Genomic DNA, 72089 nt, shown 5'->3' on the forward strand with positions numbered 1-72089 from the left:
TTTCCTAGCAAGCCCATTTGCCTTCTCATGTGAGTTTACATCTGCTGTCCTCAATCCAGGGTAAATAAAACAGCATGAAGGTTGAGCCCCTGCTCCTCTGAAGGGTCCGGCTCACTGTATGACACAATGCTGAACTTAGGTGGTTTGGCCCATCAACACTGAAGCACTCATTTCACCTGAGCTTCTGGGACATTAGCTGCAGCTCAACAAAGCAGACAGGCATGTTTAAACAGCCCTGAGGAATCCAAGCAGTGACATTGCCTACTCACCTTCCGAAATGCTTAACTGCATCAGAGCTGGTGTGACGTAGCTGTGGCTCTGTATTTAAACACCAGAGGCTAGGTTTTTCACTCGCTGCTTTAAAGGAACATAGGAAGCCTTCTTTTTCAGCTATTGAACTCCAGCAGGTTTAGCTAATGTCAGGAGAAATCATGAGTCCTTTGGAAATCTCTGCAATTTAGGCACATAATGTGTAAAGGAAGATTGTACAAACAATGCAGCCAAATAACCAGATTTTGGCAATAAAACAGTCATTTACTGAGGAAACAATACAGAGAAGAGGAATTAACTGGGAAATGCTCTTCTGTAGAATTATTTGCCCAATTTCTAAGTAAGCTATCAGTGAATCTTGGAAATTACCTTGGAGATTTTCAGTCACTGAAACGCTGTTGCCAGCTCTCTATTTCCATGGCACAGAGATAACAACCACACTGAACAACCCTCCCCTGCTCCCATGCTGCTTTTGGAAATAGTGGAAAAGTTGCCTACGTGGTGATGACTTTAACAATACGAAAATTCCACCTGGCATGGCACACTGTCCCTCGCTCCATGCCTGGAGCACTGTAGGACCTGTGATTCACCATCCCACAGAGCAAAGGGGCTGCTCACTGTCTCCAGAAAAACAGCCAAACAACTTCAGTTCCTCTACTTTGAGACATTCAAGCCAATTCCACCATCTCTGCACTGCCACTGCAGCACAGTTTGCGATGCAGAGTCACAAAGGCTTGAAGAGAGACCCTAGGAAGCTGCATTTCTGACAGTCCTCCTGAGACTCACTGGAGCAGGATCATAAAGTTAGGTCACTGTTCATTTCCACATCGACTCTACTGAATAGGAGTGGGCCAGGTACAAGCGCTAAAACAAGAAAAAAGCCTAGCCTTTAATCCAAACCCTGAGTCTTGACACAAGCATGAAAATGCAATAGGAAATACCTCCATTATAAAGGTTCCATTTCCTTCGAATACATGGATGCACTTATCTCCAGGGTTGCAGCCGGCAGCCAAAATCTATCCATCTCCAGAGATGAATATTTAGTGAGATTATGAGATCATATCCCCTGAAATGAATTCCCTGGTATTCAGTTTGTCCAGCTTCGATTCATGAATTCTGCACAAAGTATTTCAGGGAACACAGTGCATCTCAGCTAAAGATGACTCCTTAATAAACAAGATTATTTTATGAACACAAGGAATTAGAGAAGGTCAATAAACAAGCCCTCTTTTAATAATAACTTCTGCATTTCCCCTCAAGAGAACCAGAGCAGCAAGTGAATTTGTGTTTATATGAAAACTCCAGCTCCACATACTCTGCTACTGTTAATTAGTGCTTTTAATTGTTCCGGGGCAAGCCTGTTTGCATCAGCTGAGGATGAAGTCTTCCCTGGATCTGATTCATCATAGGGTACCAAAGATAACTATGCTAAGATGAATAGTAATACTGATACAAAGCAGAAATAAGGTGCAGGAGAACCTGGCCCTCTCCAAGAAGCGTAGAGTGCATCTTAGGCAGACAGGTTTCCTGCTTTTAGAAGTAGGTCCTAATTAAATCATCCACCAGTAAATGTAGGAATGGTCATTTCTTTTTGGCTGAGCAATAAGCAGGAAAGCTCAACAGTTTGTTAAAACATTTCATCCCCTGCATAGCCATTTCCAGCCTATCCGTGGCCTGCCTTTTGAGGTATCAACGTATTAAAAATGTTCCTCCCTGAAGGTATTTCCACACTGCAACAGATGTCACTGACTTGGCAGTATGTGAAGGGTCTATTAAAAGTAATGCAATTAATTACTTGGGTTGTCATCACAGCACTGCTTTTGAGATATTTAAAATGGTTTATTATTGATAGCTTAATCCTGGAAAGTGCTGAGCACCTTCACACTCAACCATGGACACTGAGACAAGGGCCAGTGCAGGCCCCCTTGTCACTGGGCATCCTGAGGTATCCTCCTGATGCTACTGCTCTGCATGGCACCCAACACGGGGTGCAGTGCCTCCACATGTGGGAGACCTGACCCAGCAGCAGGGAGGCTGTGGCCATCCCATGGTGTTTGGAGTACTGAATCCTCTGTTAGCAGATGATTTGGGAAAGTGACATTCACTGCATCCATTTACTGGGGAGGACTTGCACCAGAGTGGAGGGTGACAAGAAGGAAGCAGCAGAGAGGAACTGCGAAGTGCCACCCATAAGCCACATCCCCATTGCCTTGATGTAGGGACTGGTTGTACATAAGCTGCGGTGAAAACAAGGAGCGGGAAAGAGAGGAGTTGGGAGTGAAGGAGTAAAGTTGAGCCTAGGAAAGGGGGAAGGAAAGGTGTTTCCTGTAAGTGTTTTAGTGTTCCTATGAACACAGAATGGTTTGTGTTGGGAAAGGACCTTAAGATCATCTAGCTCCACCCCGCCTGCCATGGGCATGGACGCCTCACCCTAGACCATGTTGCCCAAGGCTCTGTCCAACCTGGCCTTGGACACTGCTAGGGATGGAGCATTTAGTACACTAATTACTGTTTGTCTTTTTGCTTTCCAATACCCAAATCAGTAATTAAATACGTATATAGTAATTGGCAATATATCAGTTTTCCCCAAGTCTAGCCTGTTTTGCCTGTAATGGTAACTGGAAGCAATCTCTCTGTCTTCATCTCAGCATATATAATTATAGTATCCCAGACTGGTTTGGGTTGGAGGGGACCTTAAAGCTCATCCAGTTCCAAATCCCTGCCATGAGCAGGGACACCTTCCACTAGAGCAGGTTGCTCCAAGCCCCTGTGTCCAACCTGGCCTTGAACACTGCCAGGGATGGGGCAGCCACAGCTTCTCTGGGCACCCTGTGCCAGCGCCTCAGCACCCTCACAGGGAAGAGCTTCTGCCTAATGTCTAACCTAAAGCTTTCTCATTCCTGTTCTTCCCATTCTCTCCTCTTCCTGTTGAGGAGAGGGAGCGTGCGAGCAGCTGGTGGGAGTCTGGCTGCCAGCCACGGCCATCCCACTGCACTTAGATACCAAATACCTCATATGGACAAATGTTGAATCGTGTGCAGGCAACCGGGAAGTACAGCACCTAAGGAAACCTCAAAGAAAGGCAGCGAGTGGTTCCTGGTGCCCACTGAGCACTGAACTCAGCCACAGCTACCAGCGTCCTTGCTAAGCTGCCTGGCTGCATCTTATTTCTTTATGAGGAAGTGTCTCTTGGGTTCTGCTAAATTTCTGCCAACACATTTGACTTCCATCTTGGGACAGAAAATGCAATATAGCAAAGCATCCTTGAAAAATCGCTGAGCTCTGCTCTGTGGCAGTAATGACAGCATCTATTGCCAATAAAAGAGAAGGAACAAATTCCAAGAGGCAAAAGAAAACAAGCTATAGGCATACAGAGCATATGAGAAGTAAGAGTTATCTGCTGCCTGGGTCTCTAAAGCACAAATCTTTGGTTAATTTCTGTTGCTGATATTGCTGCTGTTTGTTTCATTTTAGACATAACCACAAACAAAAAGGAAGCATCAGATACAGGGTTAGATTAGAGAAGATAATTTACACAGAGCTTCCTCTCAAAATTGATTCAAATCGTCTCAGCTACAAGCCAGGTCATGCAAAATAAGATCTCCCTAAACTCTGTAAACAGAGTAAGAATAAACATGAAATATTAAAAGAGGGTGATGTCTCCAGGCATCTTTCTCAGCATCCTCAGTGATACGGAAGACAGAGTCATTGGCACATCAATGACAGTCATGTACAGTATTAAACTGGAACTTTTCTCAAGTGCTACCAAGGGCCATGAAATAATACAAGGGAAGTAATATAACTGTGGGTAAAGTAGAAAGAAAATACAACACAAGCAAATATAGGACCTCACCTGAAGTCTACTTTGACTTTAGATCTTTCTTGAGCAAGAAGAATTCGAACTAGCATTTTCTCTACATGAAACAAAGCTGCAGCTACTCCTCTAAGAGCAAAGACAAATCTGAAAAGCAACAATAACAAAAATGAACTACAAGTGAAAACGGGGAGCTAGAGGTTTGACTACATCATGCAGTTTGGCAGCTATGCAAGCTAACACATTTTGGGCTGCAGACACACACACACATGATGTGGTGCTGTGCCAAGGGACCCAGGGAGCACTAGAAGAGGCACTTGTGTTACCAAAACCTCTCTGACCGTGTTTGCTTGGCACCCGATTTGATCTTGGAGGAGTGGGAGGCTTTACCTCAGCGTCAGAGCAGCATGCAAGCGCAGCCAGCAGAACTGCATGCTGGCAAAACCCAGGCTGACTCATTTCCAGCTACAATGCAGGTCTCAAATCCATGGAGGTTTTCCCAGCTGTTGAGAGAAGGGCTGTGGGGAAAAAACACCCCAACACCAGGAATCATCTGTACATATCATCGTGGCTGGCTGCACTCACTGGAAGAGCTGAAGTGTTCCTTGTAGCTGCTACAAGATCTAGAATCATAGAATAGTTAGGGTTGGAAAGGACCTTAAGATCATCAAGTTCCAACCCCCCTGCCATGGGCAGGGACACCTCACACTAAACAGTGTCACCCATGGCTTTGTCCAACCTGGCCTTGAACACCACCAGGGATGGAGCATTCACAACCCCCCTGGGCAACCCATTCCAGTGCCTCAACACCCTAACAGGAAAGAATTTCCTCCTTATATCCAATCTAAACTTCCCCTGTTTAAGTTTTAACCCATTACCCCTTGTCCTGTCACTACAGTCCCTAATGAAGAGTCCCTCCCCAGCATCCCTATAGGCCCCCTAAGATCTGCCAGATGCTGTTTGCTGGCCACAGTAGTGTTCCCAATGAGCTGCACTTGATCCCAAAGTAGAGACTGTGGATGAATAGGCTGAACTTACCTCATTTACCTCTGAAATTACATGATAAGCTCACCATTTGAGTGTCATTCTATACTGCACAGATTCCACACCCCCCTTTTTATTGCGAGTTGAAAGAGATGGATTAACTGGAATTCAGTTGACCTTCTGTTGTTTAAGACCGAGTCTTACTCGTTATGCTCATATGAGGTGGCACAGAACTAAGCAGACATCTAACCTAGACAGGCAGGCTTTTATGTTATGTAAAGCATAAGCAGATTTTGAAGTAAAGCTACTATTAACCTCTGCCTAATTTCTTCTAAAAGGATTTTTTTAAGAATGTGAAAGCAGGGCAAAGAGAACGCTGTGTTTCAGAGTAAGGCCTGCTAAGCAAAGGCCATTGAGATAATACATGACTTAGGCATACTGCGATGCTTCCCTCTATCTGTCTTTCCCTTCAGGTTGAATCTATTACCATCAGGTGGCCCCTCTTGCTCTATATACTGCACACCTTGAAACAACGGACCCTTGATCCCCGGCACATCTGTGTATCTATGCTATAGTAATAATCGTAACTCTTCTGAGATAGCAGAGGGTGTTACTCCAGGGAAGATTAGCTCATAGTGTAGGTCTTAAGAATTTACTACTTTGGGAAACATCTGCGGAATATAAAGAAGCAATTGTACTGCTACTTTCTTCTTTCTTAATCATGTGCTTGAAGCTTCTTAGTAAGGATATTTGAGTGACCTGTGTGACAAATCACTGCCTCAGTGTTTTTCCTTATGGGCACAGCCACAACCGTGCCGTCACAAATCCAGCTGGGAACATTACAGTCTGATCTCTTTATGGGCATTTCGGCACCTGCTAGGAGCATACCAGAGAATGAACTAGGGCACACAGTTCACTGCTTAGCTGTTTAGCCCCCAGACAATGAAGCAGACGGATACAGAGCCCAAATTCCTCTCAGTTTGTGCTCAAGTGGAGGAACCGGGTAACCACTGCTGCTTTTCCCTTCCTCTTTCATCACCTGCAACTCTGAAGAGGGCTGAAGATGGATCTCAGACACTGGAAACCAGAAGACCTATCAGGTAATGTAGCACTTTTATAACAACAGGAGTATTTCCTCTAGGTTACTGTATTCTAAGCATGTATAATGAAGCTAACACTATCATATTATCTGGTCCTCAACATTTGGGTGCTCTGCTGTTGTCTTTTCTTTGTGTTTACATCAATCCTGTCTTTTTTGAACTCTCTGACTCGAATTTCCCTACCAGTGAGAGCTGATCAAAACTCAAAACTTCCATAATGTGGGAAAATCCAAGGATGATGGAGTCCCAAGATCCTGCACTAGGATTTTAACATTTCTAACAGACCCCAGGTTCAGATTCAGCTACAAGCAGGCACATGAAAGCAGCCATCCATTAAAAACTGACCAAGGTTAAAAGAGGCTACACAGCTTCAATGTGAATATTTGCTTCTCTGTTTTCTCTTAACTACTGCAATCGAACTCCTTCACCCAACTATGTAAGGTGCTGACTTCACATCTGCGTGAGATACTCACCTACCTCGGGCACTACTGGCTTCAAAATAAGCTTTCCTGGAAGCTTGCTTTCTGACATCTCTGGAAGATGTCAGAATGTTCAAATTTGCTTTATAATTAAAAATAGTAATAAAAAAAGCAAAATAAAATACTGAAATTGCCTTTCAAAGTGCTTTGTACCAACAAATATCGCGTACAACATCTGAAATTAAGAGTTGGAATGAGATGCTGTTGGTTTGTCAAATTAAAAAGAAAGGTTCAAAAGATTTCCTGGAAATTGTAAACAGAACGAGTAGGGGAAATGCTTCCAGTTTACTTCACCAGCAACTTCTAACACCAAACCTGTTTCACTCTTCTGCTTCAGTCGTTTTGCTCTTGTCCTCTAACAGATGATTCTTTTCACCATTTTCAGTTAATAAGCAGTGTGTAACCAAACATACGCAAGGTACCACTGCAGCATGGCTTGATAGGAGAGGAGTTACCTCGCTGGGACCACACAGCATATGCAGGGCTCCAAACTAGATAAGAGTAATGTTAACTTTTCCCCCAGAGTTTCAGTGAATCTGGTCTCCCCTAGAAGGGGATGAACAGAGCCAGTGCAAGCGTTCACACCAAAGATCCACACTGACAAAGAGTGAGTTCAAATTTAAATGCAAAACTTCCCTTCCCAGCTATGCTTTTTGTCTTTGTCATCCTGGGGCATTTCACATGACGAATCATTCAGTCTTCTGATGCCCACAGAAGAAAACAGCCTTTGGACACCCATCTGCCCAAGAGGCTGGGCTGAGAACAGATGCTCCTTTCAAGCTGCATTCTTCACATTTCACAGTGAATCCGTGATAATACACCACAAAGAGCCTACTTATGGAATTCTTAAAACTGCAGGGGTCTGTTTTACACCATTGGCTGTCCCTTCAGGTATAAGCACTGAAATGTGGACTTAAACATGTGTTGAAAATACATTTAAGTCCACATTTATCTGTCCACATGGTTATATTTAGGTGAAAAATCATTAACTTCCTCTGCTGTAATCACCTCACTGATTTTTTTCTTGGTCAATCTGAGATTGGGTTTGGGGTTGCTTGTTTTTTGATCGGGGGGGGGGGGGGGGCTGTTGGGGCTCTTTTAGGTATGGTTTTGTAAAAGCAATCTTTATAGCTATGCATAGCGAAACCAGTTTCTAAAAGGAATTTTTCAGGGCTATTTAGCTTTGAGCCGTGTGTGTTCTCCAACTGGTACCTAGTGGACATTTCCTGTATCAGAGCATCCTGGGCACAGCTCTCAGAAGCAGGCAAAAGTTCAAGTATTCTCTGGTCCCCTGCAGCACAACAGCATGGCACAAAGGGCTCACCTGAACACAATAGATGCAGTAATCCAACGCTAGAGTTAAGACAATGCTATGATGTGACAAGATGCAGACTTCCTGCTGCTTATCCTTATGAGACAGTTGTCTACCCAAAATGGGACTTCACCTGGTGTGGACTTAATCTGAGTTACAGAAACAGAACAGCACAAGAACACTATAGGAGATCTTTGGAAGTTACAGCTCACCTCTCATTGCTTGTACGTCCCACCCTTGGATAGCTCTGAAAAACCATGAAGTGAGCGGTCTTTGTCTTTCAGATGGGACTGGTCTGGCCTCCGAAGCAACCCACTTCATGAATTTCTCTGCTTTGCGAGTCTTGATTTCAATCTATCCTTTACAAGCATAGAGGCAAACAAAGACAAATTATCTAGTAATGTCTCAGTTCAAAAACTATGAATGACTGCAAGAGCTAGGAACTTCTACAGCCAGGCACATTCCTAGCATCCCTATGCACAGCCTGTGTAAGCCATAGTATGTTTTATCTATCTTTCAGTAAGTCCATCTGCACGTATGCTATAGTTACCAGGGAAAAGTTAAAAATACACCCTAGGTGTAGCGATGCATAAGGCAGATCCTCACCAGTAAACCGGGAAATGAGTAAATCCCCCACTCTTCCTGAACAATTCTTCACAACGGTAACTCCCTCCTTCCTCACACCTACACTCTCACACGCCTGGAGAAGCTGGGGGTGGGGGAAAGCTGAGCTTTGCAATGTTGTTGGGAAGCTCATCAGACCCGGCTACTTCCAGTTAAAGGAGGGAGCAAGTTCAAAGCCTCTGCTGATCTCGGCTGCGAACTGGCACCATGCTCAGAGATGACTGTGCCTGCTGCTGAGACACAAATCCACTGAGCCTGAGAAGAGGGTGTACGAGCATGTCCCCCCTTCTGGAAGTAAAAACAGAGTAGGAGGGAAATCCCAAACCTACTGAAGTGGCTGGAACACTAACTTGAACTGACAGGAGGCAATGGCAACCAAACGCAAGTGAATGCAGAAGATGCTGAGGGTGAGCGAAGACTAAAGACAAGAGATACGCATAGGGGAATCTGTTGACATCATCATGCTGTATGGATCTGCAGGGTTCCCAGCTCAAGCAGCCTTGCAGCATCGGCTTTCTCCTTCTCTAAATGCACACACTTTTAAAGGCTCTGGTTTTCAGACCCTGTATATTGTACTGGGAGATTAAGGAACAGCCTTCCAGGAGAAGATTAAGATACTTCAACAGCTAGCAGGAAACATGCCTGAGGATGAGCTGTATCGTTTGTCACATCACTTCCCTTCTACCAACTGTTACAGGATTCTAAATTGAGATAAAAATTGCCCAGTTTCTGCCATCAGCTTGGGCCTGGATCCCTTGCAGCATACATCAAATCTAGAGAATCAGTTCACTGACTAGAAACGGATCTACAAACATAGCCCTTGAATTCACTGTGACAAGCGCAACGACAACAGTCGTGGCAGCAGCTCCCCTCTATATGCTTCATCTGGCCCTTGAATATCATTAGAGCAGGGAAGAGGAGTGGGAAGAAAAGCTTGCAGGCTGGTTGCTCACAGCTTTACCCAGAGGTAGGTTCCTACTGCCCTCTGCTGTAACATCTTTATAGAACCTCCGTGAAGGAAGATCCGAGCATGATAGCCTAATGTGCACATTAGGCATTACACTCAGACTGTATTGAAGCTATGATAAGTGGAATGAGACAGCTAGAAACAGCAGGCTTTGATTTCTTGCTGCTTCTTTTAATTCTTGAAGTGGATACATACTTCTTGTACACACACAGAAAACAGACCATAGGCTGATTACTCCTGCTTGCAATTTTGCTTATGAGGCTATATATTTTGGATTATGTGCTCATAGTTTGCAGTTCTAATGGATATATCATCACAGCCTTGACTGCAATATCTTTTCCTTTTTCTTCTACTCTAGGACTTATCAGATGTTGATTCAGACTGTACTAAATTACTGGTAAGTCTCCCTCATAAAATGCCCCAGTGAACCTTCCTGGAGCCTCTTTCGCATTGCACAATCACTGCAGCACCAGAAACCTACCACACTTTCCTAGCACCATAGCAGTTAGGTTGTCCAGATGGAACACCCTACTGAGTACGTCTAATTCATCTTAAAATCAGGTATCAATATCACTTAAGTTATAGATAAAAGACTCATGCTGGTCACTGTGTAATACTGATGTCTATTCACATGCTGATCCCTATATAGAGAATACCTTTCTGCTCTTTTCCAGTAGTTCTTCATGTTCCTTTAAAGCTTTGTAACTTCTGGAGTCTTTTACAGAGCTACAGGCTTATATAGAAAGACCTGAATAAAGTTTTCTTCCATTCATTTTCTTCTGCATTCTCTCCCTTTACTACTCAGACACCAAGAAGACTGAATTTACCGAGTCTGGATAAGATATATTGTTTCTTCGCTTGCCTCTACTGTTCAAGCAAACAAAATCACTTCCTATAGAAAATAGGATCTATTTATGGTCAGTAAATAAGATGCAGCTATTCAATTTGACTCTTCCCCCTTCCCAAAATAAAGACAAACGTTACAGTGATGGGAACACTACTGTAATATGGTAGTTTTAGCTTGGCAGCATTCATGTGTGGAAGATTGCATATGTAAGTCACACATATAAGCAGTACATCTAAATATAAATAGAGGCTGAGATTCTCAGTGCCACTTGGATATGTGAGTACTTCTCATTAGAAGGAAGACAAATTTGCCATTCAAATCATTTGGGACATCAGCTTTTACTCTTGCAATTTCCTTCTTAGAGCCTTTTCAATACCATTGCAAGCATCTATATTTAAGGAAGATTAGAATTCTATGGTCAAGGCTGCAATGCATGGATTAAGCATGGGCAAGGTACTGACTTATAGATAAATCCACACCTGCACATATCTGCACCCTCATACAAGGCTAATAAGATTCCTCACCTTTCCACCACCCTCCCTGAACTTTAGATCGTATTTCCTCTATGAGTTGCTACGCCTTCAAAGAAAGAATGACACAACTACAGCTCTCAAATGGCCTGAGGCATTCACTTTTATCTTTTTAAGGGTGCATTCAACTTTCATACAAAGGACAACCAGTAACTAATGAGGCATTTGAGTTATGGGAAACCCTAGGAAGAAACTGCACAACAGAGCCTGCAGGCAGCTGTATGAATGCGAGATCAAAAATGTTTAGAAAATAGTGGAAAGAGAAGGGGCACTCATCTGTAGGACACAGGCATCATAAGCTTTGGAGAACCTCCAGTTCCTGTTTGAGGCTGATTCTTAGCTAGTGATACACAAGATGGAAAAGCATACCACACCTCTGTCACAGTATGTACATGACATTACAGCCAATGGCAAAACTTGGGAGATGAAACAGTAGGTCAAAAGCCGCATTGTTTCCAATTGCAACCATATAATTTTGCTGAGGTCAAAGAACACTGGAAAAAAGCCAGCTTGGGTTTGTTTTTTTTTTGTAATAAAAAAGGCATGTGAAACATGTGATGCAACACTGCTTTGCTAAATCCTAAGGGACCAGGAAGCTTCTCAAGAAACTATCAGCCAGGTATATGCCAAGTGACTGACTGGAGAAAGCATGCACTAACAGGATAAAGGTGCGAAACAGTTAAAGAAATATTAGAGCTGGCATTAATGTACTTCGCTGCCAAGTTAAAGAGTCCCTGTTTATGGTCCTGATCTGGGCAACTGCTTGAACACTTCCGTGAAGTTCAGTATGCAAATAGTCCTAATGATTGAAAGGGAACTACTACTGTGCTTATTTTTAAGTAAACACTTCAGTACTCCACTGAATGGGTGTTTAAAAGGATTAAGGACTGCTAATCCATGTAAAAGCTTCCTTCTACCTTATATACCTGAAGAACACCATTCAATAAATTAATCTGAAAAGCTAATTTCTACTAGCATTCTATACTGCTTTTCAATAATGCAAAACTACCAAGAGACAATGCAAAATCAAACTGAACCCTAACATGAGCAAGACCTATTGGCTTTAAAAGCAGTACTCAAGTCACAGGACAGTAGCAGCGTGTGAAACTATAGTAGGGTTCTGCTTTCTCTTTCATCTCCAGTTAATTCTCATGTTTGCACAAAGCTTGTCTGTAGCGTCTGTTTTACCCACTGGAAAAGAATACATACACAGCAAAACATTTTGAATCCTAAATTATGTACTATTCCTCTTGGCATAGAAATTTTTTCATAGAGGTTAATTATCCATGTAAAAGGGAAGGCCTGTCCTCTCCCAGAAGCTAGTCTGATTAAACAAATTCATCTTAACTGATAGCTACTGTTGTCTGCAGACTCTGCAAAAGCAAAGTCCGTATGTGGAAAAGGCTATAATTGTTGGAAGTACTGTAAAATCCCAATATTGTGATGAGTGAAAGGCAGATGAATCAGATCTGCTCTCTACTAGAAGCATCGCAGGGAACAAGGAAGCAGTATCGTTTATGTCATCTTCAGCATGAGAAAGTGTCTCCCTAGGACAGCTCAGCAACTTGAAGGTTTATGTTAAGGTTCTTTTCCTTACAGAACTGTCTCAACAAGAGAGTTTCCTGCTTGTGTGAGAATTCAGTTTCTTAGGTCTGTGATAGGCTTAGGCTTTGGGGCAACTTTCCTAGAATTCAGCTTGTACGGTCATTAGATGCAGAACAGGGCGACTACAATGACAGGAGCCACTGGCAAGGGCTTCATTCAAGTTGCAACTCAAAGGCAGTTTATGACTAAACAGGTTGCGTAGGTCACATTATGCACCTTCCTGCTGGATGTATTTATTAGTCTTGCAGGACTCACAGACGTGTCCACATGGGTACACTAGAGAGGGCCAGAGAATGGGGCCAACCGCTATCACACAGCTGCTGCGTTATTTTTAGCACAAACCTTGACACACTTTCACAGATGTCAAAAAGCCATGTAGACACAACATCTGTATGTACCCTTTCCACACTGCAGAAGAAAGATATTGCAATGCACAGAAAGTTATACTAAGAATGAGGGCAAAGGATTTCTTTTATGTGGACTTGCTACAGGCATTCTTTTGTGAATACTTGACAGAACACCCAAGACAACCAGACTGAGGCGAGTGCTTGAACTGAGGAGATTTATGTACTAGGGATATCTGTTACAGGAACCAACTAGTAAGGTTAGTTTCTTATTTCATGGTTATGTTGTATTAGTTCTTTTGGGTATGCCTTGTCACCAAAATCAATAGAAAGTGAATATATGCAAGAGGACACTGACCTTTTCACTAGCAATGTTATGCCTAACCTATTCCTGGTTTGCATCAGTGGAAACCTGGACCACCGGAAGGCGACAGGAACAGAGGTAGCTGCAGTCCTAGGGTTTGCAATAGTACCTGCGGGAGAGAAGCAGCTCAGAAAAGATGATGCTGTTGCCAGGGCAATGAAACAGTGCAAAGGTTCTGGGCATCATCTCCTGGACTCCCATAGAGAGCTGGGTTTTGCTCTGGCAGAGCCAGGAGGAGGACAGGAGGCACAGCCACCGCGTGCCCTCCCAAAGGGTGGAACTCTTCCTCAGGGGATGAGGGCTCAGCTGGCACAGGCAGGGCAGCACACATCTCAGCTGAAGCCAGCCAGACCCTGTTTCTCATTAGCAGAAGGGCCAGCTGCTTTCAGAAATCCTGATGATAAAGTGCAAGCCAAAAGAAAGGAATCCAGGTCCTATCTTTTACTTCTGTTCCAAATTAGCAACTGTAGCCCTTTAAACTGTACCTTTCTTGCTGTTATCCATGAGAAAAACAGTTGTTTGTCATGCTTCAATTAATACATGACCTGACAGGCTTTGTGTTGGAATCCAACAATAGACAGTTTGCAGATATTAATCATCAGGCAAGGTTTCAAATGAGACTTACGTTCAATAAAAGGTTGACTCCGTGCTGTAGTAGATAAACCCTGAGCCCAAATAAATGGCTTTCATACAGCGTGAGAAGGAACCTTTGCCCTCCTGGGCTTTTTTTGTTAATGATCCATGCAGGACTCTGTCCAGAAAGCTAACTCACTAGGCTGGCCTGCCTCAAAATACGATCATCGCAGCACCGAAGGCTTCATACTGGCAATGGCTGACATAGAAAATGAGCATTTTTCAGTGCCCAGGGCATTTTATGCAGCATTCATTTCTGTTTAGCTACTTCTTCAAGGCTTTCCATGTCCCTTCAACAGTACTCTTGCCGTGTGGGAGGGATCAAGAAGAGTTCATGATTTATCTTTACTGTCATTCCATTTCATGGAAGTGAGACTGATTCCTCATAACTGCAAGACTACTGTGCCTGGGGCTGCAGAAATGAGCTGGACATGTACGTTCCATCTGCTTAAAAAGTAATTACAGGGATCAACATAAGCTCCTTGCTTTTTATGGAACAATGTTTGCTCTTATTAGTGAAATAGCATTTCAATAAAGTCAACAGCTACAGAAATATACAGGTTGTGGGTACAGCTATATTCTGTATCTACATGAAACTTACAAATTTGAAATCAATGAACATTTAATATGCCTGGCAAATTACAGATTTTTCACTATCTGCTATAACAGTAATGGTTCGAGTTAAAGCAGCATGTGATACAGGGAAGTCTCCTAATGCAAGATACAACTTGCTTTAGAAAAAGCACAATCAATACACTGACACTTTCTCAACAACTAGTTAAATCTCTCTACCTATCATACATGGGATATTGACACAGGGGATATTCAGGAACATGCTTGTATGCCCAAGAGGCAACAACAGATGGTGCATGACTGCAGCTAATGTTCTAATCTATGACAGTTTGGAGCTCTTTAAAAAAAAAGACCAAACCAAACAACAAACTGACAGTCCTGCATTATCCCACATCATAAATGGGGTGCAAACTGCCATAACAGAAGCATGAAGTGGTAATATCTGCAGAGTTCAGCTCTTCCAAAGAGGAAGTCAAGGAGGTTTAGAAATACCCTAGGTTCAGGGTACGTACACTAAAACACCCAAATAGGTGTTTAGTTTTGTGGGTCAATCTTCTCTCCCATGAGCATCTCCATAGCTCTTAAGAAAATCATCCTCTGAGGAAGAAAAAGAGTTTTTGATATACAGACGACCTGCCACTGAAAACAGCACGTTCTTTCTGCCCAGATGCTCTTATATAAGTGAACAACACTGAAAGACACTGAATTCTTGGGAAATACTAATTGTTAATAGGTCAGCATTTGGCCAGATGAAGTCTTTCTTTGCGGAGAACAGAGTAAGTGACCTTATATAAATTCTACTAATATCTGTGCTACAGATTACACAACTCAGCTGAAGAATGCTTTTTAGGCAGCAACAGAAACTTCTACATGCCATTTTCCCAAATTATTGCAGCTCAAATTTAAGTGAGTAAAGGCATATCTCTATATCTTCTTATGAAAGGCCACTTTGTTTACTCTTTTGGCCAGCAGCACCATGCATTTCAAAGATACGTTTGTTTCTGGGGTTGTTCCTGAGAACTGTACTATTTATAAAACAGCATTACCAATCATAACCACCTCCAGCTGAATAGCCTTAACACAGGTAGCCTGGATACCAGTAAAACACTTGCTAAAGCAGCACAGGACATGCAAACACCTCAGCAGGGTAAGTTACCTTTATGCTATGGCAAATAAACTGCTGCTTTTAACTTTGCTTTTAATGAGCTTGGGTGTCTAGTGAGACTCGGGGGTGACCAGCCTTTCCACTCCAAAGAAAGGAGTCAGGAGATATATTTGATAATAGAATCATAGAATAGTTAGGGCTGGAAAGGACCTTAAGCTCATCCAGTTCCAACCCCCTGCCATGGGCAGGGGACACCTCACACTAAACCATGTCACCCAAGGCTCTGTCCAACCTGGCCTTGAACACCACCAGGGATGGAGATGTAATGTATCTCTAACATGCATACCCGTAAGAAAGGGATGTCAGCAGAGGCCACAAACTAACAAACATGGAGCAGAGGTAATAAAGGCAGATTTTCAGGCTGGAGAAAGCGGATACATAAAAATAAAGAAGACCACCATAAATGGGTAAGGAACTACATAAGCAGCTTATTTCCCACCAGGCCTGCGACACTTAGTACTCCCAGAATGGAAATATTAAGGCTAAAGCCATGTGTGGACAATTTTCCTGGAACAAAAGAAATCAGCCTGACTGAAACAAGAGTTTAAGCACCAACCAGAGCACCCCACTTTTTTTTTTTCCTATAGGGAAACTTAGGAAAACAGTTGACTTCCAAATGTCACTTCAGAGCGGAATTTTGTGCTGTTTCCAGTATAAACTAGATGCCTGTTTCAAAGCATGTGTATCATTCCAATGTTCTCCACTTGGAAGTCCTTGTTTTGCTATTAAGTTGTACATGGCAATGTGCACTCTCTCTTACACGGACAAATGACTTAATACCACAAGTTAATGTCATTTAATTCAAGTATATGTGCTGCTTTCCTAAAGAATGGGATGTATGCAAAGTAAATGCAAAACCGGGGTTTAGAAAATTAGTCACTTGAAGTTTCAGAGGAACAGCAAGAAGCATCTTGTGAAGTTCTAGAAATCCAACTCCTCCCTCATTGACAAAATGCTGACATTGAATCTTCCACAGCTACAAGCAGCCACAGAATACTAATAAATGGCTCCAGCAGGAAGAATGCACAGATGCTTTCATCCCCAGTCTTAGTAGAAATTATCTATCAAAACCACATGGAAGATCACTGCAGGATACTAAAGCATCCCAGCACAGCACAGGTCATCCATCCTCTGGTAAGTGCTATTAATAAAGCAGAGCAAGGATCCTGATTTTTTTCTTTGTCTCACAATGGTACAGTTTCTTCCTCCGTTGAGCCGATTCCAAGAACTGCAGGCATCAAAGTACAAACAGAAGAGGTCGACATGTAGTAGGAATCAGCATAGGAGGATGAGCAGCCAACAATAACACTGCACATTAACCCTGCAGGTCAGTGCTACTGTCCTGCAGCAGCCCAGTACATGCTGCCAGTATGACACCACCATTGTGAAGGGGGGATTGCAGTGTCTTCTTCAGCTACTGCTTAGAGGTGTTATCTGTGGGTCAGCAAAAATATGACAACAAAGCAGTGTCCCCGATACTGGTGGAGAAAATGTCTTTTCTTATTGCTCATTCTTTGAAAAGGTTAAAGTAGAGAATAAAAAAAAAAAAAAAAAAAAATCAAAATAAGAAACTAAGGAAGAACCAAAGCTTTGGAAAAGTTCCACAGCAAAATAGAACCCTTTATTAGGAAATGGTGGCTAGTGCTGCCAGTATTGCACACAGGACATGCTGTCCTCAAGTAAGGAATCTAACCCAGACTGCAGGCCTACAGGAACTCTCACATCTTCACTCTAGTCCTCACACTCAAGAAGTCCTTTGGTATTTTTGCTTTCTACCATCATATTTATCTACCTTAAAAGACTGTTAAGCAGATGTATTGCTTGGATACTTGTGGATTACAGGCTACCATGAACGGGAGATAGGAAAGCATTATATCTGCAGCATAGAGCAGACATTCCTTATTTATAAAGCATTAATATTATAAGCTTCATCCACCCCAGTTTTCTTCAGTTTGAAGACCAGGACACTAAAACCAGTGACTGAGGAGATCTGTGACGTCTGTAAAACTCCTATGTACATTAATAGGCAACAACACAAATACAGTTCAAGTAGTTGTGTACAAAAATTACCACATCCAATCACAATAAAATCTGCCCATAATTGCCTGCAAATAACTAGTTTGTGGGTTAGATGAGTTAGACAAAAATACCGCACTTCAGCTACCTAACAAAGCCTCCTTGTACAGGCATGGGGACTGACTAAGCAAGAGCTCCTGTCCTTTAAGCGCCGGTTTGAGGCTCAAACGCTTCTCTGTGGTACACTGATGCCCCCTCCTGGCCACTTTGATAACTGAGAAACAAACTTTACTTCTGAACTGCGTTTATTTTTAAGGGAGACACAGAAGCCATTAAAATTTCTCTATTACCTGATAAAAATTAAACGTGCAGCACTGTAGGGGAACTAACTGGTGCCTGACGAGTATAAGTACATGACAGTCAAGCTCTTGCATGATTCCTAGAGGTGCCAAACAAGGTATGCGCAATCCTATCACCACAAACCTGAGCTGCTCCATTTTCTCCCAGCCTGCCTCACAGCCTCAGGTCAACATCGCAGAGCCCTGAGGGCATAAGCTGTTATTTTTTCTCAACTACCAGATACTACTGTAAGAGCTGAAACCAGACACATGCTATTCATCCCACTGTACATGTCTGACCCAATAATGCAGCAGAAAGCTGAGGGTATCCATTTACTCTGAGCCTAGACTTTGCTGAAGTACCCTTTTCAGTTATCACACCCTTCCAGCTTTAACACGATTCAGTCTGCACCCTAGAAAGCCACAGAAATAATGTGAGGTGGAAACCCCAAAAGCTGAGTGGTTAGAATACCTGAATTGAACTGGAATGGCTCAGCAAAAGCGTACAAATTGTACTGATTCCCCAAGAGGGCCCATAATCCCTGCATGGATGAAAAAACAGGGGCCGGGGGTGGGGGGCAGTGGGACCTGGAGCTTCAGGGATACAGAAAGAGATATAGGAATGAGCAAGCCAGTACAAACTTCTCTTAGGGGTTCAACATGGCCCGCTAGGGACTGACAGATCAAACTTAAAGAGTGCGACACTAGAGCATTAGCAAGTGCTCTGTATGGAGTGTGCTTCCATGCCACGCTGCCTCATGCTCACCTATGCGAGTAGAGAGGGTATCTTAAGACCAGAGGTGAGTGAAAGCTGCCAGAAGAGTCAAGCTGACCTTTGCTTTCCTTTTTTCCTGCACTTGGCCTGTGAGTCACTACCGAAGAGCTTAATGTGGGAACTCTGGAGAGAAACCAAATGTCTCCTGAAGATACTGGTCTTCCCACAGTCTCCTCCTGAGCTTTAAGTCTGGCATGCAGGCTGCCCAAGAACTGCTCTCAGGTCAGCTATAAGTTCTAGGTAACTGGCCATGGCTGCCTCCAAGCTTTTCCTTCTCTATTCCCTTCTCACTTTTGCCTCAGGCCACAGTGGTGATCAGCACACCTTCCAGCACATCCTCCCTTTAGTAACCAACCACCTCAAATTCTTGTGACACAAGCTGGTCTACCTCCCCCTAGACTGCTATATATATATGGAACAAAACCATGCCAGCAAGCAGGACAACACATCCTTTCTCTGCTGCCACTCTGGGGGCACAAATCCATGACTGCAGACTGCCTGCTGAAATAGCAGCTCTGTACCTGACATCTAAGCCTCTGATCCTGAAGTGACCACACATCTCCCCCAGGACAAGCTTCACGCTGCTGCTCCCTGGGCCTAAGGAAGGGCAGCCATGAAACCTTTCAGGCTTGCTGGAATGTGGAAAGGAAAACACATTACTGCAGTTAGCAGGTAACTGCATTCCATTCCAAGTAAACAGACACCCTCAACCACTATTTGTCATCACTGCTTATTAGAGTTGTGTGTGGTGTCATTAGCCCTACAGCATTTATGGAGGGGATGAGGCTGTATTGCTTCAAGATACGATTGTTGCCCTCTCTTCAGTACAACTTCTTCCACCTTCATGAACTGCACACATACCCCAACTGTTGGTGTTCTGCTAGTCCTTGACTGCTGAGGTGCACAGCCTCCTCTTCCTGCTGCTGCTAGGTTATCCAGCCACCAAAGATTTCAGCCCTCTCACGACAGACTGAAAATGAGCATCTCGTTGCAGCCTTTGAACCGCCTGGGAAGCTGAAAAGACCTTGCCACCACTGGGTAGAAGCATCAGTCAGAAAAGAGAGACAATAAAAAAAAACAGTAACATCAGAGCAATGGTAATTACAACAAACAATGCAAAAGATAAGAGGAAAATGTTGGGTAGACTGTGGAACAGTAGAGTAACAGAATGCAGTGACTCTTGACAATGTCAGAAGCACAAACGCCAGTTTGACTTTACACACCATGGGAAGCACTTCAGTGTCACATACACTCTTCTCATTTTGATTTCATTCTATCAGTGCACCCATCCGTGCTGGGGTGCTTCACAGTGGTATGGCCCACAAAGTAGTTTGGATCATTGACACCATGGACATACACTAGGAACAAATTTCTTTCGTGTGAAACAAAACCAAAATGTCCAATCTGCCTACAGCAGTATGGGCTCTGCCATCCAAACCAGGTACATGAGCACCATCAGGAGGATTCAATTCAAAACCATGTAGTTGCTCCAAACTAACACACTAGTGTAGATACAGCTTTTCAAGAGCAATTCATTTTAGACTAGTGGAAGCTGGCTAAGTATCAAATGATTCCCTCAAATCAGGCTTATACTCTGCAGGTGTTTTCAACAGTATAAACCTGTGATACCAAGCCCATGGGTGGAGCAGAGTAAGAACTGCTTAACTAAAAGCAACACATTATGTAATATTTGGATAGATAAGGTACTGAAATTTAGTATCAGCCCTATTCTGATACCACCTCCCAATTAGCTCTCCACACCTAAACCAGAACCAGTTATTTCTCCCCCTACGTAGTTACATTGGTTTATACCAGACCTAAAAATACTTCTTACGTATTTTGCACCAACCTCCAATCACTGGAAATTTATACAAAGAATCCCACCTTACTTATTTAGACTTGGGAAAAGAAGATTCCAGGGTGAGAAAGAAACCTGGACACCTTTGCCCAAGACAAAACCCAACTTTCTTATGCTTTTTATGGCAGCTCTGATTCTTTTTCCTTCAGAATCTTCATATAGTTTTAAGAGGCCTCAAGAAGTCAGCCAAATTTAAGGGAAATAAATCTGTACGTTTAATTGAGGTAAGCCTAGTTACAATGCAGCAAGATCCGAGTTATTAGGAAGCATGAATGTATTTCAGCACTGATCAAGGGATAAGGTTTCCACATCAGACAAGCGCAGGATAAACATGCCAAGTCTGCAGTAACAGCTTTTCACCCACTGGCCTTCTACCACTAGATGGCATCGGATGCCAAATCGATTCTAACTTGAAGAAAATAGTTACCTCAACTGGATTGGGTGTTTTTCCTTAAGCACTTGTGTTAAATTCTTCTATAGCATTAGTATACACAAGATAGAGCAAGGAAAACAGTATATCTTCTTATTACTCTAGGTGGTAAAGAGGCAAGGCAAAAGCTTCTAAGACTAGTATTCAGTTTGTTGTTGTACCTTTAGGCAAGAGCCTTGAGTAGGAAAGAATTAAATAGTGTTTGTTCTCCATCACTAACTTCAACAGAATAGGGCATTAAGTCTTACAGCTCATCCTCCTACCCAGCCTCCTGGAAGCTAGATGCGATTAAGGTGAGGTTAAGATGGCCATTAATATGCAGTTCTTGTAACACGCTCCCTCTCCCAGCACTTCACAGTCTATTTCACATTCTATCTGTGGAAAGTGCAAGAAGCGACTCAGGAATACTAGTGTGAAATACAAACATAAAATACTCCGTGGTAGCTAGTGGAAAATTACTCATGTATACACGACCAGAAATTCACAAAGACAATGAGGGATTTACACAAAGAACTGTACAAATGCTGCTAGGAAGGAGCCAGAGACAGCAATGTGAAATACTGTTCACATCGCAGTTTGTTTGTTGAGACTTCAAAGTAATGGGTACAAAAATTACATTGGAATATGTTTACTTGCCAAGGTTTTCCCCTGCATTCATCAATGGTGTGTGCTCCTCTGCTTCATGTCATGAGCTGCAACAGTTTGTTCACAAGATACCAGCTTCTTTTCCTAGCTAAACCTTCTCAATAATTAATTGGATCCATCTACACCATTCTCTCTTGCAGCCTGAAGATGCAAACCTTTTAGAGCACCATGAGCAGACAACTCTACCAAGGGAAACCCCAGTAATTTAATGATTTTGCTCTCTGAAATACACTATTTTTGAGTATCAGCTATCTGCAAGAGTAGAGTAACTGTTACTTTGCCTATCTGATTTACTTCCTCCAGTTAACAGTAATTCAGATTAAGTTAAAACACTGAAACTTAACATCTGGGCATGTCTATCCTATTTACAGAGGGTTTTTCAAATGGTGCTTGTTGTTTCTAGAGCTCTGCCTGGAACCTTTTCTCACCTTTAACATAGAGCTTAAATCTCCACTTGAACATACAGAATAGCTTTTGCTGATCTGTACTAACAGCTGGATCTAGTCAGCACCTGCTTTCTGATATGCTTGCTTCTAGGACTAAGTGTGCAGTAGGCTGAACAGGCAGCTTGAGCTGCAGATTCTGTTACCTAAGGCAGCAGCAGAACCTAGGAAAATGGCTGGACTAGGCCACATGCAGCAAGTGTACACTGTTTAAAGCTCCACCTGTTCAGACTGTTTCAAGAAGCAGTAGGAGTTTTCCTTGGAAAAGATTACTACAGCCACGTATTGGCAAGGGCTTGTGTGGCAAACAGCTATTTTGAATTGTTTTTGCATTCTTATTTCTTGGAACACAGGTGCAGAGATTAAATGAGTTCAAAAACAGGACACCAGGAAACAATGAAATTTTGTCCTTATTACTAAGCAACATGGTGAGATCATTATTATTTATTTTGAAAAGGCACTCTAAGATACACAAGTGACTTTTGCTCATTTCCCAACAACTCAAGTGCTCTACAAGGAAGATGTTCAGGCACTACCAGTTCCAGAAATCCATGGAAGACGAGAACCTGGCAGACACATAGTACCTTGAAGTACCCAAACCTGCATCTTATCTTCGTAATTTCCTTACTGTACTTACTGTCATGTGGTATTCCAGTGCTCAGTTCAACATGGCCTGAGGTTCCTTCAGCTTGAATCATGAGACATGCAGCGAGAAGAATACTTCGTTATTAGCCCACGAGCTGCATGCAGCCATCTCATCAGATGCTGTCATCAAAGCCCTGACCAAACCTTAGAACAAAGCAAGCAAGATCAATGTATGATCCAGGCAGAAAAAAAATATACAGCTGTGCTGAGAGGGATCTTGAAAGCTGCTACTGCTAATGAGCATAAGCAAACAGAAGACATCCAGGGCTATGCCTAAATATCCTAAGCCTGGTACTGACTGAGTTCCTTACTGACTAGAATAACTGTGTAGGTGAACATCACAATTCTGTTTTGATTAACACAATGCTCTTTGAAGCATGTTATTAGCCCATGTGGACTCAGAGATGGAGACATCTGACTGCACTGTAATCATCTCTGCTTCAGTGTAAGGAGACATTCTCTCGCCCTTGCCTTTTCACCAGTTAATCTGAAGCCAAATATTCACTTTTATCCTCATGTACATTACAAAGCAGACGGATGCCAATCGCGCATCAAGTTACAACTCAAGCAAGTTCAAAAGCAATACAATATTGAGAGTATCACTTTGCCTCTGCTCTCTGCTCAGCTGTAATACTACCTGTTAGGTTTGTATAAAGTGTCTTCTCCAACAAACCTGACAGCAAGGAAAGTTCCAGAAACACCAGGCACTGATACAACCATTGACAGTTTACCAGGAAGAAATTCAGAGTCTGCTTAAATGCTAGGTTTTTGCAACTGTTATCTACATAAGCCTTCTCAAAGTAGGTACCCTTTTCTGTTAAGATTTGAGCTTCACACCAAAGGCCAAACATGGGATATTTGTCATCTACAGATTCTGAAAATTCCAGCTACACAAAACAGAATTAATTTCAGGTCCCCTTCAGTTCAAGCATGTTAGACAGCACTAGTGTCTTTTATATTTTCATTACTACACAGCAGAAAGTATGTTTGCCAACCCCAAACTAACTACATACAGCTCCAGTCATTTAATCTGACAGCTTCCACAGTATGATGGCAATATCCTCTTGGGCTTACCAAAAGATAAGCCAGACAAGAACATTTCTTCATATAAACATAGGCTGCTGCTCATCAGCTCCTACTTCTACCATCTTCTGGCAGAAACTCAGCAAAGATCTTTATCTTCAAGCAATCTTACAAAAAGGATGTAGGCCAGTAACAACAAAACCAACTTCCTTCCAAAGACCTGAAGAATTTCCATCGGAGTTTCCCAGCCAAATGCACAGCAATGCATTGCACTGGGATAATACAAGCCAGATCACACATACCTATTTGCTCCTCTCTGAACAGAGGATACAGTACAAACACAAACTGTCTTCATAACAGGATGGTGAAGCTTGGTGACACCTAACAGTGAACTAGATGCAAAAAGATGAACTCAAACTCCAGCAGCCACATATACTTGGTATGTGTCCAAACATGGCCAACTGAATGTAATCCGCTAGCGTAAGACATGTACAGTGTTTTCAGTAAGTCTATTTCTACACATTTTATGGAACTAGATCAGATTGTATTCAAGATATTAGAGTAGCATAATAACCACAACTATATGAAACATTTTCTTCTTTAAAGCAGAAATTATGAATATTCCATGAAGAGAAATCACTAACCACTAAGAAGCATACAAAAAACACCCACAAAACCATCACGTAAAAACAAGAATCTCCTATGAATCAACACAAAAGAGACCCAAGAAGCACTTCTTGGGACAGTATTTTTAATCAGATTAAAGCACACATTTCTCAAGTGTTTGAGAATCACAAAATGCCTGCCAACCAAAAAGCAAGGAGACAAGAGGTTATGTGCCACATTACACTCTGCTATGAAATCAGAAATACTACCTTCAAAGGGGTAGGGGGAACACACAAAAATACCCTGAAATGGTTTAACAGCTCATTTGAGAATTCTCCTGTAACTTCCCAGCGCACTAACACTATGCTATGTAGTGGCATTTTAGACTTGTATGGACAAGACATTTACAGAGGGGGAAATCTGTTAGCAATTAGACCACTAGCAATTTCCACAGGAGGAGTTCATTTTATCTGAGCATAATTAGATTCAGGTTCCATTCTTTACCTCTTCCAGAATGGGCAAATAGTAAACAAACTGAAGATCTATATTAACATGGTAAACATCAGCTGAAGTGGTATGGAGAGTTCTGTTATGTATCTGATCCTCCTGGTTTACCTGTTGTATGCAATAATAATATTTACAGTGATAACATTATTAAGCCATTCCCCCCCCCCCCCCCCAGTATGATGATGGATGTTAGTAGACATCCCAACTCCCCAGAAGTCGAAACAGCACTCAAATCCTTTGCAAGTGATTGCTGCTATATAAACCCAGCAATTCTTCAGAATACCACCATCAGATCTGGCTTTCTAGCGCTGTAAAATAAACTAAGAACTTCCTATTTCTTTAGGACATACAAGAAGGCCTGAAGACTTTATTTTCCTTTTGACACAGCATCTGTAACACAAGCGAGCATGTTAGGTACTCAGATAACATACAGTTTTACACCTGGACATTCACGATACAGAGGACACTGTTCCAGAAACTAAGGAAAAGTGGAGAAGCGTTAATCCAGATACTTAGTAACATGATGCTTCTTATAACAGAGGCTTGCACTTGGTAAAACCTGTAAAACCAAACCTCAAGTAAGCAGTGACTCAGAGCAGGAAGTTTTAGCCTGTCAAGGTTTACAGAATACATTTCATCAATTACCTTGTCACAAACTGATGGTATGCTCACACACCTCTCATCACTGACCTTCAATAACAGATTTCTTTGAGCAATACAAGAAGGAATCTACTTCTCTGTTTTATGTACCGAAACTCTGGTGCTTGCTTCAAGGTGAGGTACATCAAACCACTGTTCAAAACCACAGACCAATCCAATCTAAATCAATAAAATATATATGTTATAAAGTTTGGGTTTGTTTTTTTTTAATATGAAACTCCACACTTCTTGAGGAACAGTAAGGTATGTTAAAATAACCAGTCAGACTTCATTCAAATGAATTAGACAACTTTTACTAAATGAAAAAAACCTACATTTAAAATATGCATTTAAAACAAAATGGAATTAGAAAAGAGACTTAAATCCATTTTAAAGAACTTGCTCACCGTGTCAGAAATCAATATATCTCTTGCATTATATAATGTGCCAGTTCATAAAACGTAAGTTATCAGAATCCTCAATTTAACATTTTCAAAGACAATACTGAAGTCAAGAGTTTTACATCTACTGATGCACATTTAGAATGGTATAAATCTGAAGCCTTCCCCCAAAGAATCTTACAAATTTGACAATATTCAATAAAAGCTTTTGTAGTTATGTCCAATAAGTATTGCATCCTAAAGCATCACAATTCTGTGCCTTTCATATATCCTACTATAAATTTTCTATCTTCTCTGTGTCTTGCAATTTGCCAATGTTAACTCTTTTGAGAAAGGAGAGAACTGGAAAGAAATACTGCATAACTCTTGATCATGTACAGAAATTATTGCTACTATAGTACACTACAAAGCAGAAGTCTATACAACAGTATATGAAATTTGATCATGAAAATCCAAAGGATATAATCTTTAGTGATATAAGCCTTATAATCACATTGAACATTCCTACAGCATTTGCAGCTCACCACTTGTCAGCTAGCCTACTGTCCGTTGACGAACATCCATTTAAGCACACCCTCTTATGAAAAAGAATGTCAGCTTTCAAAGGCTTAGCAAATAAGGATCTTCATGTTCTGTGGAACTATGTAAGATGAACTTTGATGCAGGTAAGGAGTTACCTGGAAGCTAAGCATGCCAAAGGTGTTTCATGCTAATAAAACTAAAGCCAAGGTACCACATAATCAAGTTACCAACTAATAGGCAATACCATTTTTGTCCTACCTAAGTTAAATGAAGTGCCATAGCACAGTGTAACGTCAATAATTTAAAATAGTGTAGTGCACAAATTAATTGTGTGGCAGTTTAAGTTAGAAAGTCAAGACAGGGTTTTCTGTCTCAATTTATGCTGGCTGTCAAGCTGTCCAGTCTGGGCTCTTTGGACTTAATTTGCCTTTTAATCACTACCATACTAGAAACTTTGCAGTGTAACGGGGCACACATTTGGGCATCATTATTATTACGCATCATTATTATGAACAATAGGGAACTAGGGGGAGGATAAGAGATCAATGGCTGTTCTAAACAGCCCCTTCCTTATTTCAATTTCAAAGAGAGAGCCAGGAAATAAGACTAGATACCATATTTGCATCATTCTAGCTACAAAATAACCAAAGTAAAAGCAATCAAGCAACAATAAGACCACATTACACAAATGGAACATCATGCTCTCATCTGGTTTAACTATTACATCAAGTTTTAACTGGGATGTTGGTCAACTTTAAAAACCGTGGTAAGTGTGAATATGTAGTTGCAATAGTTTTTTCCTAATATGTTTTTTAACTCTATGCTGGATATTAGAACTTGGAGCTATACTTGTTACAATACAGTGTCGCACATCTTTCTACTAGAAAAAAAAATTAAAGATCCTTTACCCGTCTCTTTAAGTTAAACGTGTGACATCATAAAGGGTGTCAAATGGCTGGATGGTTTTACAGTGCACACATTATATACTGTAATATGGAGTTTTGTCCTTGACAGATCTGATGGTGTTTCTACATTATTCCTTTCTTCACCTTTTCTTCGGTGGATTAGCTGTGCGAGGTGGAGTGACTGGACGCCCAGAATTCAGTCCACCATACTGGTACTTGGCTTTCTTTTCAGACGGTTTCAATATCTTGGAGAAAATAAAGAAGTTCATTTGAGTCAGTGACAACTAGGAACATATAAAATACTGTTAAGCCAACCAAATCTCATTGAGCAGGAACATGGATGGGGAGGAAATTACATCACAAGCCTACAGATTTCTGAATCCTACATACAACAGAAATACTACTTCCAAGTACTTCTTGCTCTACTACTACATTGGGGTGAGAAAGGGAAAGAAAAGGGGCTGAAAACATGTCCAGGAAAGAATATGGATTAATCAGAGTAACCACACTAGAAGGGCCCCACTAGTTCATTAGTCAGTGTAATTAAGGTAGTCTAATCACTAGGTGTGACTAAAAAGAATCACCCAATTAAATTCTTAAATTAGCATCCAAATAGAGGGAGTAACTCAATATGCAGGAGTGTGGAAAACAACAAATCCCACATAGTTCTCTGGAGAACAGTTGGTTTGCAGTTTTAATCATGGACTGCTGTACAGTCCTCTTTGTAGCTCAAGTATGTTACCTTAGACTAACTATAACCACAGCAAGCTGACTCAGTCCATATAGCCCAACACCTAATGCAACAGTTAATGTACAAAGGTATCATACCTGAAAGGAACACATCAGAGTTTCATCCACACTCATCATGCCCCCTGCATTGTCAAACTCTCCACAATAATTTGGAGCTGAGAATAGGGTGACCAACTGCCGTTTAGCAAAGAATTCATATCCATCTTCAACCACCTGTGGACACCACAGAAATCAATACAGCTCACATCAAAAAAAAAAAGAGGCACATTTTGAAGAAAAAAGCCAGTCCTGAGGCAAACAGGACTTGTATTAAGGAGATTGCAAGAACTCATCAAAAAGCTATCGTACGTCTTGGTATTTCAGTCATTTTGTCTTATCTGGACACTGAATGCCAAATCTGGTACCTTAACTCGTCTGACACTTCCAATGTTAAATATGCATCGATTTGCTCAGCATTTTCATACCTGAAGTCTGATTATGCATTGCCATTTAGAAGACTCCCAGCATTTTATGGCTTATACACAGAATTTGAATGTCTGACCTATTAGTTCAGAGCACATGGGGTGTGGCTAACAACTTCACTGCAACTGTAACATGAGTTTTACTTACAATGGATATTGACTACACAAACTTCAAGTGTAAGCTCTTTTAGAATTTTGATGCTCTAAAAGCACAGTGGTTCTGCCATATTTTCTCTAAGAGCATAACTAATCTTTAAGGATATTCCCTCTTCCCCAAAACAGAAGCACCACTTTAACGTACTGCAACCAGTGCATCAACTGCTCACTTTGGTTCAGTCAAGTCACCATTTGGTCCAGTCAAGTCACCATGGTCTTTTAAAGGATGTCACACTCCTTCTATGAAGAGCTGAAGTGACTACATGAATACAAAATATTGCTACCAATCTCGATCAGCAGTTAATAAATCTTAGTATCTATTCCATACACTAATGTTTTTTTAGCAGTAGAATTGCAAGGAGAAATATTCAAGGGTTCCAACAGTATACCCAAGTCTAAGTGACACAATAAAAAGGAGAGAGCTTTCAAAATTGACTAAATAATGACACTGAAATGTTATACAGGAAATTGAAACCTGGTGTCCACCTAACTAGGACACTTGCTTAAAGTAACTTAATAAAAACAGCAAAAAACCCACTTAAATATTGATGATGCCAAAAATAACCTTGCTTTCTGCACATTTCAGTAATTCAAACAATAGATGTCAAAGTACTCTAAATAGAGGAACCAAAATGAAAGTAACTGTGAAATCTTTCATGTACAGACATGCTCATAGAAACATTCAAAACACATTTAATACTTCCATGAAGCAAAGCAGATAGTTTAAGCCACAACTACCAGAGAACTGACTACTACTGAAATGGACAACCCTGAAACTTCAGTGTAAATCTCAAATTCACTTTGCCACTTTAAACATGGACTTTACCTCTAACATTCATATACAACACTAACTGTAAACAGTGAACAGACAATACGAAAACCAGACATCGCTGTGAGAATCTTGTGTTAACATTTTATGTCACTGACATTAAACAGCTCAATATAAATCAATAGAAGTGCACAGGATTACAGTCCCTTTATGAGCAAGATATGCTCTTCCTAGAAGTAGCACAATGAGGAAGTTTCAAATATATTCTGCTGACAAGCAGCAAAGACACATAAAATCTAGAAGGAGAAGGTTTAAGAAGCAACAGCAGCATAATTCATACCTGGTGAGCTCGACAGATCAAATCCAGATCGTGACGATTCAGAAATTTACTGACCACATCAGCACCAAAAGTAAAAGAGACCCCACGATCATTTTCACCCCAACCTTGCACATCTTTGTCTGGGTCAGACCACAGTAGGTCACACAGCAAGCCTTTGAAAGATAAGACAAATGAAGATGGTAGTCTTAGGAGGTATCATGCTATAATATGGAATAGTTCTATTGTATTTACCGGAGCAGCTCTCCTAAAGCAAATAAGCCTTGGCAACAAATTCAGCAACACTTAAGCTGCAACTCAGACAAAAGATATGAACTGTGTTAAGTCTGGAGATTTTTTTCCTCATCTCACCACTGGCAGTAACTTGAGATGAAATGAGTCAAATAGTTCTTTGAAATAGTATTTAATTGTAATATTCTGCATGTGTACAGTAAATATTTGAGGAGTTTAGAAGTACGGCAGTGTGTTCACTTTAGAAGGCAACCATCAACTTCACAGCTCACTAAGAAAGCTTATTTGGAAAGCGGCAGTATATTTTAAAATCCTATGCAAGCCCAGTCACTAATACAGCAAATAAATTTGTGTCACAAGCTTCTGAACATGGAACAGATTTGATTCTTCCCTTTCTTACCATACAAGAAGAACCTGACAAGACTTAGTCAAAATATAACATGGCAGAATTCTGATAACACTTTCAGTTTGCTTGGAATACTGTTGACTTCTCTTAAAGCTTCCTGCCAATCAGCCTGGAATCTAAATTAGAATAATAAACCCCTCTGCTATTTTTGCACTGGTCAAGATCTTTTTTCTGATGCCAATATAAGGTCAGCTAAATCTGGAGTTAAAACTGGGTACAAAAAATATTCTCTGTTACAAATGCATTGGAGTTGATACGAAGAACTTTCAAAGCGTTTTCGCATGAGAAAGAATCAGGCCAATTCAACTGCAACACAAACAAAAAACACATTCAAAACTTATTTCATAGTTTTCCATTAAATTCTTTGCCTCCGATGACTATCCCACAGGCATTTAAATACTTCAGAGCATTGTTTCACAATGTGAAAGAGGCCAGCAGGCTCCTTTATCTGGCACCGAGAAGATTTGATTTACAATTATATCTGGTTATTTGCTAAACAAAATGCTTAAGACACTATTTCTTCAATAACAAGTTGTAATGAAGCAAAATTAATATCTGAAACCTATTGTGCAACTAGACCATTTTCTATTTACATACAGCTATTAAAATGGTCTTCGGTGCCTGTCACAGCTCCTCTCTAGCAGAAGCTAAGACTTTATTTCCTTTCAGAAGACAAAGAACAGAGCAAATAAAACTGTATTTTACATACAATATCCAGAAATAAGCTACTGAACACAGGCAGCATATGGCAAGAAACTTACTTTACTGAAATTTAGTTCTATATTGAACAACACGTTTTTCAAAACAGAACAGTTAATCCCTAACGGTTTATCATGAATTTCCAACAACTGACAGAAGCTGCTTGTCTTAGCTGCTTAGGAAGCACTTTCTCTTCTAATTCTCTCCCCCCAAATCAAATCACCTTTAGGGGTTATACACAGGAACAGAGAAACCTGTTCTATAATCTTCAGCAGCTGTGTAGCAGAATGCTGCCACAGGTTTGTCTAAGCTATGCTGCTCAAGTAGGTTTATATTTTAACACACAACATCATTGCAATAGCTCAGGCTGACCAGGAGCATACCAGAACACAGCTGATACAGACATTCAGGGTTACACAAAGGAGGGAGCTAGTTTCCTAATAGCAAAATGGTTGGCAACACTGACCAAAACATGATTTAAACCTTGGCCTCACAAAATGCAAATACTTGACAAAGGCAAGTGATTTAAGTTGGAATACAGAATCAGATTTGAGTGAACAGCTTCCAAATTCCATAAAAATGCCACCAAAACAAGAAGTATTTAAATTGATATTGAAAAGATGTTTTTTACATCAGACTAGAATAAGGTATCTTAATAAAATAATCATTGCAGCACAAGCCACACAAGCATCTACCAAGAATTTCTGCATCAACACACATTCACCAAGTGACATCCCTCCACAAAGGGACAGCTTTTAAGGACAGCCTGAAACTGTCACAGAAGTGAGACCACTTCAGTTTATTTTTCATTTTTCCATAAGACTTCAATCTGTAATATCAGATGCCTTAAATAGGTCCAAAAGGCCAAGACCTTCTATGCCACTATACCATACGCACACGTCTCTGAGGGGACGTTTCATTTTTCCTGCTGATAAGTATCCAGCTATTTCTTCTGAAAGCAGAATTAAGCCTGCAAACCACTCCATGGATCAAAATCCTTTTTTCTTTTTTTCCCCCTTTTTTATTTGTTTTAATCTCTGCACTTATTTTTAGGCGGTACTAAGAATACATATGATTTTAGTGGAGTGTCCATGGAAACCAGAACTACATTCTGCAAGGGCATTCCTGAAGTGGGGGTGGCTCAAGCAGTAGTATTAGCCTGTTGAACAGAAGTACCTTTTCTGAGAGCTCTGATAACTATAAAGACTGACTCATTTGTACTGACATTTACTTGGTTATGCATTTAATGCATAAGTAGCATAAAAGAACAATGTAGTAATTTATACTACAGAAACACTCATTCACTACTCTAGTAATGTTTCTCAGTGTCAAGTGTGTATATACCATCTTGCACAGAAATGTTGCTGTTTAACAGGGACAGTAGATACATTAATATAGTCCCTGAGTTACTCCTATGCATCAGTACTGAGGAACATTACAGGAAGTAGAATTATTCTATTCCAAGGCTTAACTCTAATTGTAGTCTGTGCTTCAAAAAAGCATTTAGACAGGGTATCTCCTCTGAAAGTTAATTTCAGACCACTGTTGAAATAAACACTTCAAAAAAAACATTCCATTGTATGGCCTGTCAGTCTTTCCAATCCACTAGTAACAAAATCAGGAATAAAGGGGATATTGAAGAAGATTAATTAAACCATTCAGAACAACATTACACAGAAAGCACTGCAATTGAAATCTCATCTGCAGTGAATTAGGAGCTATACTTTTCAAATTTAGAGAGGAAGGAGACTTGTCCCAAGTAGGGAGAAGCCTAAATGCTTGTAAGTAATATTCAGCAAGCTTTAAACAATTACATTCTTTGACAGACTAAAAGGTTTGGGTGAGCCTAACTAAGGTAGAGAAAAAAAAGCCTAGTTGTTTAGTTTCATTTGATCTTTCTTTAAGTTTCTGGAATTTCTTTTAAGGCAAAGTTGTAGATAACATACCCTAACTTGAATAAAGTATCCTACTTTGCTAGAGAACATGAGCGATAGCCTCTGACAGATCAGATAACTCAGCCATTATAAGGAACAAGACTCACACCCTACATAGACCTTAAGGAATACTGTACTGGGAACAGAGTCTGCCTTAAGTCACTGCATTACCTTTAGAGAAATTGATTGAACCTGTTTCATCATTAAGACCCATTCACAGTAAATTCCATGTTGCTCACCTGTGTCAGGAACATCTGTAGGTCTCATAATTCTCCGGATCTGTTCCATTGACTGGAGATCTGGAGACAGACCTGTAAGTACAAGAAAACAAGTGACTTATCAACATATTTTACCTGTAAAAAGAGTTCCAGAGAACACACATTTAGAGGTTCAAAGTCATACAGCATCCATTGTCTCCACTGTAATAGAAATAAAAGACAGTTTGCTATCAGACATTTAAGTTCCTGAACAGAAGGACAGAGAATAACACAAATGAAATTAGCATGGGGTTTTAACTGTTTTCCTACCATGCTTTTAGCCGCACAGCACAGAACTCTACAGTTAAGAACAATCTCTCAAACAGATTACTAGAAATAACCACTGAAGAATAGCACTCCCATTACTTAATACAATTATACTGAGTGCAGATAACATTCTTTACAACCACCTTACTTTATAAAAGCTAAAGGAAAACCCCTTCAGTGTTTTTACACACATCAGCTGAGCAGCAGTCACTGGATGCTGTTAAGTGAATACTAGACTGTGCAACTACAACAGCTAAGGAGCACAGAGGTGGTGATTATTTACTATAGCTCAGCTGCTTAGTCATTTATAAAACTGTAGGACCTCGATTACTCAAAAAAAAAATCATTTATCAAAGGCACAGCTCTTTCTGCATAGTTTTGCCATACTGACATGTAATTACAGTCAAAGCATGGGACTCCAAAGCCACCCTCCAAACAGTTTAAGTAAACACTCTACAGATTTTCTACTTGAGGCATACAGGCATGAAAGACAGCCTAAGAGATGTTCTAGCACCTTAACATGCTCTCAAATAAAGGTCTTAAAGTGACTTAAATGACTAGGCCAAAATAACCAAATGAAGAAAGCTGCAAATTTGGAATAAGAGCATGAAGGCCTGATTTGTGATGAAACATATTTCATCTTAACAAACCATATCCATACTCAGTCCAGAACTTTGAACATCATAGAAAACACCTGCCATTGGAATGAGTCACTGTGTAAATTAACTTCAGCTGGCATCAAGAGTTTGTGCAGTGGTAGTGTATGTATTACATATATTGAATGACCCCGATGCATTTGATAAAGAGACTTGGACTTTTTTTCCAAGTATTAAGATTTTAAATTTTTGTTGTTGTTGTTGAAGCGGTCTTGTAATAAAAGCCTTTATCCTCATGAGCTTGTTAAACCTGTCTTCACAATATTACCTTGAGGTTGTGAAGGATGGCACAAATCTTACATCAAATAGCATGCCAAAGGAGATTTAGTCAATCTACTCACACAACAATACACAGGTAATATAAATTCAAGTAGATAATCAGCTTTTAAATTTTGACCAACCAACCACTTCCCCTTCTCCAGATCTGATCTATTTACATGCAGAGTACATTGGCATTAAGGCATGTGGATTCTACTCTGATTCTACTCAGCACCACACCCCAAGATAGTAAGGGACTATCTCAGTGAAATAAGCAACCAGTTTATGACCTTCCATGAGGTTACAGCTCTCAGTGTTTCAGGCTGCATCCAAAATGTGGATTTCTTTAAAAGAAAATACACTATTACAACCAGATCTCAACTCTGCAGCTTGTTATTTTTTTTGTGTTATTTTGCGTCAGTGCAAAATAGCAAAACCCCACAAAACTGCCAGCATGTTTGTAGGTCTTCTTGTAACCACCCAGGAGGTTGTCTTCTCCCAGACATCTTCCTAACATTCCTTGCATAAAAAGAAATAGCTCATGTCTCAAATTCAGACTTATAGACACAAGTTGTAGATGATCAGCATTAAACAAACAAAATAAGAATGCAAATACAGGCTGCTAAAGCTCACTGTCAAGCTGCTGCTACTACAGTCATTGCTGCAACCTACTGTGTACTGATAGAAAACTGGAAATTGCACAATTGAATTAAGTTGTCTTGTCACATGATGACAGCTAAGCACATAAAAAGTATCTTTCAGTATACTATCTTCTTGAAGTGTAAGAGCACACCTTCCCTAAGGGAAATCAGAAAATTATCTGTCATTACGCCTGACAGACTCAGCAAATCCAGGCTCCAGATTTGAACTGCTCCCTGATCAGGTGGAATTAGTAAAAGGGATGGCTACTTATTTTTATAGTGTAATGCAGAAGGTCTCCTTGGATACTGTATAAAATTGTCAAGTAGACTTAACCTTCAACAGACATTTCACTGCCATTAATGTCACAAGAACAGAATTCCAGAGCTTGAAATAAAATAAAAATCCAGTATTCTACTGAACATGACTCCCATCTCAGAGCTTAAATCCAATGTGATATGAGCAGTGTATCCCATAAACATGACACTGCAGCATGGACATAGTTTATAAAACTTGAATGTAATAACAAGGTCTCTAAAGATTAGAACTATAGAGTGGTACCATAGGTAAGAGGACAATATTGTATGGAATATAAAGCAGAGCAAAAGGGAGAAGTAGGGAATGGTTATGGAATAAGCTTTAATGAAGCAAGATAAGAAGCAAAGTCATAAGTTGAGAGGACAGACTTCAGAAAAGGCCAAACTATGACTTGTGTGAGCAACATACAGAGATGGGAGGTGATGGGAAGGGTACAGTGAAAAATCCTTTCAGCAGTATGACCATTTGGAGACAGGAGAGAAAGGTTTAACTTATACTGTGAGGTAGAGAACTCAAAAGAGCAGATGCCCAGAAAGGTCTAGGCAAAAACAGCTGATTCAGTATTTTAAGCTATATTTAAGCCTACTGGGGTAAAGTTAGGTGCCTTTTGTTTTACTATGTTATGCGGTTTTGCAAAGTTTTATTATATATCCCATAGGACAATATTTTAAAAATAAACTATGCAAAAATGCGCAATATAGTAAAAAAGGCACCTACCTTATATCTATATGCTAGCTTCAACCTCCAGCAGACTTGCATGGTTTGTGTTGCTGCCTCAGTGTTTATTATAGTAGTAACATCATGAAAAGGCGTTGACAGTCCATGACTTCATGGGATCTGGAATGCAGTTTGGATAGGATTGGAAAAGAGCGGAAAAAGGGCAAAACTGACTTGTGAGCTGCATGTCCACTTCCATTTATTAGGAGCACACAGCACGTTTAGTAATCTTATCACTTTATTTCACAGATGCAGAGCAGTTGTGAATGATAGTAATTTTAGTTACAGATTAAGCCTACGCAAGTTGAAGGGATAATTAGTAATCAATAAAGCAACAAAATATTGCTTTTCATAAGTGGATCCTTAAAGCATACTACGCACAAAACAGAAGTTTTCCTACTTGTTTACGCAAGAGGTTAATACCCCAATACATTTATAATAAAGCTTTACTTTTTTTTTCTTGAAAATTAGCTTTCTAGAGTTCTTGCTCGCAACTCAGGTCTCAAGAACATATACATACAAAACAATCAATTTTATTATAGAATGTAATACAACATAGCATTCTACCTGCTAAACGTCCCTGGTAACCTTCTACCATCCACCTAAGCTTAATGGTTTGTCTGAGACATCACAGTGTTTTATCATTCATTCTCTACTGTTCCCCAAATAAAAAAGATTTCAAAAATTATAATAACAGTAAAAGAAAATTCCTTCACTAACTTTTTTGAAAGCAAAATTATTACATGGTTTTAGCCACTGATGATTTGCTATCTCAGTGCAGAAGTGACGGTCTATCTCATATTCTTAAAATCATGAGAGGTAGGTCGTAAGTTAGGTACCAGTTCTTAAAAAAAAAAAAGAAAAAACCCACCAAAACAAAACAAAAAACCCACCAACCCCCCCCCAAAATCCAAGCAAACAAACAAACCAACCTACCAAAAAGACAACAACAACAACAAAAAAAGACACCAGTGATTAAGACAGAGATGAAAAGATGACCTGTGAGAATACAAGTACTTTAACATGTCATTCCTACCTGGATACTGGCAGACTCAACTGTCTACCACTGCATTAGTTCTGTGTTTACAGGGACGTGACAATACCTCAGAGCATATTATGCATAAGACTGACAGCTTATTCTAGCAAGCACTGAAGGCAGAAGCTTTCAGTACAAGATGCAAGAAAAGTCAGGATCATTTTTACAGGATTTTGGCAGGATGGCAGCCATCAATACAACCTTCACAAACTCTAGAGGAGCCTCAGGAATTTTGGGAGCATGCTATTTCCAATTCCAAGTGGAAATGTTCAAACTAGAGATTTCCACAGAGCTCTCACTTCCACTGCGCATTAATTATCTCACCGACAACGCAGGTGTGACACCTACCAGACCATCTCTGATCCCTCAGTGCAAGGCATCAAATTGCTTGTTAATGCAGTAGTTGCAAAGCCACCTGCAAGAAGGATGGCTCATACTACAATCTGAAATTCTTGTCAATTGTTTAACCTGAAAGGTCCTGAAAACCTGTAAGCATCACTACCTGCAAAAACACGGGGAATCCCCTTCTACAAACAAGGGCACACAGGTAAGTTCCAATATTCAGAAAAGTTAAAAGCTTTGAGCAGATCCCAAACACTTTTCACTATAAGAACAGGGCAGCACTGGGACAGGTGCCCATAGAACATACATTTTTCAACAGCAAAGGTTTCAGAAAGTCTTGGCTGAACTGCTATAATGTTAACAAATGTCAGTCAAGCCTGCTGGTCAAAGACAACGTGACCTTAGAGGCCCCTTCCACCAATACCTCGTGAAACCAGCTGAAGAAGCCAAGGCCATAGAAGCTGGAGTTACTTGTGAAGGTTATTTCACTTGACTGCCGGGGATGCCAGCGTTAGCTAAAATGGCACTGTTGGATGCTAACAGCAACAAGTGACTTGGCAAATTAGGCAAGAATTCTGTATTTCAGTATCCTTCAGACAGGGATCTACTGATGGGAATACCTACAGATGTACTTGCCCTGAGGCAGAGGGGCATGTGTATCAGGTAAGAATGACATCTGTCTGCTGCCAGGTGCACAGAAAATCACAAGGCATAACAGTGACCTTTACAGAACAATATAAGGTTAAACATCTCCAGCTAAATATCAGGTACACACATCCTCACTCCATTTGGTATAGCATTAACTCAAATATAAGGTTAGACACAGCCTTTAAAAGCAGTTATCAGCTTACCTCCATGACAACAGAAGATCTTCTCATCCACAATGGCTGCAATAGGCAGGCAGTTAAAACAGTCTGTGAAGGTCTTCCACAGCTTAATGTTAAATCTCCGCTTGCCTACAAAAACAGTGTGACATTAGCAAGAGAAGGCTGTTTCCTCAAAGCCATCCTGCAATGTGTATCATGACCTGAACAAAAATGTTAGCTGTCTTCACAAGGCTTTATTTTGGTTACTGTACTTAGGTTTCAATCTCCTGCAACAGCATTTCAAGGACAACAGAAGAGAAAATCTCTAGAGACTTTAACCTTTGTTTGAAATGTACTTTTAGAAAGTTTCAAAGCATATTCATAGAACATTAAAATCCTTCCAATACAAGAGCCACCACTAGAAGTGTCTCCAAAACACAATATTAGTTTCATACAGTGTTTCAAAAGAAATAGGTTTTGCTTACATTCATCATAGAATCCATAGATCCGATTGATGCTAGCACACTCATGATTTCCTCTTAAGAGAAAGAAGTTTTCCGGGTACTTAATTTTATATGCCAGTAATAAGCAAATTGTTTCCAGAGACTGTTTGCCTCTGTCTACATAATCTCCAAGGAAAAGATAATTAGCTTCTGGTGGGAATCCTCCATATTCAAATAATCGAAGCAAGTCTGTATACTGACCATGAATATCACCTGAACAAAAAAAAACAAAACCAACAATGTTTACCAAGGGTTAGTGCAACAACATAAAGAGTACACAAATCAGGAACTTAAGTCAGCTAATCAGTTTTTATTAACTGATGTTAAAAAGAGTATTAATATTTCTTTTAAAAACAGATTGTTTCATATATAGGCAACAGGTATCAGAAAAATGAGAGCCACGCTAACATTATAAACTACTCACTAAATGTAAATATCCCACAAAATTTGCAGAATTTCTATCTCAGTTATGAAGCCAACCTGAAAACCGAAAACTACAGAAGTCTTCAAAATTAAGCATAAGCTTTCTAACCAACCTCTAATTTGATCAAATTGAAAAAAGGTCAGAAAGACAACCTCTCATCAAGCAGATACACAGCCAGGAAGCCAGTGCATTAAGGAAAAAAATAAGTCACATTATTTACTGCAAAAACAGATCAGTAAAGAATCCAGGTAGGCTGGTGAGAAACTGAACACAGTGCTGGCAGAGCACCCCTTCCTCAAAGGACTACTTGTCCTCTCATAACACTGCTGTAGCTGAGATTCCCATCCTGCAGCATTTGGGCTAATTCCTCCTTTGATGCAATCCTTCATATAAAAACAATACAGAGACTCCAAGACTGATTCCCTTACAAGCCATTCATCCCTGCAGGTATTCCATGTCGGGAAAAATAACTGTCACGTTCCTCAGCATACTGCCAGCTTCCAAATTTAACAGGCTTACAATGAAAGAGCTCTGTGTGGCAACTACAACACCACAGCATATCAGATTAGCCAAAGTTAACTGTGAGCTGACTGTAAGGTCCAAGAAGATACCAAAGCTGCTGCTCTACAGTAACTTGCAGAACACGTGATGTATTCCAGCTGACTGCAGAGTTCACTAGCAAAGTGACTGAATGCAAAAAAGCTATGCAAGAAGCCTTCAGTACAGGCTGTATGCTATTTTAATTTAGTACCTCCTGGTCCATTACACTAAGCACTTCTGCTGCTTGTTCAGTGGCAAAATCCTGACTTTGTTAAGCTCAGCTGTTCTCCAGTGCAATGTGAACTACTGTGGCCTTAAAAAAGCAAAAAATCCCAACATACACCCCTCCCTAAAACCTTTTCCATAAAGGAAAAAGGTTCCCAAACCCTTACGCTCTTCAGTTCAAGTCTTAAAGCATACAATGGTAAGAAGAGTACACAGCTCTATTCCTCTTTACTCTTCCATGAGAAATGCAATACTTTCTCTTTAGGCAGCATTCTTCCATTAGCTATTTCTCACTGAGGAATCACTTCCCAATTTTCTTCTAATAATGGTTAGCCTTATCTGCTACCCAATTCCAGACACAACCTGAAGTTTCACCAGCTAAAATAATGTTCACGTAAGTTGCAACAAGAATGATTCCTGTTCTAATTTGCATTTAGAAATCTCCAGGTCACAGCCAAAAGAAAACACCAATGACTCCTCATTGCTACACTGAGTCTAACACTCCAGAACTACACTATCAATACACTCCCTAGACTTTACCACCACCAGAATTGACTAAGTAACATATTACACACAGAATACTATAATTGCTTTTCTTGTCTAGAACTTTTCAGCTTCATACAAGGCAGAGGGACCAAAACACTTAAAGGGTAAAGGAACATTTTACAGAAAGAATTCTGTAAATAGAGCAGTATTTACTGTTCCATTCAAGGCACTTGTCATTTTAAAATACAGCTTCATATGGGCACAAGCTGCATTGGAATCCACCAGATCCAAAGCCTTTAAGTAAAAACCACATCTATTTTAAAATGGACATTTACTTTCATCTTACAGTGAAACACAGCCATGCAACATGTAAAAGATTATTCTGAACTGACTCAATTACAAGACAAGACAAACCTACAACGATTCCTCAGGCGTTGCCTGAACACACTAAAACAGTACTTCAAAGCAGTGCAGCTGCATATTTTGCTTCTGGTGAAAGCAATAGTCTTTCTTTTCTCTAAACACACCATTGACAATTGCTCTAACATTAAATTTTGATGCACCTGACACTTCCTGGTGCTATCACTGTGTTCAGAATCCAACTTAAATGTAACAAATGCCTTATTTAATGTGCATTTGCTACACTATTATTGTGCACCTAACAGTCCTTTCAACTGTCTCAATTTAAACAAATGATAAACTTTGGAGGAGGCTCGTTATACTTTGACTTATGTGCAACCTAAATATCTGATTATTTTTCTCTTTATCTAGGAATACGATGAGACTACTGTAGTCTTTTCAGTGTAGAACAAAACACGATGTGGGGTAAAGCTATATTTTACCTTTAACTTTGTGAAATTAGGCAAGCTGGTCTGGTTTTTCCTCCCCACCCTACCAAGCAATTAGTTATTTAAAAATGACTGCCATTAGTGTGTGTGGGGGGTGTTTGTTTTTTTTTTTAATTGGTAATATCCTCTCTTAATGTAAGAAACATTGCTACATTAGGTCTGCCAGGAGGAAGCCTGGGAAGAAGCTAATCCATCTTTCAGCACATTAGTAATAATAAATGCAAAGACTGCTTTAATACTGTGACACTTTAAAAAGCCTAATTCAAGAAATGTTATGCTTTCTAAGACTGTCTGCTGTTAATAAGGATGATTACCAGCCAGTATTTACAATATTTTTGTAACACTTTTAAGCTTGTGTACCTATTAACAGCAGTGTACTTTTGAAGAAGTCTAGCATCTTGGAAATGCTTAGAGGTAAAGAACACACATGTTTTATCAATATCTCACAGTAAAAATGGTATTTGTTAAAACCTGCTGTAAAGTTAAACGAATTTACTACATAGTAACTAAAACTAATAGGCTGCATCCAGTTTTGTTTTTTTCAATGGAAAAGCAACTAATGCTTTCTTCAACACTATTTTTTAAGCATTTAATTTCACAACATGTGAAGATATTCATTTTGCTTATACTTTGAAAAGAGCAACTGCAACACTAAACGTCTGGGATTTTTTTTTTTAAGCAGCTAATTGCTTTTTGAAATAGTGATTGAAAGAGTAGCAGCTCTGTGCAAGCAGACCCTAGGGAAGTGCACAAGGGAGAGGTTGCAAAATCTGCAGCAGGTAAGGGCACAAGCAGCTCTTACAGCTGATGGAACTTGCTCCTAAATAGCATCAGTAACCTACCAATTGTTAGCTGCCTTTTCTCGACTTAATCCAATCTAAATTCAAAATTACATTTAAGATTGTGAAGCCCTCACTCTAATCTGTATCACCCAGGTCAAGGTCACTTGCCTTTCTCAGTATCCTTCCAACCTACCTAGCATACAACTAGATTGAAACACCTACATAAACCACTCGAATACAAAGTTTTACATACCACATATTTTCAGAGGTGCCTCTAGTTCCAGGAGAATAGGCTGGCTAAGAAATATTTCCCGTGACTTTATGCACAAACCCCGAACTTCTGCTTCGGTCATCTGAACAATCTTCCCAGGGCGACATCCTCGTACTGAAATGAGAAGTTTAACAATTGAAGATAACTATCACACAGCAATAGGTAAGTGCAAATGAGCTGTATTTAAAATCTGTACTTTTCAAAAAGCCATCAGCCCACTCAAGCATATCTACCAATTGTGTTGGAATTATGTGAATTCTAAAATTAATCTCTGTGCTACTGTAACCTGCGCTGTAAGGTCAGCATGCATTCCTGTTAAATCAGGTTCTCAGAAGAGAGCCATTTAAGCCTCGCTTTTGTCCATATTTGGATAAAAGCAACTTCAAAATGTGTTTAAATTAACAACCCCATTATGGCAGAATATCCGTAATAGGAAAAAAAATCCTAAGACTCAAAATCCTGAAAGCACTTTTACATTAGCCCAAAATGAACTTCTTCAGGACTGCTGAGTTCAACAGGGCTAGCTAAATACAAAGAAAACCCACTGGCATGTATACACTTTGGGCAGCTGCAATTGCCATATTAGAAATATCCCACTAAAAACTATGAAAGTCCGACAAAACCTTCATTCATATGTAATGGCTCTTGAGTTACTGGAACCTTTATGTCCAAAGACATTCTAATTAGAATTAAACTGAATTGCTAAACCAATAAGTCAGGTACTCAGACCTATATTTAGCACTAAGTTTTCAAAAGCATTCACATGTCATTGCACTCCAACAAACATCTTCTGGCAAGTTTATTTGCAGCTGCTTCTTTCAACAAATACCTATATGATTCCTCTGTCAGAGGCTTTAACGTGTCTTTAATGAGGCAGCAAAAGAGAACAAATTCATCTGCACTTTGGCTGATGCAGCTCAGTCTCACATCTCAGCATAAAACAAACTTCAGAGCTCAAATGAATAAGCCAGAATGCATCAGTGTCTACAACAGGTGAACATCCTGTTCTGCCATCTGCTTTAGACAGAGGCATTAAATCACAGCAGTACCTACAAGAGAAGCTGGTACAGAACTTTAGAAGTTCAAATCCAAATGCTTTCACAAATGCAAACATAGTAACGTATTACTACTAAAAAATTTTATCTGCAACAGCAGGAAGTCTAATACGATAGATCTGTGAACAGAATACCAAAAACTAGTTCTTCACAAATAAGTAAGTTCCTGGTTTCTCCTCTCCAAAAAGTAAGCTTGCAACTGTTTTTTTTTAATTAATATAACCCCCTTTTTATTTTCACTTAGCTTCCAGAAAACACACTTTAGAGAGGAGATCAGTATCATTAACCGCATTATGTAATGGAAAAAAAAAGGATATGAGGGGAAACATTTTGTCCTAGGCATCCTGTACTACAGTTCTAAGTGTTAAACTCAAAAAGCTCTGCTCTGGTTATCACTGCATACTTCTCCCAGTGTAACTGCACATCTGATCATTCCAACACTGTGCTATGCATTTTAATTTATTTTTAATAAACACCAGACATACATTTTAAACTGAGGTTGGGAAGCAGCCACAGGAACATGTGAAGAGGTTGAAATGAAGAACGGTTTTCACAATCACGGAAGAGATGTGAAACTAGATCCTGGGACAGCCAGTTGGAGTGCCAAAATTGCAGGAGGGATAGTCTGCCTGCTGCGAGCATATACTGGAAATACTTTGCTCATTAGAATCCCACAAGAATAAAGCTGTGGCACAGGACTTCTATAAGTGAAACTCTGAATCAGTACCAGGTGATATTTACCATATGGTAAGTCACATTCCTTTTGCTAATTAAGACTTCAACTGCACTTGAGAAAGCAAACAGCTGAACAGCTTCTTAGTTACACTTTTGTTGGTGTTTTTCGTGCATTAAAATGTTGGCTTACTTGTTAGAACACAAAGGCAGACACACACCATCAAGGTGAATAGAAAACAATAGATGCCTACAGGCTTTCATCACATCTCAAACATCTACCAAGATTATAGATACATCTTCAGCCCCATGGCAATTATTAGTTTAAAAAAAAAGTTTCTCAGGCCTGCAGTTTTGCACAGGACTATCCAATTTGTGAGGTACCAAAATGCTCCAATCACCACCTTTCAAAACACTTGCATTCCTGGAGCTTATAATGATCCCTTTCAGAGACCAGAAACTCATTTTGATAGGCACAATAAACTGTTTCTATGCACACTAGAACTCCCACCTGAAAGAGCACAGTCTAAATACCAGTGGCTATAATTCTGAAACAATTGTCAATTAAAACATCAAGGTCAAACTGAAGCAGCATGCAGCACAGCTATCTTTTCAGTCCCATTTTTCCTCTACAAACTGGTTTCTTTTAGCCTGTTTTGATATGCAATGAAGTCCTTCTCTGTAATTAATTACCATCATGTTTCACAGCACCAGAATGAAGCCATTTCCCATAGATGAAAACAAAGAAGTGACGTAACTGCACACCTTTTACATCCACTCATCCACTGTAGTTTCAGAGCTCAAACCCATAAGAGCCCTCCATACACAATATTAATGCTACTGTAAGTAGCACTAGACCAAGCACAGAGCCTAAAATTGAGACAACAGTTCATTCAAAGAGAGGACTGACAGCACTTAAAATAACTTTGATTTAATCAGCATTTCTTAGAACACCAGCCTTTAGCTCCCTCTAAAACTCACATGGAGGTTTAAACTTGGAAAACTTGCTTTATAGGACTGAGGCTGGGTTTTTGCGTTAGAAGGCACAGTGAACATGCAGCTCCTGACTTCAAAATTAACTGCCATAGTCAGTATAACCATCATCTTGATGTTTGTTCTCTTCTTTCTGCAGTATAGCTTTAACTGCTGCAAGCCCTTAGACAAACCAAGGAACAGGACAGTAACTTGTTACCACACTCTGGTTTCTCCAGATAAGAGAAGTTTCTACAATTATGGCAAGCATGTCACACTCTGAAGAGAAGATAACAGACATCTAATGACTGCAGTTACTTACAGCCCTTGAGAAGTAGGATACAAATGTGGGCCACTGCAACTCTGCAAAGGCACCCTCCATCTGAACAGTCAGCAGCTCCACACAGGAAACACATGACCTCAGTTACATGTGAAATAGTACAAAGCCTGGGCTTTCATAAGGAGTAATCATCAATGATATGAGAAAAAAGTTTTTTTCCCCGCAATCCCTGACCATTAAAAAGGGCACTATATGATGGAAAAATGAGAAGCTACCATGACCCTGGAATCCTCAGAACTTTACTGGATTTAAAAGGCACTGAAAGGTTTCCCAGTAGTCACACGGAACAGCTGTGGCACAAGTACACAAGCAAGACTAAGCACATCTTTCACCAGCTTACACTTACACCACAAGAATTTTGCTCAGTTGCCTTAACTCGGCTGAGCACTGTATGGATTGCACACAAGAGCATCTCTCATCACATTTAGTTTTTCAAATGCCAAGAACAGATTTAAGAGGAAGTTATGAGAATGGGATCAAGAGCATACATGATGTTTCTCAGACTCACGTATGAAATTCCTATAGCTAATCGTTCTTAAAACATGCAAGTCACAGCTGCATGCATTGTAACATCTGTAACTTGCTGCAAGCCTTTAACAGCACTGGGAAAAAACATCACTTTCAATTGTTCTCATTTACCCGAAGCAGAAACAGCATCTCAACAATAAATGTAAATTAATTCTCTTTAATTTAAGATGCTCTAAACAAGCTTTGATTTACATAAAGGTCTTCAGTAGGGACAGCGATTCCTGTTGTAATACACAATCCTACATGCATAGTGCTATGCCACAAGAAGCCTTTGCTGCAAGGAGCTTAAAACAGAGTGACATAGCAGGGAATAAAGAGAATTAAAAGTAAGTTTATGCATTGTACTATCAGGCTATTACTTTAGCACAACAGTAACAGTAATCTAAACGCTGCTCTAATCGATATTAAAATGGTGTCTGCATTTACACAACCTTTGATAAACAACATTAGCAAGTCTATTAACAGCAATTAGTAATCCAAAGCATGAGTTGCACAGCGGCAGCAAAGAAAAAAAAAAATCAGCAAAAATTACTGCATTTTTTTAATCCTTCCAAATTCATGCCAGAGAGTAGCAGATTATGTAAAACAGTACCAGAGAGAAAGAAAATAAGTAACATGAAGTGAAGTGGGTCAATAACTGTCTGTTGGAAGTTCTGCAAGCATCACTTTTTGCCATATCCTCTCATGAACTGGAGAAAATACATTTAACCTATTCTGTCACATTTGTTTCTGCTGTGCCTCTCACTCCAAGTAATCAAGCTCCTTATTTTGTAGCATCACTGATAGAAGTTTCAATTACTGAGTCAGCTGTGGTACACACAGCTGCCCTAAGCATTTATCCTGTGTTCTCCAATACCACGCTTGTGCTGATTACTGGACAAAAGACTCAGGGTTTTAGCATAACATCAAAACCCCGACAGACTTTTTAAGTCTCAAAAAAATGAGGCAGGTATTATTGCAAAGAACCAGCCTCCTTTTCCTACACTGCTATTTTGCAGGCATATGCATTTATGTGGCCACACAGTAAACTCCATCTGCGAGCTGATCTTCTCTTTTTAGTACAAGGACACAGCAAAACAAAAATGTAATCCTGATAGTGCCCCAAACTGGAGAATACATCCACTGTGAACTTGTGCTAGGACTAGTGAAGGAATATGCAGCTGGTTCTGCTTCTTTTCACTGCAGTTCCAGCCAAGCTCACTTCTGAAATGATGGCTTTAGACATGTATTTTGCCAGAGTATATCTAAAAAAAAACAAACCCCAAACTACAACACAAGACTGCAAGCATGCAATTTTACAAATTGCATATACGCAAATCCCACAAAGCTTACACTCACCCTGACATTCTGTGGAATGTTTAATGATTGGCGATTAATAATTATGAAATTTAACTACTTATTTCTTGTACTTCAAAGTACTTTGGAGTACTTGATGGATCCTGAACCGTTTTTCAGTAGTAGGAACAGAATGGATTTTGAAGCCAAAGGGGGCATTATCTATGACTTGGAAACAAACAGTCCTTTCACTATAGGGATGCTGCGGAGGGACTCTTCATTAGGGACTGTAGTGATAGGACAAAGGGTAACAGGTTAAAACTTAAACAGGGGAAGTTTAGCTTGGATATAAGGAGGAAATTCTTTACTGTTAGAGTGGTGAGGCACTGGAATGGGTTGCCCAAGGAGGTTGTGAATGCTCCATCCCTGGCGGTGTTCAAGACCAGGCTGGAAGAGGCCTTAGGTGATATGGTTTAGCAGGAGGTGCCCCTGCCCATGGCAGAGGGGTTGGAACTTGATGATCTTCAGGTCCTTTCCAACCCTAACTATTCTATGATTCTATGATTCACTGTTTTTGGAAACAGCATTCTGAAGCTAGCTGCTCTCAGCATTTTTAAAATCCAAGTAACATTTTCATGGCTTTAAGTCAGGAATCCTACATCGGATTTTAAAAGCGCCTTTCATTTTGGAAAGCAAAACTTTGAGTAGAAGTATTCTGTATACTCAAAACACTTTGTAATTTAATATGTTCAGTTGTCATCCAGAAGCAGCTCTCCCTATCTTGCAGCAAAACACTGAGTTAAGCCAGCAATGCAATTTTTCAAAGTTTCAGAATTGGTGTAACAGAACTGATCTTAAAATGACTCTCATTCATGTGTTATTCTAGCAGACTACAATAATATAAATGAAGCCCTGCCACAGCTTTGCTAAATTCCACAAAAGACTATTGCTGTGTGCACCATGTAGAGGAGCTGCATATTCAGCAAAGCCCTGCACCTTTCCTATGGTACTTTACTCAAAATCTCCACTAAAAATAGAAGAATCAGCCTTCTAGAGAGGTTTTTGCTGAGGAACTGTGCTTACGTATCATAGTAATATTAAAGTCATAATAAACTTGCCTTCGTTGGATGTCCTTGATATGAGGTATTTTGCCGAAAAACACAGCAATTGCTTGTGAATTCATTTCAGCAGTACATAAACACAAATTCACTGCAGAGTAAGAGAGCACCCAAGCCTTTAATTTCTAACCAGGAATAGTATCAAACAATGAAATGATGCTCTTCTACCCAAACCTGAATCTACATTCTTAAAATATATACTATCCAGCAGAATTAACACTCATGGAGACAGAGCCTCACCAGAAACTAATATGTGAAGTTGCTTCAGGGGGATACCCAAACAAGCCCATCAAAACACCTGCATATCCCTACACCACCTTCACCCACTGTATTTGCTTTCTGTGGACCTGCTTCCTTACACCAGTGTTCCATTAAACCAACTGATGAGTCTCAGTCATTCTGTATCATGCACAGTTCCAAGAATTGCTGAATTCAAGGCTGAAGGACAAGATCACATAAGTTACTCATTTCTGTAAGCAAAAGGTATAACCCTAATGCTTTTTACTGGTCTGCATTTGCTATTTGTTTAATTACACTTGAGCCTAAAACTCACACAATTAGCCATGTATAAGGTAGAACCCTCTCACTATGAAGTATTACATGAAGCAGTAGCAATTCCTGTTCTAGTCCACTTGGAAGGCTAAGCTAGCATAAAAGTCTCATGGAACAAAAAAGTTCAACTTACTTCTCAAAGTTTGACTTCCTTTTCCTCTAAAGCAGTGCTAATGAAATCCCTAAAATTCAAGGAAGACAGAGGCAAATTACAAAGTTACTCAACTCCTGAGAAGTGCCAAGGAAGTAAGTTACTTCAGTTGTAATAAAAAAAAAAACCTAGTGTTTAACATGACTTTTGCACCTCTTTAATGTCTCAGGTATTTAACCAATATGGTTATTCAGGATACACAGACAAAAGCTTTTTATCAAGCTTGGTGTTAAAACAAACAAAAAAAACAACCACAAAACCAAACCACAGAAGATGGTGCTGTGAAACTAAGATGTACTAAGACAAATCAAAAAACAGTAAGAGAAGGCAGTAAATGTGCTCCTTTCCGTGTTTAAATCATGACCAGACACATTAGATGCACCTCAGGTTGTAGTTAAGTGTAGATCTGCTATACACCAGGCCCTGCTTCCTTCACCGAGTACAGCATCTGACCTTACTGAGCAGTACTAGCCAAACATAGCAGGCTTGACTTTGCAGTTCTAAACCATACATGGTGGTGGGGTTTTTCTTTCTTTTCCAAGAACTGACATACTTACATTTGGTGGCCTCTAATGAACATTTAATTGCAACTATCAAGTATTAAAAATCGCCCTTTCTACATTAAATAAAATGGTCAGGGTTTTTTTCCTCCCTTTACTCTACAATTTAGCTGTACCCTGAGCAAAACACTGAATGACTCAAGCAACAACCGTGATGTGTAATACCTAAATGAAACGGTTACTGAATCATGTAGTCTTCAAGCGTCTAAAGTCAGACAGAATAAAGAAACACCAGCACACACCACCCAACACTGAGCTCTTGGCCTTCACAGCCATTTTTCAAGCCAACTATTCATCAAGCACTTACAAACCTAAAGATGAACTGGCTGATATCTGCACTGCTGTACAAGCCCCAAAACAAACGTCATTCTTCTACCCCTTCTCCCTGTTTAATACAATACCTGCCCTCCTAGAAACAGATGAAAAATGCCTATTTTCTTTCTCTAAGGACTATTTCAGAAATACATTATTTACAATAAACTCCTAAATAAGTTCTCCCTGTTTATCTTTCTAATAGAAAATTACACAGTGATTTCACACCAAACCAGGTAATAACCCTTGTTTATTCAGGGTTCACCTCCATGGTTTCCTTATGTTGTTTCGCAACAGATCATTAAGGTTTATTTTCCTTCTCTACAACTGCCTCTCTTCAGTATCAGTTATGAAGCCTGTGGAACTGCAAGCACTACTACTATATCATACCATACCATACCAACAGGCTGGCTGGGTATTTTAATTAAGATACTAACCAAACAAGAAATCCATTATTAGCCGTAATATATCAGGCCAGTAGCTCTACAGCATTTAAAATTAGTGAGAAAAACCTCAATTGTTTCATAAGCATTTAAAATCCAAAATCCATTTGAAACATTAAATAATATTCAAATTTCTATCTTTACCACAACCTGAAAGACCTCTGAAATCAGAAGAAAGTTAAGGTCACAGCTTTCTTAGAAGACATCAAATGACATAAGAACACCACACAACCAGCTCCAAAACAATTTAAAAAAAAAAAAAAAAAAAATCACACCAAGCTGAACACTGAAGCAACAATCATTCTCCATGTCTACCGAAAGTCTGACAACTCTCATCTTGGATAAGCATTTCACAGCTTGCTTGGTGGATCAGTACTGTCAGCACTGGTAGACCTCCCAGCATCACCAAAAAAAATATTGTTTTAGAGCAGATCCATATTAAGGTCTATCATATGAATTTAAATAGTTAACTTTAAATATGTTAGCTAGATTTAGGCAAGCAAGGTTTCTTGCCTAAGCAAGGTAAGGGTTTTTTTTTTGTACAGCTATATACCCTTCACAGAAATACAGCTTGTATTTAAGGCTGCTGTATGTCTGGGTTTCTCCAAGAACATCCTCTCACATTGTAAACTCTTCAGTGCTTAACAGGACAGACACCTACTTATTTGAAGGTGCAGAAAATCTAGTCCAGCTGAGCTGCCTTACATCCAGAAATTTTAAGAGACAGAAACACGAAGCCCAACACCCAGACAAAAATATGGCAGTCTTACTTTAGCATCATCCACAGCACTCTTTACAAGTTAAGGTCACACCTATCCCAGCATCCTTGCTTTGATATAGAGGGAGCTTTTCCACACATCACCAAAGTTTAAATTGGCTTAGAGCCTGGCTTGAATGTAAATCTCATGCATCCATTTAGCTCACCATTTCTGCAAATTTAAGGGTACTTCCCACCGAGGGATCATGATGAACCTACATGGGGCAAAACACAACACAATAGAAGCAGCAATTTCAGCTGCAGAGACCAAAAACTGTGTTGAAAGAAGAAAAACTTCTCTGCTCATCCTGAAGAGAAGGCTCCCAGGAGACATTATTGAGACCTATAAATACTTAAAGGGGGCTTATAAGAAAGACTGGGACAGACTGTTTTGTAGGGCCTGACACACTAGGACAAGGGGTAATGGTATTAACCTAGAAGAGGGGAGATTTAGACTAGATGTAAGGAAGAAACTCTTCACTATGAGGGTGGTGAAACACTGGAACAGGTTGCCCAGAGAGGTGATGGATGCCCCATCCCTACAAATAGTCAAGCTCAGGTTAGATGGGTCTCTGAGCAACCTGATCTAGTTGAAGGTGTCCCTGCTCATTGCTGGGAGGTGGGGTTGGAATAGGTGACCATATGTCATATCTGCTGCACTCATGAGTTTCACGTATGTGTATATTCCTATGCTGTCCACAGCTAGAATGGACTGGGGAAAAAAAAAAAATCCATCCACCAGATGGCATAGCTGGGAAGGCAGGAAACAAAAAAAAAAAAACCACAAACCAACAACCCAAATCTCTCCCCCACCCCCCCCCCAAGAAAAAAACAAACACAAAAAAAAGTCTGCACACTGAAGGAAAAATGAGGCTATCATTTGTGTAACACAGCACAACTAACTGACCAAGGAGTCCAGTTCTGCATGCCAGTACAAGAAGGAAACAGTCTGACAACTAATTTGGCTTGTTCGCTGTCATGGTCACATATCAGTCCAAAATGTTTTAGCAAAGCTATGGAATTTTGTGTCTACATGACCTGCAATTCTCTGCAGATTCACTCAGGAGTGATTTATCTACAGAAATCTTAGAATAAAGCTCAAATTATCTCCAAGATCAGTCAGGCTACATCTAAGAGCACTAGCATCTCCCTCACTCTTCTAGTAAGGAAAAAAGAATTGAAAGTCTGGACGCAGAAGAAATAAACGAAAGCATTGCTAAGTTTAGACATTATACACACAGTATACACTTTTAGCTTTACTTTCCCTCCAAAGAGAACTTACAAAGCATCACTAGCTAGTTACCAAGCGCTATTTATATTACAAGACAAAATCAATTCAAAACATTGCTCTTATTCCTAAATTCACCACCTAGCCAATGAATAAAGAGGATAAGAAATTGGTATACGCAAAAGAACATGGACATTAAAAGTTAATGTCCTGGAAGACTATCCCCATGCATTACGCTATAGTTCAGTTGAGTCTTCCCAGTTTAACTCAAGAGTTAATCACTGGCTTCCAGCACTCAGAAGATCACTAAAATAAGTTCAGGGTAAGACTACACGTACATGTGTTGAGGGCTGGGAAAAACTTCCCAATGAATTCCCCTAAGCAGCCTGGATATGGGCCACCTCATAATGCTATTGCAGAAGAAAAAAAAGAAAAAACCCCAAACAAAAAAACAAAGCCATGACATATGGAGGGCAAGATGATCTGAGGTAATTTCAATCAAAAGGTGAGTTAATGTGTCATATAACCCAACACACCCTCTCCCCAAACGTAGTCTTTAAGCAACAAAGGTAAAAACAGTTAGAGTAACCTAATTAAATATGAGCAAGAACTCATGACAGCTAATATCACAGCCTAGAAACAGGTGTCACTAGCCAGCAGCCCAGCAACAGCAGGGAAGTTTCCTGCTGCTGTGGCTTTTGATACGTATTTGCTACCCTTTCAAATGTAGGTGCAGCAGCCGCTGAGACACAACTGCAAACTGCTATTCAAACTTAAAGCCATCCATTTCACTTAAAGTAACCAAAAGGCCTAAATTTGTACTGCATAACGTTTCATAAAGGTGTCTTTATTATTTCAATGTGCATTTTCACAGCTCAAAAGCCATGTTCCCATATCCTTTAAGTCAAAGTTGAAGTTTGGAAAAAGGACCCAAAAAACAAGCTCTAAACTAACTGCTTCAGAGATGAGAGTCAATAGCAATTTTTCTGCGCAAGCAGCATGGGGAGGCATTTATACTCACTTTACCAGAACAGGTCAGCTAAGCAACAGCATGAGCTCCAGAATGTGAGCTGCCTATTGTACAAAAAAAAACCCCTTCATTGTGAAACACTGCTATTTGAACCACAGCTTAAAATACTGTAAGCTAGCAGAATAAATGAAAGATGTTAAATGGAAGCAAAAATAATTCACACACAAAGCATTCTTTTAATAGTTGGTTTTTGTTGGTTTGTGGGTTTTTTTCCCCCCACAAATAAAACCTGTAAGAATCTATTCCCTTTCAGATACAAGATGTTGTGCACTCCTACTTTTAGTAGCTGACAAGCAGAGAAAAATACTCAATTTCCCTTAAGAAACTTCCTAACCTCTGCTCAGAGGAAGAAACAGACTTGGAAACAAGAAATGAAAAATTATAAGCAAAGCTTGGCTCAGAAGTTGCACGTAGATATCCCTAAAGCTTAAAAGTACTATGGAATTCAATGCACAGATCAGATTGCTCAGACACAAGGCACTCAAACATAACCCCCAAAGCTAGAAAGTTGCAACACAAGCGTTTATGGGGTATGTAAAAGGTATGGAACCACATTTTAAAAGTCTTAGCTAAAAAAAAATAAAAAAATAAGCAGAGTAATATGTACGATAATACGTAGCACAACAATCCAACAAGCTGCATATCAAAACAGTGCAGAACCACTCTTCTTGAAGCAATACATATTTAAGTAACTACAACAATGAGCAAAAAGCATCTTTCAAATGGTTTTTAAAGTGTGTCTCAAAAACCCATCACTACACACATACATGATATCCCTCAAAAAACCCGCACTATGAAGTCAACGTTTACTAGGTTATTATTTAGTTGGTCTTAAAAACCTACCTACTAATCTGGGTTTCAACATCCAGAAAAGGGGAGGTTTATCTGTATTAGTGATCAAAGATAAACTACAGCTGATGATACCTGCCGGTGTCTTCATACCATACTAAACTCCATACCTTAAATCATAAACACGAGCACAAGTGCCCAAAGCTTTTATGTGCTCTAAAACATTGACTTTATTGTTCATAATTAAGTTTCTAAAAAGAACAGATAGCAACTACTAAAAAAAAAAATCCTCAAAGCCCTAAAAACTCTGCTTTGTTGTAACTCAGCTGAACAAAACTTTCAGACTTACAAAACTTGTTTCACATCCAGAACAGTACATATTCCATAAATTCCTTTCTCTAAGCCTTCTGGCAAAGTAATCCAACTATTCAAGGAGTACAGCAACTGAGTAAGTGAACAGTGCATACCCACGCATGCACTCTCATCTCCAACATGCCAGGTATTTGCTGAACGTGAACTAAAGATTAATGGGAAAAGGGGCCTAAAACGACTATGCATTCAAGACATTGCTTAAAAAGAAAATGCTATCAGTAGCTCCTCAGCTTCTGTGACAGCAAGGAGTAAGTTTTCTCCTTAAAGGAAAGGCTCACTAATACACACAAAATCCTTCATAGCTTTTATCTGCCATCCATTAAAGCCACTTTTGGAGACTGCCCCGTAGGCAGAGAGAGGAATGTCAGGGCACTAAATCCCTCTGCTTCCACTGACGCTCACGTACATACAACTCCACACATAACGCAGCTCTAGACAACAATTTTAAACACGGAGGACTGCGACTAACCCAACCGTAGGAAGGCATAATGCCTTCCATAGCTCAGCTAGCGAGGTTTCTTCACCTCGCCCCTCAGCCAGGCAGCTGCAGCAGGGTGGAAAGGGAAGAAGGAAACCCAGGCGCTTCATCGTTAAAATAGGAAGGCAACCACTACATCTAGATGAGGAGGAGGGACCCCCGCACACACCAGCGCCGACAGGACGCTCGAATGCGCCCCTCCTCCCTCCGAGGGGCTCCGCAGGGCCAGGCCGGGGCAACGCCGAGCCGCGCCCCCGTCCTCCCGCCTGCCACCCCGGACTCGACGGCGCGGAGGACACGGTGCCGCTGCTCCCCCAGACGCAGCGCGGGTCGCGCCCGCCCCACCCGCGTCCTCCCACCCCGCCGGCAGCCCCGTCTCCCGCGGGGAGCCCGGGGGAAGGCAGCGGCGCGCTCTCACTCTCCACGGCGCGGCGTGGGGCTGCAGACAGACGGGGCCGCCGGCGCCTCACTCACCTTCCAGCAGCCGGGTGATGAGGCTGTCCACGTTCAGCTCCCCATCCGCCATTTTGTGGCCACCAGACTCGGTCCCGGGCGGGGAGAGGGCGGGGTGGAGGGCGCTTTACGGAGGAGGAGGAGGAGCAGGGAGAGGTGGCCGCAGCTGCAGTGGCTCCCCCCACCCTCCTCCGACAGTCCCCTGCAGCTGCCCGCCCGCCTTCTCCCGCGCTGGCAGCCCAAAGCGCCGCACCCGCTCCCTTACAGCTAAATGGGGGGAAGCGCCCACCCCTCCTCCCCGCCTCGGAGGCCGCCACAGCGCATGCGCCCCCTCACCCCGGCCGCCGCTCTACCGCCCCGCGCGCTGAGCACGGCGCAGGCGTCGGAGGTGCTGGCGGGCTCTGGGGCGCATGCGTAGAGCGTCACTCTCCCTCCCGCGCTCCTGCCCCGCGGCTCTCAGGCGCGCTGGGTGCTGCTCTGCGGCGCGGGAACGTTCAGGAGCGAGCTCCACAGCCTCACCTGCCCTGCCCTGCCCTGCCCTGTACCTCCTATGAATACGAGTCAGGGTCAGCTCCCGCGGAGCGCACTGCCGTGAAGCCTTTCCTGTCACGACGGCTGTAGCGCCCGGGCTGGGTACCGCTGCGGGCTGTCCTGTAGCTCGGAGAGCGGCTCCGAAGACTTCATCGTGTCCGTGGGCAGTCTCTGCGTTTCTCGTGGTGCGCCACGTTCTGCTGCTGCAAGGAAAGTGGCAGCATTACCTTAAGAAGAGGTTACTTTGGCAGCTATCAATTAGGGACAAAAGGCACGGAAAAAAGTCGTACTAGGCTGCGTGTCACCTGTGTGTCACCCTTTCTGCTGCCGAAACCGCCTGTGAAAGCTCAGTTTATTGAAGATACGTGTCAGAATGACTAAACTAGAATGACAAGTTGTGTGCTTTTCATAGCCGGCTAACGCAGCTGTCCGAAGAAGCTCCCAACCCGTGGGGTTTATGTTTCAATGCAGCTGGACGTGCTGAGAGTACTTTTTTGGTGATTTCTGAAACTTCTTTTAACAAGAGCTCTCTAAAGATGTGTTAGTTGGCATACTTTTCGTCAGCGGCTGCTTGCCTCGGAACGACAGAGAACTGCTTGTGAACTGGGACAGCAGACAAACACATGTAGACAAAACAGCAAAGTGCAGACGTTCTAGAAAGACCAAAACAAAGGCAGCAGCGTATCTATATGCCTAAATAGAGATGTCGATGTAGAAACTTGCTTCTGAGTTGGAACTTTTGAGTTTTTCCATCACGCTGTACAAGCCAGCAAAATCCCATCACCTTAAATAATTTCAAACCCTTCTTTTTTATTTTAACCACTTGAGCAGAAAATGAGCAAAAAAAAAAAAAAAAAAAAAAAACAACCCAAACCCAAAAAAAAAAAAAAAAAAAAAAAAAAAATCAGGGACGTCGGTTGGCGGGAGGGGAGAAGGGCTGATATGAGGGGTGAAAGAAGAGGGGAGACGGGGGTGGCCGTGAGGGAAGATCATGAGGGGAGAGCAGGGGCAACCATGAGGGGGGATCCTGAAGGGAGAGGAGGGGCGGCCAGGAGGGAATATCATGGCGGGGGGGGAGAAGGGGCAGCCATGAGGCGGGGAGGGGGGGGGGGGGGAGAGGAGGTGCAGCCATGAGGGGATAGGAGGGGCGGCCATGAGGAAAGATCATGAGGGGGGGAGAGAAGGGGTGGCCATGAGGGAAGATTATGAGGGGAGAACGGGCAATCATGAGGGGGGATCCTGAGGGGAGAGCAGAGGTGGCCATGAGGTGGCATCATGAGGAAAGATCATGGGGGGAGAGCAGGGGCGGCCATGAGGAAAGATCATAAGGGGAGAGAAGGGGCAGCCATGAGGCGGGACCGTGGGGGGTGAGGAGGGGCAGCCATGAGAGGGGATCTTGAGGGGAGAGCAGAGGTGGCCATGAGGGGGCATCATGAGGGAAGATCGTGGGGGGAGAGCAGGGGCGGCCGTGGGAAAGATCATGGGAGAGAAGGGGCAGCCGTGAGGCGAGACCACGGGGGGGAAGAGGAGGGGCAGCCATGAGAGGGGATCTTGAGGGGAGAGGAGGGGCAGCCATAAGTGAAAAGCCAACCATGAGGGGGGGATCGTGGGGGGGAGACGAGGGGCAGCTATGAGGGGAGATCGTGAGGGGGAAGCAGAGGTGGCCATGAGTGTGAGTTACATCAGAGTGATTCGTGTCAGTAAAACTCAGGGGTCCTAGTGATCATTGCACTTTGTGTGGAGAGGAATCCCTCGTGATCATTGTGCTACGTGCAAAGGGTATGATAAGTGTCTCTGTCAATACCACAGTGAGGAGGAAGAAGAAACAAGGGAATAATTCCCCTGGGTCAACCGCAATATTGTCCAAATACATGTTTTGTTCACTGTTTAAATTGCATGAATGTTCTTAGAAAAGGGGGGGGTAGGTAGCTTAGAGATATGTCCTGTTACAGAACGTTGTGAAATCTGTGCGCTGAACAAATAAACACATAAGGAGTGGAACTTACGGGGGCTGAGATGGCGGTCAGACTTGTGAGAGACATAATATTTCTTCACCTGGAGACAAGACCCCAACAACAGGTGGAGAAGCCCGGGAAAATAAGAGAACAGGATTGGCTGAAGAAGCCCGGGAAAAGAAGAGAACAGGATTGGCTGAAACCCGAGAAGCCCGGGAAAAGAAGAGAGCAGGATTGGCTGAAACCCGAGAAGCCCGGGAAACCAAAAAGAGACTATCCCTAGACTCCCCCGCGCACCCAGCGCTGCTTGCTTATTGTCTCTCGATATTAACTATAATAATTAATTAAAACAGATTGGCTAGGTTTTTATAACATGAGGGAAGATCATGAGCAGAGATGTGGGGCATTCATGAAAGAAGATCATGAAGGGAGAGCAGGGGTAATCATAGAATAGAGTTAGAAAGGACCTTAAGGTCATCCAGTTCCACCCTCCCTGCCGTGCACAGGGACACCTCACACTAAACAGTGTCACCCAAGGCTCTGTTGAACCTGGCCTTGAACACCACCAGGGATGGAGCATTCACAGCTTCCCTGGGCAACCCATTCCAGTGCCTCACCACCCTAACAGGAAAGAATTTCCTCCTTATATCCAATCTAAACTTCCCCTGTTAAGTTTGAATCTGTTACCCCTTGTCCTGTCACTACAGTCCTCTAATGAAGAATTTCTCCCGCATCCTGACAGACCCCCTTCAGATATTGGAAGGCTGCTGTGAGGTCTCCAAGAAGCCTTCTCCAAGCTGAACAGCCCCAATGAGGAGGGATCCTCAGGGGAGAACAGGGGCAGCCATGAAGGAGGATTGTGAGGGGAGAGCAGGAGCAGCCATGAGGGGAGAACGGGTGGCCATGAAGGAAGATCGTGAGGGGAGAGAAGGGGCGGCTGTGAGGGAAGATTATGAGGGGAGAGCAATGGCGGCCATGAGGGGGGATCTGGAGAGGAAAAGAGAGGCAGCTGTGAAGGGGGGGGGGGGGGGGGGGGGGGGTCATGAGCAGAGAGCAGGGGTGACAATGAGGGAAGATCGTGGGGGGGAGCAGGAGCAGCCATGAGGGAAGAATTGGGTCAGCCATGAGAGGGGATTGTGAGGGGACAGGAGGGTCATTCATGAAATAAAATCATGAGGGGTGAGCAGGGGTGGCCATGACTGAAAATAGAGGAGAACAGGGACAACCATGAGGGGGGATCCTGAGGGGAAAGGAGGGGTAGCCATGAGAGGGGATCATCTGGAGAGAGCAGGGGGAGCCGTGAAGGAACAACATGGGGGAAGAGCAGGGGTGGCCAATGACTGAAAATCATCAGGGGAGAGAAGGGGCAGCCATGAAATAAGATCATGAGGGGAAAGCAGGGGCAGCCATGAAGGAACAGCATGAGGGGAGAGCAGGGATGGCCATGACAGAAAATGGTGAGGGGAGGGGAGGGGCAACCATGAGGGGGGATCGTGGAGGGAAAGGAGGGGCAGCCATGAGGTTGGGTCATGAGGGAAGAGGAGAGGTAGCCATGAGAGGGGATGGTGAGGGGAGAGCAGTGACCATGAAGGAAGATTGTGAGGGGAGACCAGGGGTGGCCGTGAGTGAAAATCATGATGGGAGAGCAGGGTTGGCCATGAGGAAAGATCATGAGGGGAGGGGGGGGGGCAGCCATGAGGGGGGATTGTGAGGGGTGAGGAGGGGCAGCTATGTGGGAAGATAATGGTAGGAGAGCAGGGGTGGCCGTGAGGAGAGACCATGAGGGGAGAGAAGGGGCGGCCATGAGAGAAGATTATGAGGGGGGATCCTGAGGGGAGAAGAGAGGCAGCCGTGATGGGGGATCTTGAGGAGAGAGAAGGGTAGCCATGATGGAAGATTATGAGGGAAGAGCAGGAGTAGCCATGAAAGAAGATCATGGTAGGAGAAGAGGGTCGGCCATGATGGAAAATCGTGAGGGGAGAACAGGGGTGGCCATGAGTAAATATCATGAAGGGAGGGGGGAAGAAAATATGCAGGAACAACAGGAGGGGAGATCCGGGGCGCCCATGAGAGAAAATTGTGAGGAGAGAAGAAGGGGGATCATGAGGGGAGAGAAGGGGCAGCCACAAGGGGGGATTGTGAGGGGAGAGCAGGGGGTGGCCATGAGATGGGGTCGGGAGGGAAGGGGTGGCCGTGAGGGGACATCATGAGCAGAGACATGGGGTGGTCATGAGGGAAAATCATCAGGGGAGAGCAGGGGTGGCCATGAAAGAGGATCCTGATAGGAGAACAGGGTCGGCCATGACTGAAAATCATGATGGCAAAGGAGGTGCATCCGTGTGTGAAAATCATGAGAGGAGAGCAGAGGCAACCATGCAGGCAGAACATGAGGGGAGAGCAGGGGCAACCACGAGGGGGGGATCATGAGGGGAGAGCAGGGGTGGCCATGAGGAGAGATCTGAGGGGAGAGGAGGGACAGCCATGAGGGGGGATTGTGAGGGGAGAGAAGGGGCAGCCATGAGGAGAGACCATGAGAGAAGGGGCGGCCATGACGGAAGATCATGAGGTGGGGATCCGGAGGGGAGAGGAGAGGCAGCCATGAGGGAGGGATCCTGAGGGGAGTCAGCCATGAGGGGGGATCTTGAGGGGAGAGAAAGGCAACCATGAGTGAAAATCATGAGGGGAGAGCAGGGGCAGCTATGAGAGGGGATTGTGAGCGGAGAGCAGGGTCGGCCATGAGGGGACATCATGAGCAGAGATGTGGGGTGGTCATGAGGGGAGAGCAACGATGGCCATGAAAGAGGGATCATGATAGGAGAACAAGGTCAGCCATGAGTGAAAATCATGAGGGGAGAGGAGAAGCAGCCATGCAGGCATAACATGAGGGGAGAGCAGGGGTGGCCATGAGAGAAAATTGTGAGGAGAAAGCAGGGGCAACCATGCAGGAAAAACATGAGGGAAGAACAGGGGCAGCCATGAGAGAAAATTGTGAGGGGAGAGGAGGGGCAAAAATGAGGGGGGATCGTGAGGGCAGACAAGGTGCGGTCATGAGGGGGGATTGTGAGAGGAGAGCAGGGGCGGCCATGAAAAAGGATCCTGACAGGAGAACAGGGTCGGCCATGACTGAAAATCGTGAGGGGCAGCCATGAGGCACGATTGTGGGGGGAGATGAGGGGAAGCCATGAGGGGGGATCGTGAAGGGAGAGCAGGGGTGACCATCAGGGAAGATCATGAGCAGAGGTGTGGGGCATTCACGAAAGAAGATCATGAGGGGAGAGCAGGAGCAATCACAGAATAGTTAGGGTTGGGAAGGACCTTAAGATCATCCAGCTCCAACCCCCCTGCCATTAGCAGGGACACCTCACACAAAAACAGGTCATTCAAGGCTCTATCCAGCTTGGCCTTGAACACCACCAGGGATGGAGCATTCACAACTTCCCTGGATAACCCATTCCAGTGCCTCACCACTCTTAGAGTAAAGAACTTTCTTATATCCAATCAAAACTTCCCTGTTTTAAGTTTGAACCCGTTATACCTTGTACTGTCATCCTGTCACTACAGTCCCTAATGAAGATTTCCTATCCAGCATCTAACAGGCCCCTTTCAGATATTGGAAGGCTGCTGTGAGGTCTCCAAGAAGCCTTCTCTTCTCCAAGCTGAACAGCCCCAATGAGGAGGGATCCTCAGGGGAGAACAGGGGCAGCCATGAAGGAGGATTGTGAGGGGAGAGCAGGAGCAGCCAACAGGGGTGGCCATGAAGGAAGATTGTGAGGGGAGAGAAAGGGCGGCTGTGAGGGAAGATTATGAGGGGAGAGCAATGGCGGCCATGAGGGGGGATCCTGAGAGGAGAGCAGGGGTGGCAATGAGGGAAGATCATGAGGGGGGAGAAGGAGCAGCCATGAGGGGAGAACAGGGTCAACCATGGGGGGGGGGGGGGGAGGGGGAATCATGAAGGGAGAGAGGGGGCAGTCGTGAGAGGGGATAGTGAGGGGAGAGAAGGGGTGGTGGCTATGAAGGCAGATCGTGAGGGGGGAGTAGGGGCAGCCATGAAGAATGGTCATGAGTGTTGCAGAATGACTCTAAGAGCAGGACCATAGAGCCCTGGAGGACTGTGCGAGCAAGGCAGGGGGTGGCCCCCACAGGTAACCGGAGACCGGACATGGGAAGAGAACGTGGAGGAAGCTGTGTGGGGCTAACCAATACTGTTGTGCCAAGGAGGAGTGGCTGAATACCACTCCTATATATACGTGAACTGCGTCACAAATAAAGTAGAAGTTGCTTATCACCCATATTGGGTTGGCCTGTCTGCTTCTCCTCGCTGCTTACAAATGGCGCCCGAACAGGGACGCAGACTACAGGGCCCTGGTCGCTGGGGACCTGGATACAGGGCCCCGACTAGCGGGGACCCGGAATACAGGGCCCCGACTAGCAGGGACCCGGATACAGGGCCTCGGTTAACGGGGACCCAAATACAGGGCCCCGACTAGTGGGGACCTGGATACAGGGCCCCGGATACAGGGCCCTGACTAGCGGGGACCCGGATACAGGGCCCCGACTAGCGGGGACCCGGATACAGGGCCCTGGTTAGCGGGGACCTGGATACAGAGCCCCGACTGGAGGGGACCCGGATTACAGGGCCCCGACTAGCGGGGACCCGGATACAGGGCCCCGGTCACTGGGGACCCGGATTACAGGGCCCCGACTAGCGGGGACCCGGATACAGGGCCCTGGTTAACGGGGACCCGGATACGGGGCCCCGACTAGCAGGGACCCGGATACAGGGCCCTGGTTAACGGGGACCCGGATACAGGGCCCCGGTTAACGGGGACCCGGATACAGGGCCCTGACTAGCAGGGACCCGGATACAGGGCCCCGACTAGCGGGGACCTGGAATACAGAGCCCCGACTAGCGGGGACCCGGATACAGGGCCCCGGTCACTGGGGACCCGGATTACAGGGCCCCGACTAGCGGGGACCCGGATACAAGGCCCTGGTTAATGGGGACCCAGATACAGGGCCCCCGGTCACTGGGGACCCGGATTACAGGGCCCCGACTAGCGGGGACCCGGATACAGGGACCCGGTCAACGGGGACCCGGATACAGGGCCCTGGTCAGCGGGGACCCGGATACAGGGCCCCGGTTTAACAGGGACCCGGATACAGGGCCCCGGTTAACGGGGACCCGGAACGGTGAGTGAGCGGCGCCAGCGGCAGCGGCCAGGGAGTGCGGGCAATGCTGCTGCGGTGGCGTGACGGACCCGGGTGCTTGGAGTAACCGAAAGGAATCCGCCGCTGGGGCGAGCCAGACACTGCTGCATCAGGAGGCCGATCTGGAGACCGAAGTTACAGGACGACCCACAGGAAGATGATCCGGAAAAGGCTGGCCATGAAAATGGACCAAGAGGTAGCCCTGAACTTATTACAGTGCTTTTTGTAAAAGCGGGGAACTGAGCCCTGAACTTTTACAGTGCTTTTTATAAAAGCGGGGAATTGAGCCTGAGACTCTAAAGCAGCTAGCAGGTCTAGTGGCTGTAGGGAAGGCTAAGGGATTTTTTGTAGATCCTAATACAGTTTTTGAGGAGAGTGAGTGGCGAAAGTTTGGTGAAGAACTATTTGACTCCATGCTTAATGATGATAAAATGGCAGAAACTCGGTAAACCACGGAGGGAAGTAATAAACTGTATAAAAAGATACAAGGCAGAAAAGAAAACTGCTGCGGTAGCAACGGAGAAACTAGGAACAGACGTCCCCGGTCGGTTGAAACCGGGGGAAGATTACAACTCATTTCCCCCAACTCGCGGGAGCACAGGGGGAAGATGTGGAGACAGTGTTCTCATGGGAGAACGCATAATTGGTACATAAAATTTGAATAGTCCTGAAAGATACAGCAAGGCCATGAGAGGCCCAAAGAAGCTTAAGCAAGCAAGATAAGAGACTGGAATTCACCAAGTTAATGAGAACTGTGGACTGTTGGCAAGCTTTCAAGGTTGAGTTCTCACACCTATGTTTAACCAATTATATGTTAGTCACTAAGGGTCTTCAAAACATGTATCATAATATGCCAGATCACTGTAAGTGCCTCAGCCGGGGCCTTGGCTCAACTAAGCAGACTGGGTTGCTGAGTTGCTAAGCAGACAATTCTACATCGAAGGCAATTTCTGATTTGTTTTAATGTTGACTCTGTAAGACATGCAACACTGCAGAACCTTTTGTTGTTGGAACAGGGACATGGATCTGAGGAGTTTGTTGGAATGTGTTGTATGAGTCTCTGATTATGCTAATTCGATGTATGCACAGCTGAGAACCCTGGCTCAGTTTACCCAACAATAGTAAATGAGCAGTATTCTAAGAATAAGTAGATGGTTGTTTTCACGGGGCATTACAGGTTGAGTCAAACACTGTTTAAAAGTATTGCACTTATGTATCATTGATTAGGTTAATCATCGTAGCTATTAGACTTGTTTATAGTTGTGTGATAAAACAGGTGAACAGAATAACCCATAATGCCTTGCTTGCACAAAGAAAAAGGGGGGAATTGTTGCAGAATGACTCTAAGAGCAGGACCATAGAGCCCTGGAGGACTGTGTGAGCAAGGCAGGGGGTGGCCCCCACAGGTAACTGGAGACCAGACATGGGAGGAGAACGTGGAGGAAGCTGTGTGGGGCTAACCAATACTGTTGTGCCAAGGAGGAGCGGCTGACTACCACTCCTATATATATGTGAACTGTGTCACAAATGAAGTTGCTTATCACCCATATTGGGTTGGCCTGTCTGCTTCTCCTCGCCGCTTACACATGAGGGGAGAGCAGCAGCGGCCATGACTGAAAATAGGGGAGAACAGAGACAACCATGAGAGGGGATCGTGAGGGGAGAGCAGGGGCGGCCATTAGGGGTAATCATGAGTGGAGATGTGGGTCAGCCATGGAATAAGATCATGAAGGGAGAGCAGGGGTGGCCGTGAAAGAGGATTATTATGGGAAAACAGTTCGGCCCTGACTGAAAATTGTGAGGGGACAGGAGGGGCAGCCATGAAATAAGTTCGTGAGAGGAGAGCAGGGGCAACCATGAAGGAGAGACCATGAGGGGAGAGAAGGTGTGGCCACGAGGGAAAATTCTGAGGGGGGAGCAGGGGCAGCCATGAGAGGACATCATGAGCAGAGACGAGGGGTGGTCACGAGGGAAGATCATGAGGGGAGAGCAGGGGTAGCCATGAAAGAGGATCCTGATAGGAGAACAGGGTCGTCCATGACTGAAATTGTGAGGTGAGAAGAGAAGCGGCCATGAGTGATAATCGGAAGAGTAGGGGGAACCATGCAGGCACAATATGAGGGGAGATCCAGGGCAGCCATGAGAGAAAATCTTGAGGGGAGAGCAGGGGAACCATGAGGGGGGATTGTGGGTGGTGAGGAGGGGTGGCCATGAGAGGGCATCGTGAGGGGAGAGCAGGGGCCTCCATGAGAGGGATCATGATGGGAGAGCGGGAGCCATGAGGAAGGATAATGAAAGCAGGAGTAATCATGAGGCGGGTTTGTCTGGGGAGAACAGGGACAGCCATGAGTGGGGATAATGGAGGGAGAGCAAAAGTGGCCATGAGGGGGGATCTTGAGGGGAGAGCAGTGGTGACCATGAAGGAAGATCGTGAGTGGAGAGCAGGGGTGGTCATGAGGGGAGAGAAGAAGTGGCCATGAGTGAAAATCATGAGGGGAGAGCAGGGGCAATGATGAGAGGGGTTCCTGGGGGGAGATGAGGGGCAGCCATGAGGGGGGGATTGTGGGGGGAGAGAAGGGGTGGCCATGAGGGGACATCATGAGCAGAGACGTGGGGTGATCATGAGGGAAAATCATGAGGGGAGAGCAGGGGTGGCCATGAAAAAGGATCATGATAGGAGAACAGGGTCAGCCATGACGGAAAATCGTGATGGGAGAGGAGGTGCAGCCATGAATGAAAATCGTGAGGGGAGAAGAGAAGCAGCCATGCAGGCATAACATGAGGGGAGAGCAGGGGTGGCCATGAGAGAAAATCATGAGGAGAAAGCAAGGGCAACCATGCAGGAGCAATATGAGGGGAGAACAGGGGTGGCCATGAGAGAAAATTGTGAGGGGAGAGCAGGGGCAAAAATGAGGGGGGATCGTGGGGGCAGATGAGGGGCGGCCATGAGTGAGGATCATGAGGGGAGAGTAGCGGCTGCAGTGAGCAGACATCATGAGCAGAGACGTGGGGTGGTCATGAGGGAAGACCCTGAGGGGAGAGCAGGGGTGGCCATGAAAGAGGATCCTGACAGGAGAACAGGATTGGCCATGACTAAAATTGTGAGGGGAGAGGAGGGGCAACCATGACTGAAAACGGTGAGGGGAGAGCAGGGGCAACCATGAGGGGGGACTGTGGGGGGAGAGCAGGGGGGGACCATGAGTAAACATCAGGATGGGAGAGAAGGGATTGCCATGAGGAAAAATAATGAATTGAGAGTAGGGGCAATCAGGCGGGATCGTGGGGGGAGAGGAAGGGCAGCCATGAGGGGGGATCATGAGGGGAGAGCAGGGTCGGCCATGAAAGAGGATCATGAAAGGAAAGCAGGGTCGGCCATGAGTGAAAATCATGAGGGGAGAGGAGGTGCAGCCATGAGGGTGGATCGTGAGGGGGTAGCAGGGGTGGCCATGAGTGAAAATCATGAGGGGTGAGCAAAGGCAGCCATAAGGGAAGATCATGTGGGGAGAACAGGGGCAACCATGAGGGGGGATCGTGAGGGGACAAGAGAGGCAGCCATGAGGGCTGAGGGGTTATTGTAAGGGAAGAGCAGGGGTGGCCACGAAGGAAGATCGTGGGGGGATAGATAGCACTGATGCTGAGGAACGATTGTGAGGGGACAGGAGAGGCAGCCATGAGGGGTGAGGGAAGAATGGGGGCAGTCATGAGGGAAGATTATGAGGGAAGAGCAGGGGCAGCTGTGAGGGAAGATCGGGATAGGAGAGCAGGGGTGATCTTGAGTGAAAATCATGAGGGGAAAGGAGCACCAGCCCTGAGGGGTAGGGGCAGCAGTTATATAGTTTGGGCCACTAGGAGGGGGCAGATGAGGGGTGGCTGTGACTGGAGATCATGAGAGGCAGCCATGAGGGTGACCAGTTTGCCCTTAGTGACATGGTTTAGTGGTGGGATTGATAGTCCTGGGGTAATGGTTGGGCTCTGTGACCTTAATGGTCTTTTACAGCCTGATTCTGTCATTCTGTGAGTCTGTGAATTGGAACAAGGTGGGGCAGTATCAGGCATCAGATAATCTAGGTGCCCAGACAGTCAGGTAAAGAACTGTCTTATGAAATACCTGCACAATGATAATAAGTTCTACTTGATACACTGAAAGAAGAAACCAGAAAATTGATATTGTTTCTCCATTTGTAGGCAGTTATATGGAAACGTAACTGCAACTCGCTTGCTGAAAGCACATACAGGTATCCTTTCTTATTTTTCAAATTTTGCTGGTAGTGAAGATCTAAGTAAAATGAATCTTTTTTTTTTTTTTTTTTAGGAAACTAGAAAAATAATTATTCAGCTTTTAAAAGGATCTTCTCTATCCCAACTACTTCATTGCTGCCTAAACTAATAAATCCGCGGTCCCTCTTGAGCTTTTAGGAATTGTCCCAGTTTCATTTCACGCAGACGACCTGCCCTGAAGGTTATTTTAAAGCCGTCGCAACATCAGGTTCAGACATAATGACACTCTTATCACAGAACATTCTGCATTGACTACAAAATGGGGATATGAACTTATCTTCCACTGTGGCATAAAGATACCATTAATATGTCTTCTAAAGCTCCAGGAGACAGTAAACTTCCTGATACACTGAGCAAAACATATAATTCAGTAACAACTGTTTTTACTAGGCATGGCAGCATGTTCCAGAAACAATTCAGCAGTGTATCATAACAACAAAACAATTTAATAAGCAGAGATGCTATGAAACAGAGCAAGCTGCAGAAAAGATCTCACTTCTTTCCTTGTTGGTTCTGTACCAGTGCCTTATTTTACGTTACCGCATCGCATCTGAACCCACATTGACCTGTATAACTCATGTCACTGCATTATTGAGGCTCTCTGGTGAGCGCATGAAGCTTGCTTTCTGCTCCGTTTCACTACTGTGTTCTCTCAGTTTTCTGAAGGATAGCATCACGCTGGGGTCACACAATGAGAAAAGCCCTTGGTGCTGTCCTCAACATTAGAAGTATGACCCCCCATGGGGTACCTCTGGTTCCCGTCACAGCTGCATCCCAGCTTGCACACCAAAGCATGCATTCCCTCCTTTTCCATTGGCCTGGTAGTGGGAACATAGCTGGGTGACAGTCATGCCTCAGCTGGACGTGGGTTGTCAAATGGTAGGATGGTCACCTCACTGTGCTATGAGGTGACCTTTGAAGTGTGTGGTGTGTGTCTGTCCCCACCTTCATCATAGCTTGAGCAGGGAAATGGGTACGTGAGTTTCTCCCTCAGTCCCGCAGTTTACGTTGGCATAATCCCAGTACAGTAAATAGAACTAAAAGATCAGAGGATGAGGCTCATTGTCTTCTGTGTCTCAGAAAAAAATAGTTAATGTGGACTGAATGTATTTTCTTTGATCAAGGGGAGATGTTCAGTAATTTTTGGCATTATACATAGTTAATGTGGACTGAATGTATTTTCTTTGATCAAGGGGAGATGTTCAGTAATTTTTGGCATTATACCATTATACAGATACAGAGTAAAGATGCCTAACTGGTGATTCAAGTCACAGCATGAGCTGCATGTCACTGATGCTTGTGGCAAATTCTCATTAATAAAGTTCTCCTTTCTAAACTTCCTTTCAGATATTTTGCAATTTCCTCTTATGTCCCTTAATACGGCTTTGCTTCTGTTTTCCCCTACTGGGTCTTGGTGTCATTTACACAAAATACCCTGGGTGTGAACTTTCCTCTCCTTATCTGCATGCTATTTCACAGTGTCCTTTAATTTGCACTGCCCTTCCAATGACTTTGTAAGATTTGAAGGACAGAAATTTCCAAAGAAGGTGACAAAAAATTATATGTTAATGCCATTCTCTAAACTGTGGCTCATAGACGTGAGTTCTCACTTAGCCTGCTGCTGTGAATTTGAGACAGCTGCTTCCCCAGCTCCAGAACACGCTCTTAGCATCTCTGATGTTACCTACTTTTCCCTAGTAACCTTATGTTGGTTCAGCCACCACTTCTGCTACTCACTGTGCTTTTAAGGTTAGTGGACTGCATACTTCTATTTAATATGTCATTGTAATTTTCAACGATCATGGCCCTAGCTATGTTGCCCTCCTAGGTCTGTCATCAGTTACCTGCTAGACAGCACATGGCAGTATTTTACAGTATTATGCCATGACTGAAGCTCCTTTCTAATGTACTCTATCCCCTTTCTAACTGTAACTCAAGGCTGGCTGCAGCTGTTATGTGGATGGAAGGAGAAAGTTGGGAGGAGACATGTGGTTAGTCTTCCAGCATGTAATTAGGAGCATATTCTCCCTGGGCGGCTCTGGCTGAACCACCACTGCCTCCTCAGCAGCCTTTTTTCAGTTTCTGACTTGAAACAGAAGTTAGTAATCCAAATCAGCAATATATTTTTGTAGGATAGTTTGTTTCTTAGGACAGTTTCTGTAGTCAGAAATGGCTAAATTACCTGTATGGAGGTAATCTCAAAGTATACAAAGACTGCAGATAAATTATCACTATTTTGTCCCCAGATTTTAGATGCAGAGACAGGTGAAGAAAACCAAACATTCCATTCCATAGAATTTTATGATACTTTTTTGTTTCTCAGTATTTGCACTAAAGCTGGGTAAAGAGTACATTTTGTTATATCCCTTTAAGTTTTGGGGTTTAAATAAATACAAGTAATTACTCTTCTACACTGAGCTTTCTCAACTTCCTGAAGAAATTAGAGGAGGAGGAGAAGAGTCCCAAACTAGCCAGTGATTTGGGTTTGGAAGAGAGTACCTAGGATGTGAAAAACTCTTCCCTGAACTGCTGTATCCATGGCTGGTCTCTTGGTACCACTGTTTGGAATTGCAACACTTTGTATAGATAATTAAATATCCACTGGGGCAGGCATTTGAGTCTGGATCGGTATTGACTGAATGCCTCAATCATTCAGCAATAGGGCTGGTCCATCTCTCTCAATGTAGCTACTACAGTTTGTAGAAATAGTTAATCATTGATCCGATCACAGAGGCAGGATATTATTAAGGTATCACACTGTAAATATTCTGCATACATTTTACACTTACTCTTTCCACTTCAAAGAGCTAATAGGTAAGTCAGATTCAGCCTCCCCAGATTCTTGTCATACATGTGCTCATCATTGCCTGGGCAACTTTGGTGAGCTCTTGGTTTTAATACCCACATGTATAAAATGGGAGTAATAACACATGTGAAAAGACAAAACTGAAATATTTGAAACACATTATGAAATGTTTGGTTGATACACAAATACATCTGCTATAACCATCAAAGCTTTGGTAACATTTTTTGAAGAACAAGATTTTTTGTAGATTGATACCTTAAATTCCTGTGAATGCACTTATGTCATCATTGTTTTTTTGTGCATACTGAAAAGTCAGGGCAGGTCTAAATCTTCCCTTATTTTCTCTGATACTGAAAAAAAGGAAACAGATTGTGGATGTCAAGAACCAGTGCTGAAATGGTCAAGAAAGTAAAGCAGAATAAATTTCAACACAGTAAGTGTGACTTGAATGTCTTATTTTGAAAAGAGCAGCTGCCTTAGCCCTATCCTGATAGCTTCCAGCTAGTCTGGAGAGCTTGGACAAGATAAGCCCTGCCTTGAAGGCACAAGAGAGCCTCCCAGGAGCTGCATGCAAAACAAGGACAAGGTGAGGTGTACCCAGTGGTAGGTACCACAGATTACTTCATCTCTCTGTGTCAGAACTATTTGAAAGTGTGAGGAGGTTTTTTTTTTTTTTAAATTATATTTATTAGCATATGATACAATCTCCATTCCCCCGGCAGCCTCTCCTACTATCCAAAAACCATCAGAAATACACAACACCTGCTGTGGCATTATTCCCCAAGCAAGCAAGGGGGAAGGACTTCTGAGGAAAACAAGGCAAATAATTTGGACCTGCGGGATCTGCAGTTTGGGAATGTCAGTCAAGCTTACTATTTCTCTTCTTTGGAGAGAAAAATGTTCTTCTCCTGTTTCCCAGGAAGGAACAGCTGCGAGAACTGAAAGTATCTGCATCAATTTTCCTAAGTAAACACGGGAATATTTAGTTTCAGCAAAACCAGATGGTTTATGCCTTGTGAATATGCTGGCATTTGACACCAGCAGCCAGAGTTTCACAAAATGTGTGCAGAGCATTAGAAAGAACTCCTTTAAACTCAGGGACCCAACACAAGAGTTGAAAGTTATGAATGTTTTAGTAATAATAGGCTGACAAAAAAAAAAAAACAACAACCTTTATCTAGGGATCTCCAAGTGCTGTCTAAATATTATTAATCAGACTGCATAACAGTCCATGAAGTAATTAAATTTTGATACAAATTTCTCACAGAGGATTATGTTAAAGATGAGAAGGTAAGTTAGTTCCTCTGGGTTATGCAGTGAGTCACAGTCTGGTCTCATGAGTGCTCTGACCATCCCACATGTCTCTTTACTTGCTAAAGCATCTTTAGTGTGCTGTGTCCTCACTCATATTCCCAGGACACAATTTTTAAACGTGAAACCAGTACTGTTAATAGCACAGGGACAGGATTGTGGTGTACGCAACATACATGGCCATTGCTGGGGCATCTGTGTGCTCTACGGGGAATTTATAGTATTCACACTGAAGAGATTTGTGAACAGCCCTCAAACCTCTTGCTAATGGCATTTGCAATGGGTTTTAAGTGTCTGAAGATGCTTATTTGGTGATTTTTATTGATTTGTGTTGCTATTGCTTAACATAACTCTGTAGTAACAAGGCATCTATTTTCTACCAATCTGAAAGTGGTTTTCAATCACTCGGTAATTAACCTAAGCAATTCTGATA

General features: G+C 42.7%; 1 protein-coding gene and 1 long non-coding RNA gene across 2 annotated transcripts in view; one reads left to right on the top strand and one right to left on the bottom strand.

The window, feature by feature from the left end:
- Positions 1-25834: 25834 nt before the first annotated feature.
- Positions 25835-55864, bottom strand: PPP1CB (protein phosphatase 1 catalytic subunit beta). Its single transcript, XM_057397020.1, has 8 exons — positions 55589-55864; positions 42465-42596; positions 38889-39119; positions 38449-38553; positions 33347-33418; positions 29841-29992; positions 28193-28327; positions 25835-27609 (listed from the first exon to the last, which is right to left on the bottom strand). The coding sequence occupies exons 1-8, from the start codon at positions 55638-55640 to the stop codon at positions 27505-27507; spliced, it is 984 nt and encodes a 327-aa protein (XP_057253003.1). The 5' UTR covers positions 55641-55864; the 3' UTR covers positions 25835-27504.
- A 14801-nt stretch (positions 55865-70665) lies between these two features.
- The window catches only part of LOC130592588 (uncharacterized), a 2012-nt gene continuing 588 nt past the window's right edge, over positions 70666-72089 (top strand). Inside the window, exon 1 of the long non-coding RNA XR_008970585.1 lies at positions 70666-70948. This is a non-coding gene — a long non-coding RNA (uncharacterized LOC130592588). The remainder of the gene's footprint in view (positions 70949-72089) is intronic.

This window comes from Pezoporus wallicus, unplaced genomic scaffold (assembly GCF_028554395.1).
Source record: "Pezoporus wallicus isolate ANWC-B61680 ecotype Strahan unplaced genomic scaffold, APGP_CSIRO_Pwel_v1 contig_14703, whole genome shotgun sequence".
Taxonomy (NCBI): domain Eukaryota; kingdom Metazoa; phylum Chordata; class Aves; order Psittaciformes; family Psittacidae; genus Pezoporus; species Pezoporus wallicus.

Coding starts and splice junctions, on each gene's coding strand:
- PPP1CB (XM_057397020.1), bottom strand. CDS start 55,640: ATGGCGGATGGGGAGCTGAACGTGGACAGCCTCATCACCCGGCTGCTG. Junction 42,597..55,588: donor CATCACCCGGCTGCTGGAAG/GTGAGTGAGGCG, acceptor TTCTCATTTCAG/TACGAGGATGTCGCCCTGGG. Junction 29,993..33,346: donor TACAGATGTTCCTGACACAG/GTGAGCAACATG, acceptor TATCTTTCAAAG/GCTTGCTGTGTGACCTACTG.